This window comes from Schistocerca americana, chromosome 6 (assembly GCF_021461395.2).
Source record: "Schistocerca americana isolate TAMUIC-IGC-003095 chromosome 6, iqSchAmer2.1, whole genome shotgun sequence".
Taxonomy (NCBI): Eukaryota; Metazoa; Arthropoda; class Insecta; order Orthoptera; family Acrididae; genus Schistocerca; species Schistocerca americana.
In genome coordinates, this window is record NC_060124.1 from 181580905 (window position 1) to 181652993 (window position 72089).

Here is a 72089-nt window from a genome sequence, read left to right on the forward strand (position 1 = left end):
TATGCTAAAACTATTAGATCAAGGGACATCTCACAGTATTTTGTTAAAGTGACAAAGTGTTTGCAGAACATCAGAGTTCTCACAACACAGTATGTATTACAGTGGACAGACTGAGTTGCTGGAGAGTTAAAGTTAAAAACTGTTTTATGATATCGTAAAATGTATAATGCGAAACGAAGTTCATGTGTATTCTAAAACGGTTGAAAGTGTAGTTGCATGTATTAGAAGCTAGATATAATATCCCATACCTGGAATGAAAGAATACATACACAGTTTAATGCTTGTAAAGCAGTTATTCACGAAATAATGCCATATGATGAATGGAAGTGACGTTGGGGAAAAGGATGATGGCAACGTTTAATGCAAAAAACAGAGTCAAAATAAATAAAAAGCATAAAAACAATGAAATGTAAAAACCCTGTGCAATTTAAACTCTGAATATCCATATCTTAGCTGAAACCAATGCAATAGCCATTGCTGAACTATCCACCCCTGTGGAGGTGTGCAACCCTTTCATTGGAATGTAATCTTTTTTATAATAAATTTTATATCCAGGGTAATTTTTAATTTTTCCTTGTCTTTCCCTGAGTAAGAGAGATAAATGAAATTTACTGATAAGTCAGAAAAGTATTCAGCATAATCATTTTTTGTGGTGTATAAGTCAGAGAGATGTAATTTACTGGTAATGATGGTGTGAGAATATTGTATGTATTTTTTTAAATTTATGTTGAAACAAATCAGATCAAATTTAATGATCAGACAGTGTAGTATTTTGTATTTGAGACAAATATATATATATATATATATATATATATATATATATATATATATATATATATATATATACAGGGTGATTCAAAAATGCATGTAAATATTTCAAGGGTGTATTTGTGAGGTAAATATAAGACAAAAATGTTCTATACAATTTTTTCCATACTTGGCTTATTACAGAGTTATGAACAAAACAGGATAATACATTCAATACAACGTAAGGTATTTAATTCCCAGAGTTCACAGTTTAATTACAGTGCATTTGGACTAACAACGCAAACTGATAAATAAACGTGACGTAACAAACTGAAACAATTCCTCGCGAACACTGTATTAATTTAGGTCCTGTTGATTGAACTACAGCAATGCACAATAACTAAGGAAAATTGAAGCATTTTACAGACTGTACTGTACTGTACTGTATTTGCACAAATCTTAATGCAATGCATGTTCAAAATGCTGTCCCTGAACTTGCAGACAGACCCGTGCTCGTCCCATCAATGATCTCTGCACATTACACAGTCCGTTCAACTCTCCACGAATAATTTCACAACCACCTTCAATTCTTTGTTGTAGCACTTCTCTGTTCGGTACTGCAGAAGAATACACCAATGTCTTTAGTCGGCCCCATAAATAAAAGTCTAAAGGGTTCAGGTCAGGTGATCTGGCTGGCCAAGCAATTGGTCCTCCGCGACCTATCCATCGATGTGGATACGCAGAATTGAGGTACGCCCTTACGTTGCGGCTGTAATGGGCGGGAGCACCATCGTGCATAAACCACATGGTGGCTCGTGTTGCAAGAGGGACATCCTGTAACAATCCAGGCAATTCTCCCTCCAAGAATTCGCAGTACGCGTGCCCATTCAGCCTTGGAGGCAGAACATGAGGTCCGAGTAAGTAATTCCCCACAATACCACACCAAATGTTTATGGAGAATTGATGTTGATATCCACGCACAATTCTCGCGCCAGGATTCTCGACAGCCCACTGGTGCATATTATGCGAATTGATTACACCCGCACGAGTAAACATGGCCTCATCTGTGAATAATATCCGCCGAATGAACATTGGACCACTGGCAGAATTGCTGACGGCGAGGATAGTCTTCAGGTGTCAATTCGTGCACTTTTTGCAGGTGAAATGGATGCAACTGTTGTCTCCGAAGCAGCCGCCATACAGTAGATTGTGGAAGTCGTACAGCTGCACTAATTTGTCTCGTACTGATAGATGGATCTTGGTCTACCAGGTCCAAAACATGTTCCTCGACGTTCACTGCATGCTCAAGTGGTCGACCTGAATGTGGCCCAGGACGAATGCCATACTCCCGCATACGTCTGTCCACAGATACAAACGTCTGATGACTTGGTAACCGTCTTCCTGGAAACAGCTCACTGTACCTTCGTCTTGCTGCAAGTGCATTTCCATCTGCTGCACCATACACAAGGTGCATATCAGCATACTCACTGTTTGAGTACATCATGTGCACGAAACCTTTAGCCTTCCGACGATGAGTGAACGACAGGACGTACTTTTCCGTTACCAACAACATCAGCGCCATCTTCCGTACAGTAGGAGTAAACATCACGTGCAAACAAAAACAAACACTATTCATGCAGTTTCGAATCAACTGTTGGGAGATACGTATGTGAATTACGTACCAGAATATGGCATCCTGCTGCTTGCACTGCCGTCGTTTTGATACGGACATGACTTTCGTATTTAACGATAACTCTGGAATTAAACGTTTATGGAAAAACATTTATAGAACATTTTTGTCTTATATTTACCTCACAAATACACCCTTAAAATATTTACATGCATTTTTGAATCACCCTGTATATATATATATATATATATATATATATATATGTGTGTGTGTGTGTGTGTGTGTGTGTGTGTGTGTGTGTGTGTGTGTGTGTGTGTGTACACAAGTTTCTGTACATATGTGTAGTAATAATGCGAATTTACACAGCTCGGATGAAGAAACTTACATAAATTTTTGAAATACTGTAGTACAATTGGCTACATTTCATCACGCTGCAAAAACAATTGAAATACATTTTACTGTAATAGGCTACATGTAGTGATAGTACTGTTTCGTTTTAGGTAAAATGCACTGCACTGTGGTGGCTATTCCATTTTAAAGAATTCTTTTTTTCCAATTTCCTGTGACTGCCCTCTTTCATTTTAAGCATTGTGATTGACTGTTTCATTTTTAATGGGCAGCAAAAATTTCCCACCGCCACCAATGTCAATATTTAAACATAGATCGACTGTTTCATTTGGAATGGATGCAAAAAAAACTATCACCAGCAGCATCTAGAATTTCCCAATTTCCCACCTTCCCCATCTTCGACTTTCAACTTTCCCACAAATGTGGCGTCGCTGGAAAAGAGGCGTGACTTGTGACGACATGTTTATGAAGTTACAAATAAGGGTTCCTGGCTTATGACTCATTAGTAGGGCACTGACCTGTTCATGTGACGTCACACACAAATGTAAACAATGTGTGGTGAAATCCTCATAGACATTGCGCTGTTGTGATGTATGATTTCGCTTTCCACCCCTCTCTGCTATACATTTTATCCTCTTGATGCAAACGAAGTATGTCACTGCCTCATGTACTCCCATAAGTTCCATGTAAAATGGCGACTATGAGCGGTGCTTCTCTGTGGCCTTGGAAGGGTAAACCAAAGACTGCCTGTACCTGCTTAGGTTCTGCTGCAGCAGAGCACTGGCAAGGATAGTGGCTCTTGGACTCTTGTTGAAGTGCTGCCTTTAGTTCGACAGTCCAGCTAGGACAGCATTTAGTGCAGCTGACATTCAGCAGTTCAGGTAAAAATCGACAGTAAAAAGTTTACCAACTCAATTCATGCACCATTTTCAGGACTGGGTACGTTGGAAGTGTAGCAATGCCCACTGCTGAGAGATATATACTGGTTGCAGAAACCCACACTCCAGGAACTAATGACACATTTAGCCAGATTTATGAGGACTCCGTAGTCATCACACTTTTGGTAAATTTCAAACGCCCCTAACAAATTCTTGTCTACACTTCACTATGCTAGTGACTATCGACTATACTGTTAATGTTTATTAAATAATATGGAAAGAATCTCTATAGAACAATCTGTACTAAACAAGTCATGTGTTAGTAAATTCAGCTGTGAGATCAGGAAACTAACGTTGCTTTACCACATAGTGACCAGATGTTAACTACAGCTGTTTTGGATGCTAGGAAAAGCTACACACAGTCTACATGTAAGTAGTGCTGTTTCTATAATCTAATGTATAGTAATGCTTTCAGGCTGTATACATGAATACATTGTCTTTATTAAATTCTAATACTAAATATTGATCTAGCTGAAATATATGTTATTTCAATAAAGTTCTGAACAAATTGCAGTTTGTTACTGAAGTTGTGAACTAAAATTATATTATGCAAACCTTTAATTAAGTAAAATAATTATACCTTTATTGTTATGACTTACTTTCAAATGTAATGTACTTTTTGTCTGTCGAACCTAAAAAGTGTTTGCTATGAGGTCAGAAATTAATGTAGTTATAGTCATAGATGTCTCTGTAAGCAATCTGTGCAATTAACAGACAGGGCATTTTTATCAACTCATGCAGTCTAGTCAAAACTGATGGCTCTGTCTCCTTTATCCAAATTTCAGGTTTCACTGCTTAAATATTTCAGGAGATAATGACATCAATTTTATCAATAAAGGTTTACATGTTTAACAGCGATTCTAATTGAGGTAGCTGCCATATAACAAAAGATGTGACCTTTTACTTTACATTTCCCGAAGAACAATTATTGTCAAAACTAAATCCACCTTTACAGATAAATAAAACTTAAAGTTCCTGCTTGGTTGTTGGCGTGGTGTTTGACTATACTTTTTAGCTGTGCTCACTTAAGAATGAAGATTAAACTTAGCGCTGCTGGATGTGAAACCTTCAGAAGTTTTGCTCATATTCCTCTTGATGTACCAGCTTCACTGTGTGTATTCCTTTTGAATTATTCTTATGCAAACGTCCATTTGCAATTGGTAATTATTATTTATAGAGCAATAGAGCCTTTACCACCTCCTTGCCCTCTCGTCGTGTACTCTTCCATGCATACAAAACCATACTATTGCGTGGTTACTCTTCACACAACTTCAGGCTCTGAATTTTACTTCAGAGTCAAAACAATTCCTTTTATCATTGCACAGATGTACACTGAGACTTTCCATGAGATTTTAGCACTTTCAGACTGGTCTTATCACACAGTTCGCTACAAACTATGATTATACCGTGAAATGATGTTAATGCAACCATGCAATATTAGCAACATATATCGCCTTCTTTCCTCCTATCGTATTCACTTCTCATATTTGGCGCACTCTACGGCATTGCTACGCTCATACCAACTGTACAACATTATTGTTACAACTAAGCTGGACTCTTATGATCTGTTTCAAAATTATATATAGATATGTCTATAACAATTACAATTTTTATGACTTCTTAAAATTACATAAAACATTTTCGAAGAAATTACTTGTCACATAAAGCTAATGTGTAATAGCACCTGACCAAAGTAAAACACTGCGGAGTTCAACAGCTGTCGGATACAAGATAATACTGTGTTTTGTGCACACGTGTATCAGAGTCATTTTTCTTCTTTTGAAGATTTTATCGCTGAAATAAAAGTGTCAGAGCCATAGCGACAATATTTCGTAAGAAAATTTATTTGCTTATAACTACCATGCTGTTATGTACACTAGATTTATTAAGAATAATTTACGGAAGCGCAACACACTACAGGTGGAAGCTCTGGAAAAATAGATATCAGAGAAAGAAGGAAAATTATCCAACGTCCTGTAGGCAGCGCAGTCATTAGAGACGGAGGGAAAGATTAGTTACGAAAAACGGAGTAAGGAAATCGGCTGTGTCCTTTTCAAAGGAAGCATCCCGCCATTTGCGTGGAGCGAAAGATTACAAAAGGAGATACATTGCGTCATCTCCATTTCATGGTTCTCGGTAAACGGTTTGCTAGAGATGTCTGTGTAAATGGTCGAAGCAATTACTATCACGTGACGTAAGGATAGTGTGACGTTGCTGTCGGAACACAGTGCCGACGAGGAAGGTTGACCTTAAAAAGATATAGGGATCGACAAATCTTAATAAAATCAATGGCTCATGAACATAATGTCGTGTAATGACAACGACCCGTCAAACATAGAGGCTCTGTGGAAGGATTCAGCCTGTTGCTTTGGTCTTCAGTCAGAAGACAGGTCTGCTGTCTCTGAATAACTGCCGTAACCTGTATCCATTTCAACCTGATTACTGTGATTTAGCGTTGATGTCCGTCTACTGTTCCTCCCAACTCCTCATACAATGAAGAAAATTAGCATATATCCGTTACAGACTACTCCTAGATATCTTTCATGTTCTTCTGAGAATGACAATGTCACCAGCACATCACCTATGCATGCGAAGAGCTTTCCCTGCAAAACTTCGTCGACAAGACGCTAAAAATCTTGGCGTGTATTCCGTAGGCCACACGACACTTATGGGGATTTAAATAGTCCAAAGAGTGTAGTTATTGTAATTTTTTGGATGTCCTCTATTGCCACAGTCATTTTGTTGTAGGCTTTTACTAGGTCCTGTGTCGAGAAAACAATGCGCCTCCAACTGGCACACAAAATCTGCAACGTGGCGCACAGATTAGGGGGCAGCGATCATCCGAACGTTGAGTCCGGTATAGCCGCCAGCTGTCCGAATTCTTCGGTACCAGATGAAGGCGACAAGCCCAGATCCTTTCTGATGGTCGTTCCATGCCATGCCTGCTTGGATCACTCCGTCGACGGCTGGACGACGACGACTGTCCAGCGGGTCGCGTCATCGACGGGAAACGGCTTAGTAGGCACGTCATTGGTGGTGGAGTGGCGAGGTTTCCTTACAACCTCGATATGGTCAAAAACAGAGGAAATCCAGCCAGATGATAGGGCGGGTCAGGTCAGTGACGATAAATCGCGTTTCGAATAACACTCGTAAAACGTTGTTGAAAATTAAAAGTCACGAGCCTTTATGTAGCTCTAAACCAATCATTTGCAGCTGTTAAGTCTTAAGCTGAGCGTAGGCGCGGTTTCCACAGAAGGAGCCTGGGAAACACACACATACTTCTGAGCCATCTGAAAGCATCTTATTGGTCCCGTCTGTTAGCACTAAACGTGGCGATAGTTGCCCAAGCTGGTGCTGCTGGCAGTCATTCCCACCGGACGTGGGAGGCTGCCGCCCGGCCTGCGACCTGCCGTGTCAACGAGATGCCAGGTGGTGTCGTCCGCGCTGCATCTGGCAGGCGTTGTCGGAAACACCTGTGAAAGCGATGGCCTTCGTTACTGTGTGCGCGTTCTCTGCTAGCTTGCTCAAGTTGGCTTCTTGGTATCTGGAGCAGGGTGCGATACTGACCGGTAAGCGACTGGCAAGCGTCTGGTCCGACGAGAGCGTGGTGCTGTTTCACGTCGTGTGACAGCTTCCTGTCACCAGTCTCCTTCCTGTGCAACATTCCTCCTACGCGTTTTGCGTGTAAGAGAGAAAGTCGCCGAATGAGTTCACCTTTCAGTAACTCGCATTTTCCGGGGGCAGGTGGGTCTGTAATAATGTCGCTAACCTCGAGGGTGGAGTGGCCGTCTAATAGTGCCATCCTGTGTGCATATACGGTGGACTCTTGCATTACTCCTGCCTTGAGGAAATAGCTTTCGATGTGCGCGGACAACTGAGAAAGTCAATCCCACCAGACAGCTGGGGACTCGTGCTGTAAAAACCATGTTGTTCACTTTGCGCTGCTGGAACAGTACCAAGAGGTGACGGCAGGTGATTTGACTTGTCAGACTTACGGCAGTTATAGACAGGGCCATGTTCAGGGCCCAAAAATGGTTCAAATGGCTCTGAGCACTATGGCACTTAACACCTGATGTCATCAGTCCCCTAGATCTTAGAACTACTTAAACCTATCTAACCTAAGGACATCACACACATCCATGACCGAGGCAGGGTTCGAACCTGCGACCGTAGCGGTCGCGCGATTCCAGACTGAAGGGCCTAAAACGCCTCTACCACACCGGCCGGCTCCAGGGCCCAGGTAGAGCTAGTGTTGGCAGGTGGTGGGCAACCGGCAGGCGACGCCAGTGTGCCCGGACACTCTCTTTTCCGACTGCACGGATGCGGCAGCTGTTGTAGCACTGTAGGTGGTCGTTCTTTCTGCCACGTTCGTAGCTGCTCCTGGAGTCACAATTGCAGAGCAGCCGTCTCTTCCAAGTGCTGGGGCTGCAGTTGGCACAGAAGTTGCTGCTGCTTAGGTACCAGCTGCTGCTGGTGACGTACTTGTTGTCCATTTACTGTTGTTGTTACTGTTGTAACTCTCATTGTATCTGTTTTCTGATTTATTTCGTTGTGGTCACAGCTTTGTAGGTACTTTCTAAATGATACCCTTCAGCTAAAGATAACTCTATTGGTCTGTAGAGAAATAAAATAAATAACAGCTATCACGTTCACTATTGTTGTTCACATCTTTGTTTCACGTAACTCTCGTCTGGCAAGCACACCCACTCGCATGCTCGCACAGCGACTGGCACCGATCTACTGCAGCTGAACAGCAAGGCCGTTCCGTCACTGGTTGTTCGCTATGTTGGAAACGGGTGGGGGCGTCAAGTAATCTGTGAGCTAAGGTCTCCACAAACTTTATTTTGAACTATTGTTTATTTAAAGCATACGAGGGCTGCTCATATGTGTAAGGAAGCCGCAGAAGAGAACTGAAAAGTTGAAGAGTGGACAGACCTAATGCATGAGCAAGAAATGAACAGCAGGAGGTATTTTCGAAACGTTTACTGGCGGATATTGTCTGCGTCATGTACGAGAAGTTAGGCGACAGTCGAACACTGAGTTAAGAAGTGCTTTGGAAGAAAAGTGAAGCAACAATTATTGTCAAAACTCAATATTTCTGTTGGAGAAGCATGAAACATATCTGGGGACTGCGGCATGTGAACGAGCTGAACATCTGAGTTTGAGGAAAAAATTATAATTAGTAAGTAATTGGAGGGGCATGGTGTGAATATTCTGTGGTCGGAAATTCTAAGTACATCTGCGCGGTTTTAAAAAGATGAGTATAATCTGGCGTACACTCTTTACTACTGCAAGACGGTGCCTTTCCTGCAGTCCCATATCAAATCCTACTAGGAAGTTTTCCTCAGAATTGCTTCAGACTTTTTTTACGTATAATCTGTGAAAGCACTACCTTTCGGGGTAAGATTTAAGTTGGTCAAATTTTCAACGAAATCTTTTTGTATCGGACATCGCGGGTTGCTACTTGTAGCGTAGAGAGATTATCCGCTACAACGAGAGAGTACTAGAGATCACACAGTATCCAACTGGGACCGGTAACGCCGAAAAGGTAGAAAGCTACGAGAAACAAATCGCTGCTAATGGTAGAACAACAATAACAAACCGGAACGTACGAAACGTAAACTTTGCAAAGCTTATCACAACGATTAAAGTTAGTCACCACAGTTAAAACTAAATTATTTAAAAATATATAAGAGGAAGTATTGTTACGAAATAAGTTAGTTCCTTAACGGACAATATTATTGCATTCGAAATCGTATACATTATAGCAAGTTCAAGTCTTTATTCTTATGTAGGAGAACTGCGTAATTACATTTTGATTTTTAGCTTTACGGTGAGCAAAAGTAATTTAAAATTGAGGTTTTTGTTTACCTTTTGCGTGAAAAATGGGTTTAACGAAACCAAATAATGTTTACATCGCGAACTGATAAGCAACAGCCTCAAATATTTTAATTTCCATTTCTACAGCCATTAATAGCTAATGATACACTTATTCCAGTAGTTAATTTTCGTAAAGGATGTACTTATGGTCTGCCTGAATGTACGAATGTAGAAGAAGTAAATCTGGCGATGCTGAGGGAATTGGATTAGGAAATGAGGCGCTGAAATTAGCCGATAATTCTTACTGTTTGGACAGCAAAATAGTGACGATGGTCGAAGTAGAGAGTTTGTAAAAGGAAGACTGCCATTAACGATAAAAGCGTTTTTGGAAAAGAGACATTTTGCTGACAGCGAATATAAATTTAAGTATTGGGGATTATTTTCTGATTTTCCTGGAGTGTAGCTCTGTACGGAAGTCGAACGCGAACGGTCAGCTTTTCACCCATGAAGAGAAGACGAAACTTGAGGATTAGAAGCGCTCGGCACGCAGGACGCAATCTAAGGCGTCAAGAAACAGATAACTTGGTAATGGAGGTAAGTGTGTTCAAAAATGGCTCCAAGCACTATGGGACTTAACAACTGAGGTCATCAGTCCCCTAGACTTAGAACTACGTAAACCTAACTAACCTAAGGACATCACACACATCTATGACCGAGGCAGGATTCGAACCTGCGACCGTAGCAGCTGCGTGGTTCCGGACGGAAGCACCTGGAACCGCTCGGCCACAGCGGCCGGCGCAGGCAAGAGTATATATATATATATATATATATATATATATATATATATATATATATATATATATGTGTGTGTGTGTGTGTGTGTGTGTGTGTGTGTGTGTGTGTGTATCTGCAAATGTAAGAGGGGTTGGGAGGAATAGTAAATGGAGATCAACGCTTAATCAGGTTGAAATGCATTCAAGTTGCGGCAGTTATTCGGAGACAGACACGGAGAGCTGGTGCAGACCAATCTTCTGACTGAAGACCAAAATAACAGGCTGAATCCTTCCACAGAATCACTTAGTTCGACGGGTCGTTGTCATTACACGACATTACGTTCATGATCTATTAATTTTATTAAGACTTGTCGATTCCTACATCTTTTTGCGGACTGCCTTCCACGTCGGCACTGTGTTACGACAGCAATGTCACACCACCCTTACGTCGCGTGATAGTAATTCCTTCGACCATTTACAGAGACATCTCTAGCAAACCGTATACCGAAAACCATGAAATGCAGATGACGCAGTGTATCTCCTTTTCTAAGCTTCCGTTCCAAGCAAATGGCGGGATGCTTCCTTTGAAATGGACACAGCCGATTTCCTTACTCCGTTTTTCGTAACTAATCTTGCCCTCCGTCTCTAATGACTGCGCCGGCGACAAGACAAACTGTAATTTGCCTTCTTTCTCTCACATCTATTTTTCCATAGCTTCATCTTGTATCGTGTACAGCTTCCGTAAATTATTCTTAATAAATCTAGTTTACATAACAGCATGTTAGGTAGAAGCAAATAAATTTTCTCAGGAAATACACTCCTGGAAACTGAAATAAGAACACCGTGAATTCATTGTCCCAGGAAGGGGAAACTTTATTGACACATTCCTGGGGTCAGATACATCACATGATCACACTGACAGAACCACAGGCACATAGACACAGGCAACAGAGCATGCACAATGTCGGCACTAGTACAGTGTATATCCACCTTTCGCAGCAATGCAGGCTGCTATTCTCCCATGGAGACGATCGTAGAGATGCTGGATGTAGTCCTGTGGAACGGCTTGCCATGCCATTTCCACCTGGCGCCTCAGTTGGACCAGCGTTCGTGCTGGACGTGCAGACCGCGTGAGACGACGCTTAATCCAGTCCCAAACATGCTCAATGGGGGACAGATCCGGAGATCTTGCTGGCCAGGGTAGTTGACTTACACCTTCTAGAGCACGTTGGGTGGCACGGGATACATGCGGACGTGCATTGTCCTGTTGGAACAGCAAGTTCCCTTGCCGGTCTAGGAATGGTAGAACGATGGGTTCGATGACGTTTGGATGTACCGTGCACTATTCAGTGTCCCCTCGACGATCACCAGTGGTGTACAGCCAGTGTAGGTGATCGCTCCCCACACCATGATGCCGGGTGTTGGCCCTGTGTGCCTCGGTCGTATGCAGTCCTGATTGTGGCGCTCACCTGCACGGCGCCAAACACGCATACGACCATCATTGGCACCAAGGCAGAAGCGACTCTCATCGCTGAAGACGACACGTCTCAATTCGTCCCTCCATTCACGCCTGTCGCGACACCACTGGAGGCGGGCTGCACGATGTTGGGGCGTGAGCGGAAGACGGCCTAACGGTGTGCGTGACCGTAGCCCAGCTTCATGGAGACGGTTGCGAATGGTCCTCGCCATACCCCAGGAGCAACAGTGTCCCTAATTTGCTGGGAAGGGGCGGTGCGGTCCCCTACGGCACTGCGTAGGAACCTACGGTCTTGGCGTGCATCCGTGCGTCACTGCGGTCCGGTCCCAGGTCGACGGGCACGTGCACCTTCCGCCGACCACTGGCGACAACATCGATGTACTGTGGAGACCTCACGCCCCACGTGTTGAGCAATTCGGCGGTACGTCCACCCGGCCTCCCGCATGCCCACTATACGCCCTCGCTCAAAGTCCGTCAACTGCACATACGGTTCACGTCCACGCTGTCGCGGCATGCTACCAGTGTTAAAGACTGCGATGGAGCTCCGTATGCCACGGCAAACTGGCTGACACTGACGGCGGCGGTGCACAAATGCTGCGCAGCTAGCGCCATTCGACGGCCAACACCGCGGTTCCTGGTGTGTCCGCTGTGCCGTGCGTGTGATCATTGTTTGTACAGCCCTCTCGCAGTGTCCGGGGCAAGTATGGTGGGTCTGACACACCGGTGTCAATGTGTTCTTTTTTCCATTTCCAGGAGTGTATGTTCGCTATGGCTCTGGCAGTTTCATTTCGCCTGTAAAATCTTCAAAGAAATGACTCTGATACACCTGTGCGCAAAACGCAGTGTTATCTTCTATCCGACATCTGTTTAACTCCACAGTGTTTTACTTTGGTCTGGTGCTATTAGAAATTGTATGGCTTTCGTTCGCGCTCACTTTGCTAATAACACTTTTATGTGGATATAGAGAACCATTGAGATTTGTCACATAATCAAACCATTGCCACACGTGAAGGAACCTGTGAGTGATAGGAGAAAAAATCTGTGACTGACTGCGGATTCATGGTCTGACACCGACGTAGATAGCCAGTCACATTGATGGCTGATAAGCTCACAATATTCATAACGTTGCTCGCTATTTTTTACACAAAAAGATAAAAAGAATGTGGAGTGACGGAGAAGTAGCTTCACCAAGACCTATGCGTTAATTGAGCAGGAGATGAAAATTTCTACAGTGAATACATGGTGCATGTATGACCACAATCGCCAGTCGTTGTGGACACGGAATTTTCTCCTCGGTTGAAAAAAAAACATTATGCAAAGCACAGCGGTAAATTTATAAATAAATAACTACACGACGAAGAGGCTTTCCGAAGTGTGGTTATTGATAGGCCTTCCAATTAATGATGAAATCTTAATTTGTCATGTAGTTTTAAAATATCGGAGAGAAATATCCATTCGAGAAGACACACCTTAAATGTGGATATATCATCGTCCTAAGACTGTATGTAGTACCAGCACCCCAGTCCTGACTCTTGCATTTCACAGCAATGCTCTCCCCAGCTGAGCTATCCAGGCGCGGCTCACCATCCGCCATCGCTCTGTGTTGCAGAGTGAACTATTCCTGGTGAAAACCACCTGCTAGGCAGTAGCTGAACTCCTCGGCCTGCCTTGGCTTTGCTCGGCCCTTCTCGAAAAGACCTGGTGCAGGGAGACACTTCATTTAGTATTGAGGTGTGACATTTTACGGTCGGCGCAATCCTCTTCAGTTCGGCAGAATCGCGGTGTCAGCTCTGTTTACCCTTTGCTACTCGTTCGTGGTATGAAGGACATTTACAGGTTGGAACAAACCTGCTTTCACCTCTGCATAGGCCTCTTCTGTTCTTCTTGGTAGCTTTACTGGTTCCAAAAATGGCTGAAAGATGTTAGTTCTACTAATAGTCCGTAGCAATATTGTGGTCGACACAAAGGAAGGTTAATTACACTCTTGGTGAATGAATGTCGTATGACTAGGGCCTCCCGTCGGGTAGACCGTTCGCCGGGTGCAAATCTTTCGATTTGACGCCACTTCGGCGACTTGCGCGTCGATGGGGATGAAATGATGATGTTTAGGACAACACAACAACCAGTCCCTGAGCGGAGAAAATCTCCGACCCAGCCGGGAATAGAACCCGGGCCCTTAGGAATGACATTCTGTCACGCTGACCACTCAGCTACCGGGGGCGGACACACTCTTCGTGTAAAGTATTCACTCACAGGTTCAAAGACTGTTAAATTGTCCCACTGCAGTAATCACATAACACAGTACAGTGGCTCAGAATGATTCACATGTCGCTAAACTGTAACGGATCAGTTCACCATATCACTGTCCTCATACACATTCAAGGAACTCGAAGCAATTAAGATAGTGCACAGAAACAATCAGTAACTGCGTCAACACTCCTCTCTTAACCAGCCATTGTTCGTAGGAGTGAATATCACTGTCTAATTCTTATAAGTTCTAATTCGGGGTTCATGAGTAACTATTGTCACAGAAATCAAGAAGTTAAACCCACGAGTGAAGAAAACGAACTGTACCCAATATATGTGAATATTTCAGAATGGTAGCGCGCAACGGCACACCGTTCACAGGTGCTGCTCACTGTACCCTCAACAGCAGACCTCAGACGTTCTACGCCTGCATATAGTTTCGCCTATCAACAATATGTCTTACAGTAGTCCTTACTGACGACAGCCATCTTAAATAAAATATTTTTACGACCCTAAAATATTAACCTTTCTAATTAGTGAGTTATTTAACAAACGCTGCACGTCAAATGGAGCGTAAGAAATATATCAGCAAAATTATAATGCCAAAGTTCAGAATCTAACAGTAAGTTCGACACAATTTGTAACTGAAGCTAGCAGCGAGCTAAAGATTTAATGTTAAGTAATTCGGAAGATAATTAATTTCAGACAATTTTAAGTACCTTCCACAAAAGGTGGAGATATGCACTTTCGAATGACAGGCATTAATATGCCGAAATATGTTTCCTATCGCTCACTAAATATGTAAGATCGTACTGTATGAACTTTTCCAATTAACAATATTTCATAATTAACAAATTTTATGAGTTGACTAATTAGATCATTACAACTTTATTAGTATGTAACGAGGGATGAAATTCAATGAAGCTAAGCTTATTTATGAATCTGAAATTATGATACACTCACTAGGTACTAGGTACACTCTCATATTGCCGTTATCATAGTTCAAGAAAAAATTCTGAAAATTCTGGAAGGCAGAAAAACAGCAGATGTGATTGTATACTCAGGTTGCTTCGTCACAAGGTCCAGTGGCTATTTGCACAGAAATAGGCAGTCTAGACATCTATAGTCGCAATCCTTTAGCAATGAATAGGAATGACAGACGAGAGGGATGATTATTCTCAATATATACTATGTAGTCACATAAGCGACTGGAACTGCAATTTTCTGTGAAATAATACCATACAGAAGGAATTTAAAGATTTAGGTGACAATGAAAGAGCAAAAAATTACAGTGATCGACAGACGGGGTTCATTGTTCTGTATATTAAGAAGCACTGTGGGATAAATTTGCAGGCATACTGCACGTGAAGGAACTGGTGGTACGAATAGCAAAATTTCTGAAGTCGCAGGCATTATTCCAAGGTTAGTCGAAACACTTTTTGATGGAAATGAACGAAGAGCAAGGAGACTTTACGCATTACTGAACTGTACGTTGGCTAAATCAGGGGACATGTCCTGAGCGATTATTCTATCTAAAACTCTCTAATGCTGAATTAAAGAAGCAAATAGGAATGTAGGAACGAAAATCGGAACATTCGGAATTGATTGCAGATCCTGCTTTTTAAACAGACTTGACTGCACATTGTCCGCAGTAAGACATTGCATAGTGAGAAACATTCTTTCTCATTTCATGGGAATGCATTTGAAAAGGAAATCACGTTGTAGGAGAGATACACTCTGACAAAAACAGTCCAGTTCCCCAATGTTACTGACATTAAAGAAAATGCGAGGTTTGAAAAATTCATAGTGGCTCCGAAATGAATTACAAGGATAGTCTCCTAAAAGTGAGACACTGCCAATCTTACAACTGTTTTCTGGACTGTTCACCGTTTAACTAAGACCGCCGTCAATTATTTTTCTGCCCAAACAGCAAAACATTATCGGCTACTTTTAGCGCCCCATTTTCTAATCCGATTCCCTCAGCATCGCCATATTTAGTTCCTCTACATTTCATTTCCCTTGTTTTATGTTTGTTGACACTCGCCTTACAACCTCATATGACGATGCAGCCCATTTCGTTCAACTGCCCTTCCAAGATCTTGGCCGTCTGTGACAGAATTAAAATGCTATCGACAAACGTTTTTATTCCTAAATCCTGAATTTCAATGCCCGAATGAAATTTCCGTTTGGATTCCTTTTAATGCGTGTTCACTGTGTGGAGTGCATAACATAGTCTGCAGACTGAAGCTCTGTCTCACTCCCTTCTCCATTACTGCCTCTGTTTCGTGTCCATGACTATTCGAAGTGCAGTCTGGTTTTTGTACAAGATTTAGATGACCGTCCGATATTTTATCCCAGCTACCTTTAAGTTTTCGAAGAGTGTTTGTTCATATATCTAGAATCGTCAGCAACACAATTTTCCTCCAGTTACCTTCAAATCTAAAAACATCAGTCACAACCAACCGCACACGACAGAGAAAAGCACTTCAGCATATGCAATGTATGATAATACACACATAACGCAATATTAGTATTCCCTGATTTTATTGTTGTAATATGACTTTTTAAGTCATTTTTTCTGCACCGCCCATAATTTACTGTTAAGTATTGCGTAAATTTTGAGTGTGCTAGTGAAAATGGGGGATAACATAACACTTAGTTTATCGACATTAATTTTATGGACACGACCAACGCACTTTTATAACTGTGTAACCCTAATGAATTCTTATTTTAACGATTGCTGGTAAATTTACTAAACAACACATGAGATTCTTATACAAAAATAATCAGACAGAATCCTGCATCTTACGGGTCTCCTAGACAGCGGTAAGGATTTAGATTTTATCACAATTTATAGAATGTAACTGAAGCACTAAGTGACGCAAGTAGTTGTAAAAGCCAGTCGGAGATTATATAGGGTATAAATTGCGGTGGCTAAACCAGCATAGGTCATTTTAGGTTAGACATCTCCAAAGAAGAGTCTCGACAGTGTCATAAACCACGGTTGAATGAAGAGTTGAGATATTTCAAGAGTGAATTCTCTTCATACCTAGAAAATGTGAAGCTGAAAATTTTTTATTAGAAGCATTTGATGCTGAACATAACGGATTTTTCGGGTGTTAAATCAGCGTTATCTTGAAGGGCTTATAGGGATGAGAAATGTATTGTTACTTATGTATCTGCTGATCGCTTACATTTATTAACAGAAAGAATCTCCACAAATATCAGTGGTATTAATTTTTTATACGTAAATGACCGGTTCAACTTACACATTTCGTTTCGGCAGCCGGCCGGGGTGGCCGAGCGGTTCTAGGCACTACAGTCTGGAACCGCGTGACCGCTGCGGTCGCAGGTTGGAATCCTGCCTCGGGCATGGATGTGTGTGATGTCCTTAGGTTAGTTGGGTTTAAATAGTTCTAAGTTCTGGGGGACTGATGACCTCAGAAGTTAAGTCCCATAGTGCTCAGAGCCATTTGAACTATTTCGTTTCGGCTAGAGTCATTCAATTTCTTGTTACACACCCCACTTAACTCTCAGTTGTATCCAGTAGCACTGCAGTTCTCTTCATGTTGAGAGCCATATTAACAGCTACGGGTGTGGACCACAGCACAGACAGTCGCGAGCCATGAACTTAGATGGCGTTCATTTTCAGCTCTCATAAGGATATGCTTTAAGTAACGTTTATTTCTGAGTCCGCCGCAAATTTGCAGTAGCTTTGCTGAAGGCTGTTGAAACACTCCACAGCGAAAAAATAAAGAAGAACATAAGATAGATAAAGGGGTATTGCTACTGACTGGATCAGAGACGGAAAGCTACGCCCAACACGACCACGTTATATCCACATACACCAGACCAGCTCTTTATAACGTTCTTCAACGTTTCAGCATTACTGTTGCGGTTGCTTGAAATTTCTGAAATCCGTTATCTACCTTTGCTGCCTTTTTTATACCTAACATCTCTGAAAATTTGGTCCATTCACATGTTAAAACTATGTATTGTTTTGATACACGACAACATGTCTTAGGTAGCCTCTTTCCTTCAGGATTATACACGACAACATGTCTTAGGTAGCCTCTTTCCTTCATTATTCTACGCAGTTTATTGTACGACCGTAAATTTCTTTATGATTTTTGTAAGCAAGATAAGATTCCCCGTTTACCTTTACATGCAAATTCAACCCACTGAAGCCTACATACTGATGGCAGAGAAACTAAGCCTATTCCCTTGCTGCAGTGACACGGTCATGGTTTTGTATCTGTTAATGTTTAGTTACCCTATTCTTCGAATACGCGTGCAGTCGTACATGGGAACAATGCAAACATTCAAAGAGAACACCGACGAAACGAGGACTTTGCCCTCAGAGATCTAAGATCATCAAATATTATTTTTGTTCTGTTACGCTTAACAGCTGCGCGTGCCGCTGGGGTCACGGCTTGCAGCAGGCGTCGTTTCTCGTGCTGCAGATACGATCAGACGAGACGGCAGGCCGGCGTTATGAAGCCATTTGAACACGCGGCAGGTCTGCCGGCAGCACGACAGCCGCGCCTGGTCGAAGTAGCCTTAAGCCGTCGGCACACGGACCGTGCATCCGAACGTTGAGCGTTGAGCGTGCCGAGTTTCTGACGTCGTGGCGTGGAATAGCACGTTCGGCAGTCTTTCCGAATGTGCAGAGCAATATCTGGCATGTCAGATATTCTGAGCGTGCGTCTGAGTGTTGACCAATGAGATGGCGTAACGCCACCTACGTCACACGCACGCCGTCTCCCTTCGGTACAAAGTTGTGAGGCGCCATATTGGCATTCATTTCAAGCCTATATGTATATATACCGTTCCGAGCACCAGAAAATTGAGAATCACTGCAAAACCCGTTGTTAACAGTGTGATTCGTTCCAATAAAATAATGAGCAACATCATATTCGTGGCAAAAGAATTATTGTAACTTGCGTATAATGAGAGTAGGCTATTTAAAGACAGCAACACACTGAAGATCCACCCACAACGCATTGTTCTTGGTACAATTTGTTATAATTAAATTCCAGTTAGTAACATATATACGATTAAGGTTTTTAGCAAGTGGTAACATACTATGATTTGCAACGACAGGTATGATGTTGATTTAGCGTAACGATTAGCGTCACTGTCCTATATTGAGTTTTTTTTGTTGGGGCAGTGGTTCGCGTCCTGACAACCAATTTTTTTCCCTAACATTCGCGTTTTTATTAGGTTCTGATACCTTATTATTAGTTTAATATAAGTATGGACTATAATATTTGATGTTATGTAAATACAAGTTCACTTTTTTTTTTTTTTTTTCGAGGGGTGACTTTGTTCGATTGGCTTGATCTACAGGACACCTTGCGCTACTTGTGTAAAGCTGTTTTGCTCCTTTTTCTTTTACGCTTCGTAATTCACGCGTTGCAAAGATTCTGCTACTGGGTAGGAACAGTGGTCAAATAAGACTGACCTTGGGGTTTTACTAAAATGTGGGAATGATGAAATAATGTTTATCTTATGCGGAGAAGTATTCCAAATTTGTACCGCACTGTTTATAATGGAACTATTATATGTCTCTGTCCTTACTGATTGGGCGTGGTACTTTCCTTTTCGTGGACGATGGAGGAAATGTGTGTTTTAATAGAGCTAACGTGGGAATTTTACGCGCGCCCGTTGAGTACACAGTGTGGTTTACGAACTAGAAACATCCCTCAACTGCCGCTGGAGTGCGTTGCGGTCGCGTATACCACGTTGGGGCCCACGTACCGTATGCACAAGTCGCGTCATTCCTGGGCGTTCAGCAGAACATTGAACTTGGCACGCTCAACGTTAACGTTCGACAGCACGGTCCGTGTGCCGACGGCTTTAAGACGTGGTGGAAAGGCAACGGAAAGAAGTCTGGTGCTCAGGTCGCCGGCAGTCAAAAGACTTTCTCAGCTGAGCTGTTCGGTTCCTGTTGTGGCTATTTCTGCAGTCTCGCGTTCTGGAACTGATGCACTTAGTAGCTCTGTAGGAAATAATACAGCAGTAAGGTATGTTTGGAAGCCTTCGATACTACCGAGATTCGTCCGGCAAACCCCCGAAACAATCTGTTTAATGCCCCTAATCAAATGGAACAATGACAGTTGACTGACGCAGAAGGCGTCAACATGCTGAGGACCAGTGCTAGTGTCGATATTGGAGTACATTTGTTAGAGGAAGACGACATTAGGGCAGATTTGTTGAGGGAGGGCCACAGAATTTGTGTGCTAGCGGTGAGCCCAGGCGTGTCTGTTTCCATACGAGAAGTCAGCCTTAGGTGTGTCCTCGATACGGGCAGCCCCTTTTCGCTTTTAGTGAGGTAGCCTTTCGAAGGTGTGAAGAGACGGGGAGTTGGCCGACTTTCCAGGTAAGAGGAACCACGGCCAGGGGCGCGATATGCGGATAAAGCGTCAAAATTAAAATACAGGCTCGAGTAAACTCAATTTATCAAGGTCATCAGTTTTAGTTCAATTTTTCTGTGATGCCATTGATGAACGTGGTCATGATATTAGGGACTGACTTTATGAATGCACACCGTGCTGTAATTGATGTGGCTGGAGGTGTTATCACTGTCGGCGCCAGGAGCAACCCCGTCAGTCTAACTTTTGAGGAATGTGTTTTGCACAAGGAGTCTGAGGTGAGTTGTCTGGAATTTCACGTTAGAACTGAGTCGCGACCTGGACAGGAGATTTCTGTCAATCTGATTAGTGACCTGGACTCACAATCTAGTGAGCATGAGAGGAAATTCGGGTTTTTGGAAATTTGGAAATTTTTGATAAGGTCTTATGGGACCAAAGTGCCAAGGTCATCGGTCCCTAAGCTTACACACTAGTTAATCTAACTTAAACTAACGCACGCTGAGGACAACACACACAACCATGCCCGAGGTAGGATTCGAACCTCCGACAGGGGAAGCCATGCAGACCATGACAAGGCACCCTAGTCCATGCGGCTACCCACACGGCGAACGCTGTTTTCACGAACATTGTGAACAGATGTATTGCCAGTGTGGAAGCCACGGACACCTACCGATTGGAACTGTGTCACATTCTGAGAAGAAACGCCCGAGTGTTTTTGGACTCACTGGGGACAATCAGTGTATTCTGTACCGCTTTATGAACATAAACCGTTTTCTGTTAAACCCTACCCTAGTCCACGGGTGTTCAAGAGTAGTGCGGAAGGCGGAATAAGTGGGATGCTGGAACAGGGTGTAATAGAGAGAGCAAGGAGCTCCTATAACTCGCCACTACTCGTAGTGCCAAAGAGGGACAAGTCTGTGCATTTGGTGTTGGACTCGTGACAAATAAATACGAGACGGATAGGCCAGAAAGCCTGGAGGAACTTTTGCAATGCTTTCGCAGTGTGAAAGTTTTATCATCTATTGACCTCTAGTCCAGCTACTGGCAAATAATACAAGACTCATCATGCAGGCAATACACTGCATTCCTCTGCTTTGGAAGTTGCTACTAGTTTAAACTCCTCCCTTTTGGCCGTGCGGGATTAGCCGAGCGGTCTGAGGCGCTGCAGTCATGGACTGTGCAGCTGGTCTCAGCAGAGGTTCGAGTCCTCCCTCGGGCATGGTTGTATGTGTTTGTCTTTTCTCAGCAGAGGTTCGAGTCCTCCCTCGGGCATGGGTGTATGTGTTTGTCCTTAAGATAATTTAGGTTAAATAGTGTGTAAGCTTAGGGACTGTCGACCTTAGCAGATAAGTCCCATAAGATTTCACACACATTTGAACACTTTATTCCTCCCTTTCGGCTTCAATGTTTCTTCAGCCACCTTCATGACAGCCTGAATAGCATACTACCTGATGACCTGAAAGTGTGCTTAACTGTGTGCGTGGACGACATTCTCATTGCAGAGAAGTCATGGGAGGAACACAGATGGGTTCTAAATCGATTGCTTGAGGTTTTTCACAAAACAGGGGTGACCATGAATCTGGACATATCACAGTTCAGGCGCGGAAGTATAAAGTTTCTGGGTCATATTGTGTCGGTGGATGAGATTCATTCAGGCCCCGACAAAATTGCAACCATTGCGGATTGTGCGACATCTACTTCAAAACGGTAGCTCAGGGGTTATTTGGGACTCTACAGCTTCTACAGAAGATTTATAAATCTCACTGTTTTGTGAACCCCTTGTTTGTGTGCATCACAGGTATGAACACCTTTTGGATGTGGGACGAACAATCACAGAGCAAATTTGATAGGCTAAAAAGTGCACTGGTTAAAGCTCACCCGGATCTGAATCAGGAGTTTTATCTGATGACAGATAACTCACTGACTGGGCTGGGAACGGTGTTGTTCCAGACAGATGGTGGAAAGGCCCCGTCTACCAGGAAAAAACTATTTCGTTCGCCAGTCGTGTGCTCTCGCGAAGTGAACGGAACTACTCTGTCACAGAGCTTGAAGCCCTGGCGATTGTCTGGGCGTTCAAGAAATAATGGTACTAATTTTTCGGACGCATGACTAGGTTGTACAGCGACCACAGGGCGTTACAATTCTTAATGAGGGCCAAGATTAATCATGGTAGGCTAAGAAGGTGGATGGTATTTCTCCAGGAATACCATTTCACGGTAGAATATATTCTGGGGCACAAGAAATCATTGCTGATGCTCTGTCTCGGATGCCTATCGGGCTTACCCATGCTGAGTACGGTGCAATAAATCAAAACAATTTTAGTGTTTTATACCTACAGAACGTGGAATTTGAAAATTATGTCACTACCTCACTAGGTAATATCGGGAAGGAGCAAGACAAGGACGAAGTTTTATGTGACATCAAGGAGATATGGCAAGATAAATCTAGCGTGGCCATCAGACAGTATTATACTGTGCGGAACGGTGTCCTATTTAAGAGGCGTGCTCTGGATGACTCCAGGTGACTGTTAGCGATTCCCGAGGAACTGGTGAATAAGCTCGTGTGGTACGTGCATCTGAGCTACGGTCACTTTGGTGCACGGAAATGCTTGGAGAAGCTGAGAGAAACCTACTGTTTTAATAATATGAATCGGTGTATACGTAAAGTAATTAGGGTATGCACGCCTTGTCAGCGAGCCAAGCCGCCCACCGTGTCGTTTGCCGCACAAATGCACCCGATCATTCCCAGTAAACTAAAGGATCTCGCGGCAATAGATCTATTCGGTCCACTAGTGCGCTCCAGGAACGGGTTTGCGTACATGTTCGTGGCGGTGGAGCTGACGTCAAAATTGGCCTGCCTCACCTCGCTGCGTAGGGCCACCCGGAGTACCGTAGCCGCCGCGTTCGCTATCCACTTCTTAGGGGAGGTTGGCGCTGTGAAGCGTGTGATCTCGGACAACGGCACACAATTTAGGTCACGTCACTGGGAGTATATGCTTCGGAGAGAGTGTGTTAACCCGATCTTTACATCCATTTTCTACCCTTCAGCAAATCCTTGTGAAATGTGGATGAAGGAAATGGGGAAATTGTGTCGGTTATACTGCCACCATTAACCACCGGACTTGGGACACGGTACTATCTGGTTTCCAGAATATATTGAATGAATTACAAAATGCCTCGACGATCCTTCCACTGATTGTAGTCCTGAGAAACAAGGATCGTCCGAGTAAGATAAAAGAGTTGGTTCTCTGGCCAGCGGAACCGAGGTTGCGGCGAACTGCAATTGTGGAGCTTGGCCCAAAAAATATAATTAGTGCTGCAGAGGCTCAGGTAAGAGCCTGCAAAAAGAAGGTGTGGAACATAGCTTTTCGCGTTGGCCAGAAACTACTTGTACGCTCGCACAAGCTCTCAAATAAACGTGCTGGGTTGTCAAAGAAGTTATTTTTCTTATTCAAAGGATCGTAGAGAATCAAGCGGATTCTACATCCGAACGCACTTGAAGTAGAAATCCTCCGCTCTCGCAAGTCGAATGGCCTCTCCAATGCAAAACTTTTTTTGAGTAAGAAGCAGATGATCATGCACCTCTGAGATCGGAACGATGTGTTTCCCCTATATTTTTGATTCATTTCTTATGTGGGTAAAATTAAAGTGTATTATTTCCTATGAATTGTGAAGGGTTCCTCAATATGTTTACCGTTGTATCATCTTTTCAGCAGAAAGGGGTCGTGTTGCGTAATTTTATAACATCAGAGTACTGCTACGGTCGCAGGTTCGAATCCTGCCTCGGGCATGGATGTGCGTGATGTCCTTAGGTTAGTTAGGTTTAAGTAGTTCTAAGTTCTAGGGGACTGATGACCACAGATGTTAAGTCCCATAGTGCTCAGAGCCATTTGAACCATTTTTTTGAAAAGGTATAGAGTGTGGTGAAGTGGTGAGTAAATGGGTGTATGGTGTTTGTTTATGATAAATTCCAATTGTAGCGTATTTGTTCCCTCTAGGTGAGGATGACTTTGTGAGATTTGCAACTGTACTGCGATGTTTATGCCCTGATTTGGCGCCTTACAGGTAGTAAGACGAGAAATTATGGCCAAGAGCAAATGATTTGATGTTTTTGACAATCTTTTATGTCATATAATTAAATGTTTCCCTGAGACATTTAAGTCTCTTTTTGTTATCTACGATAATGATCGAAGCAGACGAAATGAATTAAAATTTGTACTGCAGCCGGAACTCGAACCTGGGTCTTCTTGCTTGGTAGGCAGGAATGCAAACCATTTCACCACCGGATTGTTACAGATACTGCCTAAGCTTAGTGCCCTCCCCAACACAAACTTCAATTCATTTTTCCCTTACATATTGTCACTACTGCCAGGGCTCTCCGATATAGGTAAGCACGTGCTTCGATCATTATCGTAGATAATAACAAGAGACTTAAATGTCTCAGGGAAACATTTAATTAGAAGATCACCAGTGGTACAAGGACGTCCAATGCTGAGGTGGTTGCCAATATGGGAGAGCCCTGGCAGTAGTGACAATATGTAAGGGAAAAATGAATTGAAGTTTGTGTTGGGAGAGGCACTCAGCGTAGGTAGTTGGTGCAGCAACGTTGACCATCGTACTGGGGTGGTGTAATGGTTAGGAAACAAGAAGACCTGGTTTCGAGTTCCGGTCCGAGCACAAATTTTAATTCATTTCGTCTGCTTCGATCATAATATTTCATGTGCTTACTTATAGGATAAAGTGATTTTGAATTCTATTTTTATGCCCACTAATTCGTTTTAGATCACCCTGATGCCTAAACATTATCATGTTATTATTTCAGGTATGACTTGTATGAACCTTCTGTGTCTCATTAACCATAACTTCTACTGTGAAATGCTCATAGAAAAGATGTCACAGAAATTTTCTACAGATCAGCAAACGTGTACTGCAAACCATGGAGAAGCAGTCAAAGAATTTCAAAAAAAATTATTTTTTATGTGTGGGTATCATAGTTGTTCTATGTTTGTGGTGACTGGTACAAATTCTGTAGACTGTGTGTGGGAATGAAATTAGTAGTAGATAAAGTTTTGTGTCTGTAGTTAGTAGCGTCACCAGATCTACTCCATTTCCTTACCAAACCTTGTACAAGACCTGTCCTGACCCATGTCTCAACGTATGTAATGCTGTATCTATGTTATACAAGCAATATCTGTGTTGTTTGAATTTTGAGTGTCATGTCGCTCGTCGCTCGTCGCTCTTGTGAAGGGAGCTTAAGTGTTTTTTTTCCCCTCAGTGAAATTTTTAATCACTGAGATAATTTCCTACGAGTTAAATTCATTTTTCTTTTATCGTTAAAACTAATTCTAATGCTTAATAACTGGCCACAAAAGTATTTTTTATTTTTATATTACACTCCTGGAAATTGAAATAAGAACACCGTGAATTCATTGTCCCAGGAAGGGGAAACTTTATTGACACATTCCTGGGGTCAGATACATCACATGATCACACTGACAGAACCACACGCACATAGACACAGGCAACAGAGCATGCACAATGTCGGCAGTAGTACAGTGTATATCCACCTTTCTCAGCAATGCAGGCTGCTATTCTCCCATGGAGACGATCGTAGAGATGCTGGATATAGTCCTGTGGAACGGCTTGCCATGCCATTTCCACCTGGCGCCTCAGTTGGACCAGCGTTCGTGCTGGACGTGCAGACCGCGTCAGACGACGCTTCATCCAGTTCCAAACATGCTCAATGGGGGACAGATCCGGAGATCTTGCTGGCCAGGGTAGTTGACTTACACCTTTTAGAGCACGTTGGGTGGCACGGGATACATGCGGACGTGCATTGTCCTGTTGGAACAGCAAGTTCCCTTGCCGGTCTAGGAATGGTAGAACGATGGGTTCGATGACGGTTTGGATGTACCGTGCACTATTCAGTGTCCCCTCGACGATCACCAGTGGTGTACGGCCAGTGTAGGAGATCGCCCCCCACACCATGATGCCGGGTGTTGGCCCTGTGTGCCTCGGTCGTATGCAGTCCTGATTGTGGCGCTCACCTGCACGGCGCCAAACACGCATACGACCATCATTGGCACCAAGGCAGAAGCGACTCTCATCGCTGAAGACGACACGTCTCCATTCGTCCCTCCATTCACGCCTGTCGTGACACCACTGGAGGCGGGCTGCACGATGTTGGGGCGTGAGCGGAAGACGGCCTAACGGTGTGCGGGACCGTAGCCCAGCTTCATGGAGACGGTTGCGAATGGTCCTCGCCGATACCCCAGGAGCAACAGTGTCCCTAATTTGCTGGGAAGTGGCGGTGCGGTCCCCTACGGCACTGCGTAGGATCCTACGGTCTTGGCGTGCATCCGTGCGTCGCTGCGGTCCGGTCCCAGGTCGACGGGCACGTGCACCTTCCGCCGACCACTGGCGACAACATCGATGTACTGTGGAGACCTCACGCCCCACGTGTTGAGCAATTCGGCGGTACGTCCACCCGGCCTCCCGCATGCCCACTATATGCCCTCGCTCAAAGTCCGTCAACTGCACATACGGTTCACGTCCACGCTGTCGCGGCATGCTACCAGTGTTAAAGACTGCGATGGAGCTCCGTATGCCACGGCAAACTGGCTGACACTGACGGCGGCGGTGCACAAATGCTGCGCAGCTAGCGCCATTCGACGGCCAACACCGCGGTTCCTGGTGTGTCCGCTGTGCCGTGCGTGTGATCATTGCTTGTACAGCCCTCTCGCAGTGTCCGGAGCAAGTATGGTGGGTCTGACACACCGGTGTCAATGTGTTCTTTTTTCCATTTCCAGGAGTGTATTAAGAAGGCCCTTCTTGGAAAGCCATTTTCGGGCAAATCTTCACATATTAGTCGTAATATTTGCATCATATTATGTGATAGTCTCTGTGAGTGCAGCTATTAAGTGTGTGCCTAGTGAGCCTGCACGTCAGAAAGCACGGGACTTGCTGCAACGGCTGGTGTTGCGGAGCCTCGCTAACAAGCGCTAGCTAGTGGTGTGGCGAGCGGTAACGGCTGTTTCCACGCCAGAGGGGAGCGGATGCTGATTTTCCCCCAACCCCGGACTCTCGGCCAGCGCAGACCGCGTGGCGCAGTAGGGCATGGTCGCTGATCCGGGCCTCGCAAGGCACTCGGCGCTGGGTTAGCGTAATGCAGAGGAGCGTCACTCACGCACACACAAGCGAGACTTGGGCAGTGCCAGAGGCACGATCCAAAAAACATTAATACGTTCTGACAATGACATGGCTCCTGGTCTATTGAGACGCAGCCATATCACGAAGATGGTTCCGCTGAGTTTCACTGCACGGGGGCGAGCCCATGTGACAAGTACATAGCTGTACAGCTGACTACTACCAAACAGCAACTGAAGTGGACTTTCCCTGCTTTCTGAGTGAAGGCATGAAGAAGAGTTTATTAGTGCCTTCCTAGCGTGGGAATGTCCTGACGAACATTGCACGGTTCTACCAACCGAGCCGTGAACAAACAATGATGGTGATGATAATGAAGATGATGACGGAATGAAGACGGAAGTGACGTACCCTGACGCTCAGAAGAAATGCAGTCGTGGTCGATGTTCCTTGTTTGCCGAGGGCAGTGCTAACAGAAGAGCCACTTTTTGCCTCCCTCGGGCAGGAATGTCAAACGACCACAGTGTGCTGAAATGTCCTAGCAGAAGAATTGACACCGTCCTTGATAAAGTACTTCTGCGAGGTTGTGACCTGCCAAGAAGCCATGGCGCATGGACAGTAGAGATGGGCAAACTCGTTCATCCTTGGGAACTAGTTCACTGGTGATCGTTCTTTTTTGGGAACCGTTCATTTTTACTCGTTCACCGTTCATTTGTGCTTGGCATATGGTTCTTATGAAAAACTGAAAACTATTAGTGTAGGTGACTGAAGGATGGAGGGCACCAAGAGGGGGCACTTGCCTCCCCCCTTGAGTACAGAGTTTTTTTTTAATTACAGAATTCTCACACACTTGTAGCAGTAATTTCCGTGATTCTGCAGAACCTGGACTTCTTGTTTTAGTTTTAGTATCGGCAGATTCATTTGCACTTGCGTTTACTTTAGTTTATTCATTGCAAGTGAACTTTTTTTGAAAAATTGAACCAGACATTTAATTTTTTCGACCACACTCTCAGTTGGTTTTATACCCGATTTGACAAATTTATAGTGTGAGCATAACAGGGGATGTGAGCTCATTTACCAACTTTGACCGCAGCAACCACGTTAGCTCCATTGTCGGTTACAACTGCCACTATTTTATTGCTTCTTCCCCAGTTGGTGGTTTCTCTCTGTAGAAAATTACCTATGTTTTCTGCAGTGTGTAGAGGCGAAAATTCCAGGCAACCCTATATATTCGAATTAAGTCACGTCTTATCATCCATATAGTGCGCAGTAATCGTAATAAAACATTGACTGTTCGAGGTAATCCACCCGCCAGTTGTCAGAGTGACTGCTGTCGTCGAATGCAGTTTTCCTCGTAAATTATCCCGCAGTTGACTGAATAGTTGTGGCAGCAAGCTCGTCGAAAGGGTTTTCCCACTTGGAAGCTGGTAATTGGGGCAGAGTAGGGAAACAAACTTCGTAAATTCTTTGTCTTCCACAATGCTGAAGGGATGGTATTCCTTACAAATCATTTTAAGCAACTGTTAAGTCGATTTCTTTGCTTTTATAAATTGGGAGGGGCTTAACAATGCTGACAGAATTTGTCAAAGATGACTGTCCTCCTCCTATTGAAACAGGCTCAAAGGTGGCAGATGCAGGCATCCTGCTGACCAGATTGTTCGGCGATAGCGAATCAACATCGCTGACAGATTCGCTCAAGAGGCTGAGTAGGTAGAGGCTGGGGTGAATCACTGGCAAGACGCAGTTGGCGTCGTAGAGACCTTGATCGAAAATCCGTCCTCTCCAGTGGCACTGTGGGGTGTTTCTTCATAAGACGCCTTTTTAAATTAGCCATGGAGCCTCCAGCAATACTGATGATGGCTTTGCAATATTTGTATTCTCCTCTATCCACCTCTATTTTCTTGCAGTGATACAACAATACATACGTTGAAAATCTTGGCTTCTGTAATATTATCATAATTTCATTATTAATTCGCCTTAAAAAGTAAACTTGAAAAGTTTTAAAGAGAATCTCTGTAAGCATTGTACAAACCATGACAAATAAATATTGATACGTAAAATTACACATGATAAAATAGTTGGAAATTGAATAGCAGGGAATGGTGTTGATAAAGTCAGTGATAAAAGATTCGAAGTATAATTATGGTTGCTCTTATGACAATTTTAAAAGTTATGTTTTCTTGTCTTGGGCTACCACCCCTCCCTCTCCTTTCCCCAACTGGGCTCCATTCCATGTAGAAACGAGCTGTGAAATTTGAGCTCAATGATGTAAGGCCCCTTGACCATAAAAATTTGAAAACCTTGAAAAAATATTAAGTCCGCCCAAGTATTACTTTTGCACGACTGCATGATAAATTGATTAATTGCCTAATATAGACAGATTGTTTACTCAGACTTTCTTAGTTGAATGCGTTTTTAGCATCGCAATATTCGTGTGACGGGCCAGTGACTGCAAGCAGACAAAGATGTTACTCGGTGGCCACATGGTCAGGTAAAGACTAACAGATAGGCCGGCAGGCTCAGCGCGAACGGAAGTACGGATTTACGGAACAAAAACCTGTTTACGACCCAGCACGGCCACCCCAGAACAGAGTCGCCTTTCCTTTTCGAGGGAAGATCGTAGCAAGTACAAAGTCTTTGTTTTCTGTTCGTTTACGTAAAATAATTCACATTCGCAAGGGAATTCATCACATTAAATAACTAGCCAGTAATGAGTCGTCTAACAAACCAACATTAATAGTTTTCTTTTGCAATTTGCTGGCGTCTACATCACATTGTCTGCGCATCAAACTGCCATACTAACTGTACGGGAACTTAAATCATAACTTCCGACACAGGAGCTGAGAAACGGCATACTAAAATCAGAAGCTTTGTATCAGCAACGGCGGCAACTAGGTAACGATGCTAGAATATCGTCTTAACTTTACAAGTGAAAAGAAAGAAGATGGGGGGGGGGGGGGGGGGGGTGAAGGGTTCGTAAATGGAATCGGTCATCAGTTATTTGAGAAAGAGAACTTCTGAGCGAGCAAGGGCAGTCAGGCAGCCATTAACAGACGAGAGTGAAACGAATATGAAATTTTACAAATACGTTTTACTGTACTTTACACAAATGTATATGAAAATAAAAGAAAAGCGAAATCTATTACTAGTTCAATTCTGATAATTGTGTTTAACGTAATATAGAAAACGTTTCAAAGTCACTTCTCTGCGTTTTTCTTTAATAAGTGGAAAACCATGGCCTCTAGCCAAAACGTATCCCGATATAATATTTAACTACATTAAATTTCCTACAAAACAGGTCCTGCTCATTTTTTCTAGCATTAATAAAAAAATGGCTCTGAGCACTATGGGACTTAACTACTGTGGTCATCAGTCCCCTAGAACTTAGAACTACTTAAACCTAACTAATCTAAGGACATCACACACATCCATGCCCGAGGCAGGATTCGAACCTGCGACCGTAGCTCTAGCATTAATAGTTTGCGTGTAGAGAGCTGGAGAAGAGAACATGAAAATCTCACGCGACCCACATGAGCTATAGTTCATGTAGTCTTGTAAACCTATTGGTGACTGTTTCCCAACTTAATAGGCCACAAGTGTCTTGTACAAAATTCTTCGTCTCGACCTCCTCTACGCAGCTATGCTACGTTGTAAACAATAATCGTTTACATCCTACATATACTTCACGTTTTCTCTAAGTTCCTGGGCGAAGTATAGACTTTATGGAAGAATGAATAGTATTAAATTAAAATGTGGTTTTCTCATCATACTTGTCTCACATGTTTAGCAAAAATTAGGTTTTTATGTTGCATTGCTAAAGTTAATGCAGCAATAATAATAATTAAGTTCGCAGTAATAAAGTTATTGGTTTGCAAGCTCCTCTGAACAAATGTTTTTGGGATAATAAGTAAATACGATTTTTTGGCAATCTATGTCTTTTCAAATGGAGAGACACCCCATTTCCTACTGAGCCAAAATAACCCACAACCCATTTCTTTTTTTTTTTTCCAAAGAAACCAAACTAGCAGGTAATGCAAACTGGAAACAACCAAACTTAAAAATAATTAGAGCCTTCCTAAATGTAATGTTTTGTATATGAAAGATACACGAAAATCGTTTTATATGAGTTTTCTTACACTACAAATTAAGTAAATTATTGAAAGTTAATTGCTAAATCAAGTCGATGAAACCAAAAAATACATGAATGACAAAAAACTTGCCTTGTTATAAGTACGTCTTTCGCTGTTCATCGATATAATGAAGTGAGCTGATATGCCCTTTTGTCACCTGAAGAAACGTACAAACACGTACCTATTACATACAACGTAATTTTAAGTAATTTACGTAACTATAAAATACTTTTTAATTACTGGTCGTGGAAGCTGAATAGCCAGAACCAGGTGCAAGAACAATTTGAAACACGTGTAAAATGGGCGAGCGCAGTGAACAAAACGAACAACTGAATACTGAACTAACTAGGAGATGTCGACAGTGGAATTGCGACAGGTGGTCAAGCGAAGAACGACGAGTGCGGCCGTGCGAGACCGAGACTGAGACGAGCACGCGACCGAGTCCGGAACGAGAACTGCCGAAGTGACCGCCGCGACCGAAGTGAACTAGTGAACTATGAAACAATCGTTCCTCGTTCCCGGGAATTATAAGTAGACCGCCGCCACCGAAGTGAACTATGAACCAATCGTTCCTCGTTCCCGGGAACTATAAGTAGACCGCGGCGACCGAAGTGAACTATGGAAGACAGTTCCCTGGAATTGGTTCCTCGGTCCTTTCGTTCATCTTGGTGAACCGTTCCTTTGGACCCGTTCGTTCGCAAACTACCCATCTTTAATGGACAGTGATGCGTGCTGACAGCTATGCCAGCTGAAGGCGTTCCACCAATGAGGTCCTTCATTCTGTGGGACTATGGCGTGCAATCTAGTGGATTCGTGGACTATGTCACCGCACGGTCAGTGAAGTGCAAGTGTGTTTTTTTTTTTGTTGTTCACCATATAATATGGATGTGTCAATGTCTTGAGATAAACTATCGAGGCGCGTATGTCTTTAGTGTGTTACGGCGTGAACCTAGCTGTGACAGTAAACAGTGTGTCAACGAAAGTTGTGACGTCATGCTTAAAAACCAACAACGTAATATTTTCGTGTCTAACCGTGCACTCACGAGTTTAATCTTGTAGCTTAAGAAAAAAAACTGTGTATTTTGTGTACCTTTTATGTATGTGTCTGTGATAAGTATGATTTAATTTGAAACGTTTGCTTTGATGGGCAACTGAGGACAGTTTTGTCACATATAGTTCATGTTATTCTATAAAACTTTATTTGGAATGTTTATAATTAGGCTTTCGCTTCGAGCAAAGAGGTGGATCACACAAGTGACAGCCACTTTGAGTTAGTGTTAGATATGAGTAACGATTTAATTTCAAATTTTTGCTTTGATTACCGACATGTCTGATTTGTCACATACATTTCATGTTTTCTCTTTAAAATATTATTTGAAATGCTTTTAATTTGGCTCTTGCATTGGGCATGATGATAAGGACACAAGTACTGATCGCCATATAAAAATCACTTTCAGAACAGTTTAAAGTATATTTAAGATGATATCTCATGTTTATTGCAATGAGTTGGGTGATATGATGTCAACTTTCAATGTCATACATTTAATTTATCTTTAATTATTTAATGGTAAATCAATTGTTTGCTTTGCGGCCCACATGACGTCACAACTACCGATTAAAGTCACCCAAAATTCATCTAAATATTACAGATTAGTCGTTTCTTTCGAGCTGCTGTTTGCCTGTTACGATAATTGTTTCTTGAGTCATGCTTGTTTCGAAGACTGTTGATGAATCTCCTAGCAAGGATAGAAAATTCACGGCACAGTCTTCTCTGGGACGTTTGGGGTGATGAAAGGGTCCTATAATCCCCTCTCACTATTATTTTATTTGCTTTCCAGTGCACTTTGTATCCTATAGAACAATTCGGTTGTTTTCGTAGCTAAATTTCGTACCAGAGAAGACTGAGCTATGATTCAATCTATCGGTAGCCTATTTCTTTCTACGATTTGCAAGCATCATATGGCTGTTATGTTGGTTCTTTTCAGACTTGCAAATGCGTCTATATCGTCATTATAACACCAGTCAGCCAGTCAGTCAGGCAGCAGTAGCCGACCGAGACAGACGCAGCAACAGGGAAGTAAACGGCTTTTGGCATTTACGAGTTCCTAACCAGGAGCGAATTTTATTATATCACCTGTGTGCTTTAATAGTTCAGTTTCTTGTGTTTCTGCGTGTAAATTTAACATCTAATAGCCACAGTTCTCGCGTTTTCGATTGCGTCGAAAAGTAAACCGATTTTGTGACATATTAAAAGTGCCTAATCAGGGGCAGATTAATTAGTTTCACCTGAGTGCTGCGGTAGATAGGTTTTTGAATATCTGCGTATTACTAGAAACAGTTCGTGCTTTTTCGTCAGGGTCTACAGTAGAGTTGCGCAGCACGTGCCGATAGTCCGTTTATCTGCATAGTTTAGTTTTCCACGGCCTTTAGTATGGACAGGGACTGCGATTGTTGTATGCGGATGCGACCCGAGTTGATGAAACTTCGCTCTCAGCTTCAGGCTGTGATGGCTTCGGTTACACAGCTTGAGGCTGCAGTGGATGTGCGCCACTGTTGTGGGCCAGCTGTGGGGATCCAACAGACGTCCAGCACGTCAGAGTCCTCCCATCGGTCCTCACCGGTGGCTAACCCATTTACTGCTCGCACTGAGTTTGACCCGTGGTCGAGTGGGAGGTCGCCCCGGGGCGAAGCAGGCAGCGAAAGACTTCCCACACTGCCGCACATAACGCTCCCCGGTTTGTCAGGTTCCAGGTGCTGTCTGCGGCTGACACTGTTGCTGAGCCAGATGCTGTCGCCTGTCCTGTTTCAGCGGAAACCACTCAGCCTGCAAGATCTAGCCAATCACAGAGGGTGGGATTATTGGTAGTTGGGAGCTCCAACATTAGACTCGTTATGGGGTCCCTTAGGGACCTGGCCGACAAGGAGGGTAAGAAATTCAATGTGCACACTGTGTGCATACCGGGTGGAGTCATTCCAGATGTGGAAAGGGTCCTCCCAGATGCAATGAATATGATTCAAATGGCTCTGAGCACTATGGGACTTAACTTCTGAGGTCATCAGTCCCCGAGAACTGAGAACTACTTAAACCTAACTAACCTAAGGACATCACACACATCCATGCCCGAGGCAGGATTCGAACCTGCGACCGTAGCGGTCGCGCGGATCCAGACTGAAGCGTCTAGAACCGCTCGGCCATGCAATGAAGGGCTCAGGGTGCAGCCAACTGCAGGTGGTGGCTCACGTTGGTACCAATGATGTGTGACGCTTTGGATCAGGATAGATTATCTCTGGTTTCGAGTAGCAAACAGAATTGGTAAAGGCTGCCAGTCTTGCTTCCAAGATGAAAGCAGAGCTGACCATTTGCAGCATAGTCGACACAACCGATTGCGGACCTCTGGTACAGAGGCGAGTGGAGGGTCTGAATCAGAGGCTCAGACGGTTCTGCGACCGTGTAGGCTGCAGATTCCTCGACTGGCGACGAAGGGTGGTTGGGTTACGGGTTCTGCTGAATAGGTCAGGTGTCCACTATACCCAGCAGGCTGCTACACGCGTAGCAGGGGCAGTGTGGCGTGGACTGGTCGGTTTTTTAGGTTAGAGGGTCTCGGGAAAACACAAGAAGGGCTTCAGTCACAAAGGGTGCAGGCTGAACACAGGAAAAACGTAGACACAGGAACCATTGGTATAACAGTTGTAAATTGTCGTAGCTGTGTTGGGAAAGAACCAGAGCTCCAAGCGCTAATAGAAAGCACTGATGCTCAAATCGTTATAGGCACTGAAAGCTGTCTAAAGCCGGATATAAGTTCAGCCGAAATTTTTGCGATGAACCTAACGGTGTTCTGAAAGCATAGGCTAAGCGCCGTTGGCGGTGGCATGTTTGTTGCTGTCAGAAGTAGTTTAACTTGTCGCGAAATTGAAGTAGATACTTCCTGTGAGTTAGTATGGGCAGAGGTCATTGTTGGCAACCGGAATAAAATAATAATTGGATCCTTTTACCGACCTCGCAATTCAGATGATACAGTTGTTGAAAGGTTCAAAGAAAACTTGAGTCTGATTTCAAACACGTACCCGACTCATACGATAATAGTTGGTGGTGACTTTAATTTACCCTCGATATGTTGGCGAAAATACATGTTTAATTCCGGAGGTACGCATAAAATATCATCCGAAATTGTGCTAAGCGCATTCGCTGGAAATTAGTTCGAGCAGTTAGTTCATGAGCCCAGGCGAATAGTAAACGGTTGTGAAAACACACTTGACCTCTTAGCAACAAATAATCCTGAGTTAATAACGAGCATAAAAACCGATTCAGGGATTAGTGAACACAGGGTAGTAGTAGCGAGATTGAATACTGTAATCCCCAAATCCTCGAAAATTAAGCGAAAAATATACCTATTCAAAAAGGCATATAAAATTTCCTTTGACGCCTTCCTGATAGACAATCTCCACTCATTCCAAATTAATAATATAAGTGTAGACCAGATGTGGCTTAAATTCAAAGAAATAGTATCGGCAGCAACTGAGAGATTTATACCGAATAAATTAACAAACGACGGAGCTGATCCTCCTTGGTACACATAACGGGTTAGAACACTGTTGCAGAAACAACGAAACAAACATGCCAAGTTTAAACAGACGCAAAATCCCCAAGATTGGCGATCTTTCACAGAAGCTCGAAATTTAGCGCGGACTTCAATGCGAGATGCCTATAACAGTTTCCACAACGAAACTTTGTCTCGAAATCTGGCAGAAAATCCAAAGAGATTCTGGTCGTATGTGAACTATGTTAGCGGCAAGAAACAATCAATGCCTTCTCTGCGCGATAGCAATGGAGATACTATCGAAGACAGTACTGCCAAAGCAGATTTACTAAACACAGCCTTCCGAAATGCCTTCACAAAAGAAGACGAAGTAAATATTCCAGAATTCGAATCGAGAACAGCTGCCAACATGAGTAACGTAGAAGTAAATATCCTCTGAGTAGTGAAGCAACTTAATCACTAAATAAAAGCAAGTCTTCTGGTCCAGACTGTATACCAATTAGGTTCCTTTCGGAGTATGCTGATGCATTAGCTCCATACTTAACAATCATATACAATCGTTCGCTCGACGAAAGATCAGTACCCAAAGACTGAAAAGTTGCACAGGTCACACCAATATTCAAGAAAGGTAGTAGGAGTAATCCACTAAATTACAGGCCCATATCGTTAACGTCGATATGCAGCAGGATTTTAGAACATATATTGTGTTTGAACATTATGAATTACCTCGAATAAAACGGTCTATTGACACACAGTCAACATGGGTTCAGAAAACATCGTTCCTGTGAAACACAACTAGCTCTTTATTCACATGAAGTGCTGAGTGCTATTGACAAGGGATTTCAGATCGATTCCGTATTTCTGGATTTGCGAAAGGTTTTTGACACTGTACCACACAAGCGCCTCTTAGTGAAATTGTGTGCTTATGAAATATAGTCTCAGTTATGTGACTGGATTTGTGATTTCCTGTCAGACAGGTCACAGTTCGTAATAATTGACGGAAAGTCATCCAGTAAAACAGAAGTGATTTCTGGGGTTCCCAAGGTAGTGTTATAGGCCCCTTGCTGTTCCTTATCTATATTAACGATTTTGAAAACAATCTGAGCAGCCGTCTTCAGTTGTTCGCAGATGACGCTGTCGTTTATCGACTAATAAAGTCATCAGAAGACCAAAACAAACTGCAAAACGATTTAGAAAAGATGTCTGAAAGGTGCGAAAAATGACAGTTGACCCTAAATAACGAAAAGTGTGAGGTCATCCACATGAGTGCTAAAAGGGACTCGTTAAACTTCGGTTACCCGATAAATCAGTCTAATCTAAAAGCCGTAAATTCAACTAAATACCTAGATATTACAATTACGAACAACTTAAATTGGAAGGAACACACAGAAAATGTTGTAGGGAAGGCTAACCAAAGACTGCGTTTTATTGGCAGGATACTTAGAAAATGTAACAGATCTACTAAGGAGACTGGCTACACTACGCTTGTACGTCCTCTTTTAGAATACTGCTGCGCAGTGTGGGATCCTTACCAGATAGGACTGACGGAGTACATCGAAAAAGTTCAAAGAAAGGCAGCACGTTTTGTATTATCGGGAAATATGGGAGAGAGTGTCACAGAAATGATACAGGATTTGGGATGAACATCATTACAAGAAAGGCGTTTTTCGTTGCGGCGGAATCTTCTCACGAAATTCCAATCACCAACGTTCTCCTCTGAATGTGAAAATATTTTGTTGACATCGACCCACATAGGGAGGGAGGGAGCTTTGATGCTCGTAAGGAAAGATATAGGTGTTCATTCTTTCCCCGCGGTATACGAGATTGGGATAATATAGAATTGTAAAGGTCGTTCGATGAACCCTCTCCTAGGCACTAAAATGTGATTTGCAGAGTATCCATGTAGATGTAGATGTATAACTCTTCCATGTTTTTATATGTAACCCAACTCACGACTGATTCCGTAAAATGTTTATCCCTTGTTCTCCTATTCCAAAACGCTCTGGCATGCAATAGTGAATGAATGTACGTGTGTTTCATTTTGCTGTACGGTGGTTTAGTCTGCTGCGGAGAATCAGCCAACCCTTGTAGTTCTCAGGTACGCAAAGAGGTTGTTTACCTTTGTGTGAAAGTTACCGGTGTTAGGTTGGTGGCGGAAGCCTCATCTCTGGGGTTTCCTGGACGCGGGGTCGTGTTGTTTCAAGTCTTATCCAGTGTACAAATGTTATGTCTCCTTTACCTAATCCATTTACCTTGCAATTTCCTTGATAGCCCATCCATAGCGTTTCCATGCACACAGTTGCGATAATTAGTGTCCCCTTTTTATTTAAAAACAAATTCTTTAGACTAGATCTTGTTTTCAGGAATGTTGTTGCAAGCTACCCTTATTCGCAGTATTCACACACCTTTTACTTTATTTTAATATTTGATTCATGTGAACAATCCCTGGCGCATGTTAATAATCACATCACATTTTTTTATGAATGACATTACAGTGAATGTTCTTTTATGAGTTTCTTCTTATGACTAAATTAATTAATTTTCCAACTCAGCGAACCTCTTGTTTATCGTGTGGCTAGAATTGGTGGCAACTCGATCTTTTACTTCTATTTTAATGTCAGATAGAATTTCCATTTGCGTGTGGCTCTTTTAGCCATCTGGATATAGCTCAGGGCTCAACTCAATTCATAGGCATCCCCTTAAGCGCACGTCACTTACCGAGTCAGACAGAATTATATCCAAATTCTTCAAAGCCCTAAGTCGGAATGCTTCGTTTGTTGCATATAGGAATCCCTCTTTTATAGTATAACGCCCAGTAATAAAAGAATGAATTGCTGAAATGTAATATCTCGTGATCTTTATGGCAACAACACGAATCTCGAAATTCTCTGCAACTCTGGACTCAGCTTGATTGTGCTGTAAATCGCCTACAAAGCTACTAAATAAATCATCTGCTGATGGTTGGTTGGTTGGGTGATTTGGGGAAAGGGGACCGAACAGTGAGGTCATCGGTCCCATCGGATTAGGGAAGGATGGAGAAGGAAATGGTCCGTGCCCTTTCAAAGGAACCATCCCGGCATTTGCCTAAAGCAGGATAGCCGGACGCGGATTTGAACCGTCGTCCTCCCGAATGCGAGTCCAATGTGCTAACGACAGCGCCCCTCGCTCGGTTCTCATCTGCTGAAGTGAATCTGCAGTGGCATGGATTCTGCCGAAGGCAGATCGTTTGTAGTGAGTTGTGCTCGCACCTGCTACTACTCAGAACAAGCTAAATGGACCCATGTGTCTCTAATAGTTCACAGACCTGAAGAATGGGTTCAGGAGAAAATAATACTTTTAACATGTCGAGTAAGTTTCAGTTATTATTCAGAATAAACATAGAAACGTCATTAACATACAGGTGGAAGACGAATGTTACGTGGTCAAATACAGATGAAAAACTAAAGCATTTAAATCACTCTTTATATTTATGCAATCCTTGAAAACGGAGCTGTAGCTCCGAAATGCGACGGACAAAATTAGATAACAAAACTTTTTAGCTGAAGACGGAATATTGTTAATTTGTATACCACAGAATTTGTGAGCCATAGATACAAATGTCCACAATCGGACCACATTGTTTTACGAACACCGCTATTTCACAAAAGCACAAAAGAACGCAATATACTTTCAGATCACCTTAAATGAGTGTGAAAGTAACATTACATTCGATTTATATCCACAGATATCACAATGAAATGCCCGGATTAATCCCTTCATCTTCTGACAAGGCCTCGATCGAAGCAGATGAACCTAACCTATTGCATATGGATACAAAAGCGCACCAGAAACAATATAAAAGTAACCACGTAAATGCAGCATAGGCATGCAACATTCTCACAAAAGCTGGAAGTTGCAGTTCACTAACGCCCACCTCAAATCACTCACACGACAACACGTTTCAACTCGTGATAAGGCGTCAGCGCGCAGGCTGTGTAAACAGTACTTTCAGCTGCTAGTGCAGCGAGAAGGGTAGTACTGTTACTCGTGTGCAAGCGGAAAGATGCTCCTATCGGAGCACAAAAAAGGCTCATACGCTCATTCTTAAAAGCTTCTGGCTGAAACGTGGCGCAACAGCTGCCTCATTCTACCTTTCTAGCACTTTTACAAATTTGCCTTAAAAATTTTGGAATTCTCTAATATTGCGGTCGCTTTTTAACGTGCAACTCACCTCTCACTCCGAAGAGGTCCCCTAACTGTAATTCGCTCACATCCACTAGTCCATCTCTGTACGTTGCTCATACCATCCCCCTCCAATTGTCCATTGTCATTTACTCGTTCAGCACAACTCCTTGTTATCTGTTTGTGTCTCTCTATCGGTTACTGTCTACTGTCACACGGCCAAAGTCTCCTTCGTTCTGCCCTGCTCCTACTGTTCCTCACACTGTTTATCTCTCTCTCTCTCTCTCTCTCTCTCTCTGCACTGCAATCGTAATTGACAATGTCGTTGGGTCAATACGTGAACACACAGGGGTGGTCTGCTAAGGAGAATCATGTTCTATAATGTGCAATGACCAGTGGTTCTGAAACACTGTGCACCAGCGGCAGAGATGCCACAAGTCACCATCTACCCTGCTTAATAGAGCAGAAAAGCCTCCGAACTCCACGTTCTGTGGAGAGTGATGGATGCCCAACCATTTAGCGACTAGTGCTAGTTTTAACTGCCGTTCTACGTCTTTCCGTAGAAGCTCACGATAGTAGCACGTGAACATTCGGCCAGCTTCGCCATTTTCGAGATACTCGTTCACAGGTTCTGCGTAATAATAATGTGCCCTTTGTCAAAGTTGCTCACCTGAAGGGACTTCCCGATTTGCAGCCCCCGTCCGTGTCTGCTCTTCTTACATGCTTTTGTTATCGCGTCACGTGCTCGCAACGCCACCGGGCGGCATCCGATGTCGCGGTGCGTCGTGGTCAAAACGTTTTGGCTTATCAGCGTAGTTGGCTTACGATAAATGTCTGTATCCAGCTGCTCATAAACGTGCACATTTTTCTTCAATGTTCTACTGGGTTGCAAAGTGAGGAGTGGACAGTTTTACAATTAAGAAAGCATAGAATACCATAGTACAGGTTGGTTTAGTTAACGGTATTGCAGAAAAAACAATTCATGATTTAGATATAAATCTTTTTTCAAAAAAAGTGAAGAAGCAGACAGTGTCATTTAAAAACTAGGTCGACCACATTTCCTTGTCATGGTTTGGCACCTACTGCAACAAAAGTGAAGGTTGGATTCCATACAGAGAAAAATTTGGATTAGTTAGGCGCCATAGTTTGGATAAGAAGTTACATGTACTTGTGTATTGTGTATTGAACCGGGAACCCAGAAACGACGGAGAGGCTTCGACCCGCCGTAGCCCTCAGTGGTTCACAACCCCACAACAGGCCGCAGCAGTCCATCCACATCACCGTCGCCACACACCTAACCCAGGGTTATTGTGCGGTTCGGCCCCATTATGGGTTATAATTAACAAAAAAAGTTTTGCTTCAACTCGGTTCCGAGAGTTCCGGAGCCAGTATAGAAAATTGGAATAGAGATCATCTTAATCGTCATATCCGCCCATTTTATTGCTCATGAAAACCAACATTGCACATTGTACCACTATAAAGCGAGAGCTTCAGAGTCTTCAGAGTTGTTGGTCCAGATTGCTGTACACACCGGTACCTCTACTACCCAGTAGCACGTCCTCTTAAATTGATGCATGCCTGTATTAGTGGTGGCATACTATCGACAAGTTCATCAAGGCATTGCAGGTCCAGATTGTCCCACTCCTCAACTGCGATTCGGCGTGCATCCCTCAAAGTGGTTGGTGGGCCACGTCGTCCATAAACAGGCATGTTCGATAGGGTTCATGTCTGGAGAACATCCTGGTCATTCTACTCGAGCGCTATCGTTATCCTGAAGGAAGTAATTCACAAGATGTGCATGATGGCGGTGCGAATTACCGTCCATGAAGACGAATGCATCGCCAATGTGCTGCCGATATGGTTGTACTGTCGGTCGGAGGATGGCATTTACATATCGTACAGCCGTTACGGCGCCTTCCATGACCACCAGCGGCGTACGTCGGCTCCACATAATGCCACTCAAAATATCAGGGCACTCTCTGGACAGTGTGCCTAAGGCGCTCAGCCTGACGGGGTTGCCTCCAAACACGTCTCCGACGATTGTCTGGTTGAAAGCATATGCGACACTCATCGGTGAAGAGAACGTGATCCCAGTCCTGAGTGGTCCATTCTGAAAGTTGTTGGGCCCATCTGTACCGCGCTGCATGGTCTCGTGGTTGCAAAGACGGACTTCGCCATGGACGTCGGGAGTGAAGTTGCGCATCATGCAGCCTATTGCGCACACTTTGAGTTGTAACATGATGTCCTGTGGCTGCACGAAAAGCATTATTCAACATGGTTGCTGTCAGGGTTCCTCCGAACCATAATCCGTAGGTAGCAGTCATCCACTGCAGTAGTAGCCCTTGGGCGGTCTGAGCGAGGCATGTCATCGACAGTTCCTGTCTCTCTGTACCTCCCCGATGTCCGAACAACACAGCTTTGGTGAATTCCGAGACGCCTGGACACTTTCCTTGTTGAGAGCCCTTCCTGGGTCAAAGTAACAACGCGGACGCGATCGAACCGCGGTATTGACCGTCTGGGCATAGTTGAACTACAGACAACACGAACCGTGTACCTCCTTGCTGGTGGAATGACTGAAACTGATCTTCTGTCGGACCCCCTCCGTCTAATAGGTGCTGCTCATGCATGGTTGTTTACATCTCTGGGCGGGTTTAGTGACGTCTCTCAACAGTCAAAGGGACTGTGCCTGTGATACAATATCCACAGTCAACGTCTACCTTCAGAAGTTCTTGGAACCGGGGTGATGCAAAACTTTTTTGATGTGTGTACTATTTGGCCTTCTAGGCATTTGTACTAGTTGCATCACATTGTTCTGTTTGTGTTTGGATATCAAGTAAAATATGTACACCTGTCTCTAAGTTATGAAACACTCTGAAGCTGTCTGTAAATTAACTACATAAAATTTCTCCCTATACGAGCTTTAGTAGTTGTCTTGTATTTAGAGGAACAAGCTGCATTACAATTATCTTCCCTTTGCATGTCAAACTGGGAATATTGGAGTAACGTAACCTTCATCCTACACTTTGTTGCCAAAATATTGTAATACGAATTTCTGTAATTCGTCTTCATTGACAATGAAATTATCAACCTTTTGTTCTTGTGCATTTATAAAAGATCAGAATTATTAGGAGCACTATGTATTGAAAATGTCATAATTTCTTGAGTTATTGATCAGTATATGTATTCAAAAGGTGAAGACAAATATTACATCACAAAATCAAAAACATGAATCACAGTAAATCAAATATATTGCGAGAACAAAATGTTAAGTAAATAGGAAAATAAGCTATATAAATTGCAAACAGATAGCTCACCTGAATTGAACAGCACGAAACATCATGGATGTAAAATAATTATTTTAACCCTCCATCTCAAATCCGCTTAATTGTGAGGATGAGTTAAAATTTCTCATACTGTGATGGAGGAGCAGTTAAAGTTTTACCATGAATCACTACTTCCATCCATCAATTTTCTAATATTTATTACATTCTTTTGAGAATATTTTGCTTGTCACAGCAAACGTTTTTTGTGTATACTGGTCATTAGTTCTGCTTTTTGTTATAATGGCTCACAAATAAATTTAAAAAAACTGAAGTATTTGTATAATCATTTCCATCAAACTGAAATTAGGAGGAAAAGAAGAAATTTGGATATATATAAAAAAAGAGGAAAAGTCAGAAACATTTAAGGGCCCTCATCATGATTTTTAAAACTCTGATAAAAATTATTTTTTGTTGTAAGTCCGGTTCATCTAGTTCATTGATCCAAATTGGATTAAATCTAAGTTTATCTTCCATCTTAATTTCATCCAAAAGAACATTTTGATAAATTTTAGTAACTTACATTACTTATGAGTTGCATAAATTCATATATTTCTCTCGCACTCAAAGAATAATCATTCCACACTGCACAAGCTTAATGGCTTGTACTGTAAGACTGGCGTTTTACTTTTTTTTTAATGATAACTACTACCTATAAAAGGGTACAAACTTTGATAAATATTCATGAATATAAATGTATTAAAGATCATGGTCTGTTTTTAATTGTGTATTAATAATTTTTCACTATGTCACACTGCTATCAAAAACAACTTCTCGGTTTCAGTGAGTTTGTGACATGAGAAGTGTTTGTTTTCATGAGAACCAAATATTCAGAATTGTACTGGATGACAAGATTTTTGGGAGTCTTATGCTTTCCACAGGGTTACAAAAGTCAGAGATTTCCTATGCATAACATTGTGCGAGGGGGCTGGGCTTATAATTGTAACAATCCCAGGCTGATTTGCTGTGACCTGCATTGAACCTATTGATACCTGATTTCCAAAGCCAAGACTCCAGTACCGTTTGTGCAAAGTTAAGTGTCTTTCAGCTTTGGCGGGGAGTCCATTATTTCTGCTCGAGTTTCTGTTAACTGCAGGCTCGTTTCTTATTTAAATATTATGTGTGTGCAGTTTTTCATACGTTCAGAAAGGTATATGCAGTACTTTCAATAAGAAGAGTCATCCAGGTACTTCACATTTGATTTAATAACGGACCATAACAAAAACAATAACTGGATATATTAACACAAATCATACTTTCAAATAATTCATCGATTTGTACATTCTGATGTATAAAAATTTATGTCTCAGTCATATTTTCATGCAAAAGTAGCTTCTTGAGAGTGTATGTTGGGCGGATGTGTATCTTCGGTTTTTGAAGAAAGTGTCAGTCGGTTTGTATGTAATGAGGTGCGAGGACGGAACTGTTTTTGTGTACTTGTAACTCTGCACTAGTTAATCATTGGTTGTGGTTACTTTGGTATTTTGGATTTTACAGAAGAAAGTTTGAGTTGATTGTCATTATGGCGAAAAGAAAATGCATCTTCTTCCTCAGATGCACACGAAACGAAAGACTGCATTTTATTCAAGCAGCTGACAAAAACCTGGGTCGTTCTTAACAGCAGGCCAAAGGAGGATCTCATGCTCAAAAAGACGCTGCCGAAATTAAGGATCTTGCAATTATTTGTTGAATGTACTCCATTCCAAACTAATTTGAAGTGGAAATTAGATGCTGTCTGCTTTAAAATGCTTTATTGACAAACTTTTCTCAATAACGCTGCTGTCGGAGCTGGGTGCATTTCACTTCGAAAAATCAGAGTTTCCTTTGGGTACAATCCCTGTTTATTTTATGAATGTGACTGAAGGCAGCCGGTATTCTTTTCTATATGGACTTTTCAAGTAATTCCTCGTTTGGTCTCAAATGTACAGTCATCTGGAGCTACTTTCTTCTCAGAGCCATTTTCTGTAATTCTCTTTTCTGTATACAGACATTCAAGTTTAACTATGCTGCCTTAGTTTTAGACTGGGCTTAGGAATTACACGCGTTCTGACGCAGTCTAAATGCTGTTTCCTTTTTTGTGTCTTTTCCTTTGTGTGCTGTCTTCTTTTTGACGTTCGATGGTTAGAGTTTACCTAGGTACTTCAATATCTGCGTTATTTTTATCTCACGATACATTACCTTCTCTGCCCATGTTAAATCTAGTGTATTTAAGTTCTCGTATTCTATCTTTCCAAAAGACAGATTTCTGTATTTTTGGTTTCAATATCCAGCTGTCACTCGTAAATGTTGCGAAGACGAGACAACTGACTTTATGATCAGCCTTTTGATAGCCTTGTCTGATATTACTTGGGATATTGTGTTGAGTCATTTATTTCTCCCATCATTGGATTACTTTTTCCAGGATACTAACAGAAACGGGAAAAGAGCATCTCTTTACTTTTCTTCTGTTATCGTTTCACGCGAGAATTAACGTGTGATCGAGTGTTCTGTAATGTTTGTTTTTTCAGTACTCTTGTCATATTTCCAAACTTTTTTTACCATTTTGTAAGTATGTCTCGTTGCATGGAGTCATACGCCTTCTAAAATCAACAAAAGTCGTCATTACCTTCATGTCACCTGATAGCATATTCGTTATTCAATGTCTCAAATGTGAAAATGTGCATATTAATAAAATTTTCTCTGGGTTCCAGTCACGTCAGGTGGTTCAAACCCGTGGGCTTTCGACCGAGATCTCCTCAGTCATTGTCAAGTGGTAAGAATGACTGCTGTGTCGAAGTGACCGCGTCGTTATATAGCCACACTGCTGTCTGTGAGTCACTGGTGCTCTCTTCCTCGCCATATATAGTAATGTTTTCATCCCTCGTCCGTCGCGACCGTTTTAACCTCGCGATAGCCGCGTCCCAGGCTGTGCTGAGCTGCAAACCGCCGTCCTTGTTGATGGTGTTTTCAGAGGTTTTTATTTCAATAGCTTCTTTTATGACACTATCCCAAAATCCCTTCGTCCTCATAACGACAGATGTTTCGTCGAATAGAATTCGGTGTTCATTTTCTAATGCGTGTTCTGCCACGGTTGATTTTTCTGGATAGCTTAGGCGTAAGCACCTCTCGTGTTCCGTCTGGCGTTGCTCCACAGTGCGTACTGTGTGGCCGACGTAGTAACAGCACACTGACATGGTAACTTGTGCACTCTGGCCCCATGGTAGAGAAAAACTGGGAGAATTCTTAGAACACCTGAACAGCATTCACGGCCACATCAAGTTTACGATGGAAGTCGAGACAGATGGTGCACCGCCCTTCCTTCTTGACGTCCTTGTTCGACGGGAAACCAATGGGCACCTCAGCCACAGTGTCTACAGGAAACCGACAGACACGGATTGGTATCCGCACGCTCTCAGCCGCCACCATCCGGCACAAAAGTGTGGCGTTCTGAATACCCTCGCCCATCGTGCTAAAGTCGTCTCAGATGCAGAAAGTCTGCCACTATAAATGGACCACCGCCGAAAAGTCTTCCGGGGAAACGGATACAGCCACGGATAGGTGCTACAGGCTACATCTGGTGTGACACACAAGAAACACACCGACAGAGAAGAGAACACCACCGAAGAAGAAAGCAAGAAACTTATGTTTTTGCCTTTCTGGGGTACAGTGTCGGGAAAGATTAGCCGGCTCCTGAAGAGATATAACATTTCATCGGTGTACAGGCCCCCAGAAAATATTCGACAGCTCATGAGGCCTGTGAAGGACGATCTAGGGCTTAGAACGCCTGGAGTGCACAAGTTACCATGTCAGTGTGGCTGTCACTACGTCAGCCACACAGTACGCACTGTGGAGCAACGCCGGACGGAACACGAAAGGTGCTTACGTCTACCGCCTACGCTATCCAGAAAAATCAGCCGTGGCAGAACACGCATTAGAAAATGGATACCGAATTCTATTCGACGAAACATCTGTCGTTATGAGGACGAAGGTATTTTGGGATAGTGTCGTAAAAGAAGCTATTGAAATAAATACCTCTGAAAACACCATCAACAAGGACGGCGGTTTGCAGGCTCAGCACAGCCTGGGACCCGGCCATCGCAAGGTTAAAACGGTCGCGACGGACGAGGGATGAAAACATTACTATATATGGCGAGGAAGAGAGCACCAGTGACGTCACAGACAGCAGTGTGGCTATATAACGACGCAGCCACTGTGACACAGCAGTCATTCTTACCACTTGACAATGACTGAGGAGAACTCGGTCAAAAGCTCATGGGATTTCAACCACCTGACGCGGGTGGAAGCCCGAGAAAAATTTTATTAATTCGTACCGCCGCGAAACCATGCATTCCTACATGTACTGCATATTATTGTCTTTTACTGAATGCAGTTGGGTAATCTCGTAAGTTCCGATCCAAGTGGCTCTGTATTTTATTCTTTAGCGATTTACAGTAAGTGTAAACGACTGGAAGAAGAGATACACCTCTGTTGTTTGTATATATTTGTTTTGTCCCCTTTTCTGTGTAAAAGGTGAATGACCATATTTAGCACACAAAGTATGTGCGAAGGAAAGAAAAATCTTTCCAAATGGTGGGCTGCAGCTACCTGTAGGAATCTCGTAACCAGTTATGTCATACGATAATCACTCCACACATATGCGATCTTTGCTGTGTTCAGATCTGTTGTACAAGTCCCCGTAACTATTCTAGTATCGAGTATTTTGTCTCCCAGCAAATTTATGAAACTGCACAACGACTAAGTCCTTGTCAGTAGTTGTTTTTTTCTTCAGGTTTTTTTATCATGTTCTTCATTTTCGTCTTATCTCGTGAGATACAATTGAAAACTTTATTCTTTGGTTCTTGGAATGTCAAGTTATTCTGCGGAGGTATACAGTTGTCTAGGTGTTTAAAATATTCGACCAGATAGTTGGAATTCCTGTTGTGTTATTTTGAAGAATATGATCATTCTTAAAGCAGACGTTTAGTGGTGAAAAGCCTCGAAACTATGGGGTAGAAATGTAATAGAAGGCGCTGATATTATTCATCTTAAAGCTCTGTTCCTTTGTAAAGTAAATGCGTCATGAAAAAGAAATTATAATATTACTGAAGAACGTCCTTGAAAACTGAAATCTTCTCAGCCTTAGCCTCCTTCCCATTTCAACGTTACGTTCCCTATTTTTCTGAACTTAATGAAGCACGAATGGTAATGCGGAAAATATGCGGATTTACTTCTAGACACCGCGCGGACACGAATTTTGTTTTTCATTAGAAAAAAAGGACGAGACTGCCACTAATTACCGAGATTGTCCCTAATTATTAGCGTGGCTACTGTCCGCTAATTGTCGCGTGTGTAAGCGCCGCGGGCAAAATATTTAAATCTTCCGCCTCCGCGCTCTCCATTATGACAAGGGCGGAAGCCATTATAATTAGGCGTTTAATGTAATTACGTCAGCAAATTCCGGGCCTTGGTTACTTTGGTGAGCGCGTTCCACGCAAACAAAATGCGTGCGTCCTTTGTCGCAGTATGCACCTAGTGGCGGCTCGACGAACCAGAAGACCGATCGGTAATTCCGCAAATAACGGCGGAAAATGGCCGCATTTAGGGAAATGCGTGCAGCGCGACATCCGAAGCGATGTCCCTTTGGCACACTTATTACGACCAAGCTCCACCCACCAACTGTCCAACACCGGAAGCGCCAAAGTCATAAACTTCTTATGTGTCCAGCGAATGGTTTCGCCATCAATAACATTTAATGGATCCGTTTTCTTTGAAAATGTGTCCTCCCCACTACCGCACCTTCCGCCCCTCTTCTTCCTTCCTCTCCAGCCTCCAGTCCCTCGGCAGGTCCCTACTAGCGGTTTTTTATTCTTCATGAGTGCTCTGTCGTTTCCAGTGCTTTTTAAAGTGTCTTGCTATGTGTGGTTTTTATCCTGTGGCCGACTTCTAACTTGTGTTTGCCTCCAGTGATTTTTAAGTGCACTTTGATCTGCCAGCTGTGTTCTGTTAACTTTATGTCGACTTTTTACTGTCCCGTAGTGCATGTCCCTATCTTAGTGTGTATTTTAACTCCCATAATCTCTATTCACTGTCTTTTTTATAACCGAATTTTACCCCCCCCCCCAATTTCTTTAATTACCCTTCTGTATTTTCGTAAAGCCAATTGGCTGAAGAGTGGTGGATTGTGCTGCTGCCAGCCCTTCCCTGCCCTTATGGGGTTGGGGAAAGAAATTAAAATATAGAAAAAAATTGAAAATTTGAGCACTGTGTTGCTCCTCCTCCTGTAGCCACCAATATGAGAGTGACATTTCTACAGAAGTGCTGATCCAAGGGTAATTCCTCATTTACATGGTGTCTTCCATCCCCTGTTGGAACTTCTCTGCTTTTTGGCTTTGAGGAGTTCAAAATACATAGTTTGTAGTTTCCTTTCATGTGATCTACAGCCTTTTGATACTTGTATTACTCCATCCTGCATGCGTAACAGAAGCATTGTTCTTTTCACACAACAAAAGTGAATGTCCAAGATATCGCCTAGCCTATATTTTTAACCTTATTTCTCCCTCTTACAATGACAGGTGACGCTGGTACCTCAATAAATATTACACATCATTGCCCTACTTTGGTGTTAAGGAATCAAATAATTTCTAACTTTCCTCTAAGTGAAATTATTAAACCGACTACAAAAAATTTGAAGGTGGATACTTTCAAAATCTCGTTCCTAACTGAACCTAATTTTCTTCATAAAAGCTCCAACCAGGCAAAAATATGACCATCTCTTTGTACGAGCCGCAGTTTTGGTAAACGTACTAATTCAGATGAAAAGTTATCCTGCGCCACCAAAGGTGTAACGAATTTAAACACCTGCAGATCCAAGTGTTATTCAGAACTATTCAAGAGAGGAAAAACAACTTAGTAAGGGTTCCGTACCTAAATCGGTATAAACGGAGTCTTTATAGTATCACTTAGTTGTCCGTTTGTTTGTCTGGTTGTCTGCCTGTCGAACTATAGAAAACCCTTTTTCTCAGGAACGGGCAGACGTAAGGAGTTGAAATAAATGTCGCATCCCAAAGTCTATGGTCCTTTGGCGGTATAAAAAATAGAAGTTGCTGAGTTAATGCGATCAAAACATGCGGCCACTTATGTAAAGTATTTTTAAACTGGCAGACTCACTTACCAAAATCTATATGACACATCCCGTTGACTTAGAATCATGAAATTTCATTCTGTAACTTAATAAAATAAAAAAAATTAAAAACAGAAAATTGTTAATTTGCAATTACATATTTCTTTCGCCATTTCTTATTCCACTTCAGACAAAGTTGAAACATTCTGGAACGTCTTGCAATTCTTGGGACCGATATCTTGCCATCATCAATCTCAATAACAGGCAAATATCTTGAAAACTCTAGATTTGGGGATCGAATAACTGTCTGTACACATAATTAAGTTTGTACGGAATCCCAAGAGCGGGAGTCCTCCACACATCTCGCAAATTTTTCCTCCCCAAGTTCACTTCTTTAATACAGTGAAAATACTTTTTTTCTGTTACTCTAAGACATAAGATTTTGAGCGTTTCTGATTGACAGGGTTGAAATAAACATCTTTCTGGGTTGTGTGACTACTGCTTTTCTATGTTTGGGAATACCAAAATGATAAGATTGGATTCACCTTCAAAACTGCAGGCATCCACATTCGATCACCACCGCAGCCTGCTTTCGAAAACAGATCGAGATGTTGCTTTTAGCTGCGTAGAAAGCTATCTTCTCTCTGACTTCGAGTAAGCCCGAAAAAATTTTTCCCATATCAGTGCACCTGTTCATAAAGTCTGCTTTTAAGTCCATTGCCAACCCTAGTTTTCTCACGTTCTTTATTTTCTACTGCAATTACTCTCAGTTATTTCGTTTTCCCATACTACTTTTCGTAACGCAGCATTGAATATTTGACCTTGGTCATCCAACCGCCTTACTTTCGGACATAACAGCGGCGTATTTGAATCTGTCGATGACAATGCCCCTTTTGTGGTTCAGTAGCTCAATCGGTATAAATGGTATACTTTCTACATCTACATGATTACTCTCCAATTCACATTTAAGTGCTTGGCAGAGGGTTCATCAAACCACAATCATACTATCTCTCTACCATTCCACTTCCGAACAGCGCGCGGGAAAAACGAACACCTAAACCTTTCTGTTCGAGCTCTGATTTCTCTTATTTTATTTTTATGATCATTCCTACCTATGTAGGTTGGGCTCAACAAAATATTTTCGCATTCGGAAGAGAAAGTTGGTGACTGAAATTTCGTAAATAGATCTCGCCGCGACGAAAAACGTCTTTGCTTCAATGACTTCCATCCCAACTCGCGTATCATATCTGCCACACTCTCTCCCATATTACGTGATAATACAAATCGAGCTGCCCTTTTTTGCACCCTTTCGATGTCCTCCGTCAATCCCACCTGGTAAGGATCCCACACCGCGCAGCAATATTCTAACAGAGGACGAACGAGTGTAGTGTAAGCTATCTCTTTAGTGGACTTGTTGCATCTTCTAAGTGTCCTGCCAATGAAACGCAACCTTTGGCTCGCCTACCCCACAATATTATCTATGTGGTCTTTCCAACTGAAGTTGTTCGTAGTTTTAACACCCAGGTACTTAGTTGAATTGACAGCCTTGAGAATTGTACTATTTATCGAGTAATCGAATTCCAACTGATTTCTTTTGGAACTCATGTGGATCACCTCACACTTTTCGTTATTTAGCGTCAACTGCCACCTGCCACACCACACAGCAATCTTTTCTAAATCGCTTTGCAACTGATACCTGTCTTCGCATGACCTTACTAGACTGTAAAGTACAGCATCATCTGCGAACTACTTAAGAGAACTGCTCAGATTGTCACCCAGGTCATTTATATAGATCAGGAGCAGCAGAGGTCCCAGGACGCTTCCCTGGGGAACACCTGATACCACAACAGTTTTACTCGATGATTTGCCGTCTATTACTACGAATTGTGATCTTCCTGACAGGAAATCACGAATCCAGTCGCACAACTGAGATGATACCCCATAGGCCCGCAGCTTGATTAGAAGTCGCTTCTGAGGAACTGTGTCGAAAGCTTTCCGGAAATCTAGAAATACGGAATCGACTTGAGATCCACTGTCGATAGCGGCCATTACTTCGCGCGAATAAAGAGCTAGCTGCGTTGCACAAGAACGATGTTTTCTGAAACTATGCTGGTTACGTATCAATAGATCGTTCCCTTCGAGGTGATTCATAACGTTTGAATACAGTCTGCCTGTCTATCTGTCTGTGTCTCTGTCCGACAGTTCAAAACCCTTTTTTCTCACGAACGGGTGGACGTATCAAGCTAAAATTTATGTCACACATTAAGGTCTACGGTCCCTTGCGGATGTAAAAAGTGAAGCTTCTAAATCAATACATCCGAAAGACACTACCATATACGTCACATATTTTGATACTCAAAATCCCAGTGATCAAAACCTCTGGGTATTTCCCATTGACCTAGAATCATGAAATTGGGCAAGAAGTAATGTTTCACCCCACAACCAAAGAAAGAAATCCAGAAATTGTTAATCTGTAATTAAAAACAGGTAAAAAAATTTCACATTTACTATTAGACTGCCTGTCCGTCCGTCCACGTGTCATGGGGCCCTTTTTCTCAGGAACAAGTGGACGAATCAAGTTGTAATTTGTGTCACATACTAAGGTCTATAGCCACTTGGTGATATGGTAAACGTTACCTTCTACGTCACTCGAACCAAAAGATACGGCCATTAATGTCACATATTTGATACTCCTAAACTCACTCTTCAAAACCCATACAGTACTTCTGCTTGGTCTAGACCGGTGAAATTCGGCAAGAAGCAAGGTTTCACTCTACAACAAAAGGAAGAAATTCTGTAAATGTGAATTTATAATTATATAGGACAAATTTTTTTTGTTTGTTTTCTTTGTGCCTGTGTCTGTCTGTTAAGCCCCCTGCTTCTTAGGAGTGGATAGAGGTATCAAGTTGAAATTTATGTCACATGCTAAAGTCCTATGATCTCTTAGCGGTATAATAAACGTTAGCTTGTAAGTCAATGCAATCAAAAGACACGGCCATATATGTCACACATTATGGTACTGGCAAACTCATTCGTCCAAACCTATAGGGCACTCTCCGTTGGCCTAGAATCATGTAATTTGGCACGGAGCAAGGTTTCACAATACAACCACTGGAAAAAATCCGGAAATCGTTAGCTTGTAAGGGCAATCCCCTTTTTCTGAGGAGCGGGAAGACGTATGAAGTTGATATTGATGTCACATACTAAGGTCTATACTCCCTTGGCGGTATAATAAACGTTAGTTTCTAAGTCAGTGCAGTCAAAAGATGCGGTCATTTACGTCACAGATTATGATACTGACAAATACACTCATCAAAAACTATAGGGGACTTCCTGTTGGTCTACAATCATGAAATTTGCAAGAAGCAAGGTTTCACACTACAACCAATGAAAAAATCCGAAGGTTGTTGATCTGTAATTATATAACATGAAAAAGTTTTTCTTTCGTCATTTGTTGTCCGAATGTGAATCTGAAATTGAAACATTCTCAAAAGTCTTGGAATCCCTGGGAATACGTTTCAATGCCGATAACAGGAAAAAATGGTCGAAACATTCTATTCCCGGTATGGATGGTCTTTATACACAATTTAGTTTATATGTAACCTTCAGTTCGCGAGTCATACACACAGTTGGTCAGTTTTTATGTATCACGCTTCGAAAAGGCCACTCACTACATATTACTGTCTTACGAAATATCATGAACGTTATAATGAACTCACACTTTTATTGATCTTGATGATTTTTCCTTTTTATAGATAGAAACATAAGAGAACTATTAGAAATATTAATGTACCTAAATTTTCTCTGCGTCACTTCTTCGGTGCGTTCTTTCGCTTCCTACCCTCCTCATTTGAAACAGTGCGACGTTCTGTAACTCCTTTCTTTATCCTTCAATGTAATCCATTTCGAAGTTTCCAGCTTCAGGCAGGATGTGGTTAGAGCCTGCTTCTTTCTAACTTTATATTTACAGCACTATCTACAATATTAAGGTCCCTTTAACCAATGTGTTAGCTGAGTACATACACGCAGATCACATTCGACTACACGTCCTTAACTTGTTCATTATGCAGATCCCAGCGACCTGAAAATGTTGGTAGGTTTGGCACCTACTTTCCTTTAGCCAACTAGACTGAACTGGCCAATCACCACTTCTCGTGCCCCTTGATAATTACACGCGATTAATCGTTGAAGGGAAACCGACAGACTCGATCAATATGTACACTGCTCGAAAAATAAGTTACACGCCTGGAAAGACGGCGTCGACTCTGACGTGACGACAGCATATTCCACCTGGTGGACAGTAGATGTATTGATAATGGTTTCAGCGTCGTCTGCCAACAGATAGCGTTGTGGCATAGCTACCAGGATGCCATCTGAGTCTGTCCTTTAATAGGGAATACTCACGGCCAGAAGGCACAGTGTGGTGTTAACGTGTGAAACAAGCAGGCAACCATAGGACAGAGACGCACTCGTGCTTCCTACAGCCAAGTGAGCGAGTTTGAAAGAGATCGAATGGTGGCCTTCCGAGTGGCGGGATGTTCCTTTTGGAGAACTGCCACAGAAGTTGGACATAATGCGTCAGTTGCGCAACGGTGCTGGTATCAGTGGTCACGTGAACATTCTCACAACCGTAGACGAGGTTCTGAACGTCCACGCAGCACAGACGCCCCCCCCCAGGATTGTCGTATTGTAAGAGCAGAAGAGGTAGATCGTATAGCTGTCAACAACACAGATAAAAGGTCTCGTGAGTCCAGATATGTCAATCCTAAATGCTGTGAGTTGGTTATTAGCACTGGGATTACAGGTACACACACATCTAGCCCATCTTCCACTCACGCCAGAGCATCGACGTACGCGACACCTTAACGCAGCAAGTTATTACGAGATGAAATTCGTTGCAGTAAGGTATGCAGCCGTTTGGTACGTTGGCTGCAGGATGGCTATGTTTGTTTCCGCTTTCCTCACGGCGCATCTGACGCCGCCTGCCGTGAGAACTGCATAGCGTAACAGTCAATCAAAACGAAGATTCATATCCTCTACGAATCTAAATAATCCATATTAGTTATTATCCGATTTTGTACAAATTTAGTACACAGCCTTTTGTCATTAATGGAATTATGCTGCCAAAATTTCAGATTTCTGCTTATTATAGTGCTGCAGATAAAGAAAATTACCTAAAAGTCCTAAAACCAACGCTTGTTTTTTAAAACCAAGTTAGGAACAAATACATATTGACTTGCATTATCATTTGAATCCATTACAAAGTTACCAGTGCATAAAAATAATTAATTAGAATTTTAATTTTTAGCACTTTAGTCTCTGTGCATTACGTAATACAAACATTGGTCAAAATTATTATTTGATTATATTTTGTTGCGTAAGTGGGTGAGAATGATTGAGAGAGTGTATGTGGGACATACGTTAAAACTTAATATTTCATTTTTCATAAAACCTTGTACAAATAGACCGTGAGAAAGTTATGGTGCAAACATGATTCAGATGACGTATGTCACTGTGAGCTTGCCTTTGTATAAAAGCAGCCAGAATGCAAGTTAGAGACGGAATAATTTTATTTATCAATGTGGAGAATAATTCGTACTTTGCTTATTTTGATTAACCAAGATAATGGAAATTTAAGTTTTAATGACGTTAATTACTATCGCATTATTGATTGGATAAGGCTAGTTTTGCTGCGAGAATGCTCTGGAAAGAACATTCTGATTGGTCGTTTAGATCAACAGCCAATCAGAATTAAGCTGTTCCCGAGCGAATATAGTGGGGAAAAAAATGGTTCAAATGGCTCTGAGCACTATGGGACTTAACATCTGAGGTCATCAGTCCCCTAGAACTTAGAACCTAACTAACCTAAAGACATCTCACACATCCATGCCCGAGGCAGGATTCGAACCTGCGACCGTAGCAGTCTCGCGGTTCCGGACTGAAGCGCCTAGAACCGCACGGCAACCGCGGCCGGCAAATATAGTGGAGTGGGCAGTGACTAGAATATTTCGAGATAGTCGTTTGCTAACCTGCCTACGGATAACACCATGTTAGACAGCTTCGTAAAAAATACTCTGAAAAATGAAGAAATAGTGAGTTATTTGCAGTTCGAATACCTTGTGAGTGAAGCGACTGGAGTTACGAATATTTTAATGAAAGTTTGGTGTTTCTAAATTAAATAGTTTGAAAGTTATGAGCGTGTGAACTTCCTGGTCACAGTAATAATTCCGTGCGGCATGTTTCGTGGTATGTACGGAATACCTTGGCGAGAACGTCCTTCGAAGAAGACTACTGAAACGACCGAATGTTTAACTCGCGAATAGTTGTGGGTCGGTACCTGGTAAAACGTGAAAATTTGTCGGGTCGGACTTGCAAAAATTCTGGCTGCTTTTCGAGTGAAACTGTGTTGTACAGACAGTGAACTTTGAATGATAGAGCATTACCATACTAAATACGGACTTGAAAGCCATTTCATGTGTTTCCATATAAATAAAAAGCAGAGTCAATCTAATTTTAAATGCTTTCTGCAAGTAGACTGCATCCTCCGACCGCCCGATTTTTAAAAATGAACTTTCAGGAACTGACTTTCAACTCGAGTTACGCTGCCTCTGTGTGGTAGGTATTAGGTAGTGGTTTCATCAACGCTGTTTTACGCTGTCTAGGACGTATCTGCTAGTACAGAGTGAAAGGACATCGACAAGAAGCATATCGATGTAGACGGGCTTTCGATAAGTGAAAGAGAGAACGCAGACGACTGGTGCCGCCAGGGGATCGCTTGAAAGATGGAATGCCGCATCGTGGTCTCCAGCGATGAAAGCAAATTCTCCCTACTCGCAAGTGATGGTCGTCTGCGTGTACGACAGAGACCTGGTGAGTGCTGTCTCGTAGAAAGCATTCGTCTAAGACGCACTGACCCCAATCTAGGCCTTATGGTCTAGGTGCGATAAGCTACAACTCTCGTTCACTTTTGATGTTTGTGTAGGGGACGCTAACCAGCGTTCGGTACGTGCAGAGTTGCTAGATCGGTTCTTTTGCCGTTATTGCGACAGGAAGTTAATGTTTGGTTCCAAAAGGATAATGCTCGTCCACACACTGTCCGTGAAACTCAACATTCTCTGGAAGACGTTCGGCAACTTTCCTGGTCAACAGGATCTCTGGACTCATCTCCAACCAAGCACGTGTGGGATACAATGGGACGAGAAGTGAGTGGTGCGATTCCTCAGTCAACTCTTGCAGAACTACGTAAAGAAGTCGAGCAGGAGTGTCATAACCTATCACAGGACAGAATTCGCCATATGTTCGACTAACTGGATGCCAGCGTCAACGTCAGAATTGTTGCCCATGGAGGCTACACCCTGTATTAATATGAGTGTTTCAACATGGGTCGATACCTGGTACCTCAGAACCTCTTGTGCTATTGATCTGTAAATGTAATCATTTCATGTACTCCATATGCACTGTTGCGGCAAGAAATCTCGAGTGAATTGGAAACAAAATAGGCGCAATATTTTTTTTCCGATAGTGTCGTTGGAATCAGTGATGTGAAATGGATAGACGATAAGGATTTCTGATCAGATGACTTCAGGGTTACATGAACAGCAGCAGATAATGGTATGAAGAGAGTAGTATCCGTTGTGAATAGGAAGGTGGGGCGAAGAATGACTCATTGCGAACACCTTAGTGATAGAATTATTGTCATCAGAATCGACAGCAAGCGACAGTAGTTCTGATATGCATGCCGATGTCATGACGAACGAAAACTACAAAAGCGGAAGGGCTACAAGCTGACTTACTGGTGAACAGGAGCTGCGTTAGAGGAATGGAAGGGGAATAAGACTCCTTGAGTTTTACAATAAATCTCAGTTAACCATAGCTAATACAGCTGATCAAGAATTACGAGAGAAGACCGTATCCTTTAAAAGGTCCTGGATATACCAAATGGACTACATAACCGGTTATAGATACTGAAATCAGATATGGAATAATAAGGCGCATCCAGGAGTAGATATACACACAAATCACAAGTCAGTAATGATGAAGAATGGCCTGAATCCTCAGAGAGAATATATGTATAAGTAAGTGGATTACTGAAGTACTGGGAGATGACTAGGTACATATGAAGTTCGTTGAGGATTTAGATACTGCAACAATGAGTATCACAGCAGGCACATCAATTGATAAGGACTGTATGTCGTACATGTACTCACATACCTAAACTGCACTCCACAAGTAGCCCATCGGGACCATCTGACCGCCGTGTCATCCTCAGCTAAGGATGCGGATAGGAGGGGCGTGCGGTCAGCACACCGCTCTCCCGGTCGTTACGATGGTTTTCTTTGACCGGAGCCGCTACTATTCGGTCGAGTAGCTCCTCAGTTGGCATCACGAGGCTGAGAGCACCCCGAAAAACGGCAACAGCCCATGGCGGAACGGATGGTCACCCATCCAAGTGCCGGCCACGCCGGACAGCGCTTAACTTCGGTGATCTCACGGGAACCGGTGTATCCACTGCGGCAAGGCCGTTGCGCATTCATATGCATCGGACAGATAAATTAGTGTTTTAAGAGAGAATTATGAAGAAACTATGAGACACACACAATAAAATAAGAGAGACTAAAGAAGGAATGCAGTTATAAGAGTCACTTAGGAAAAAATAAAATGTTAGTGTAGGGAACTTGAGCGAAAAGACAGAAGGAAAAAGAGCAAACAATCACCAGGGAGACATACTCAGTATATACACATCAGCCACAACATTATGACCACCTACCTAAAATCCCGTATGTCCCCTTTTGGCACGGATGACAGCAGCGATCCCTCGTAGCATAGAAGCAATGAGGCCTTAGTTGGTCGCTGGGGGAAGTTGGCACCACATCTGCACACACAGCTCACCTAATTCCCGTAAATTGCGGGGACGGGGCGATGACCTCTGACACCATGTTCAGTCACATACAAAATGTGCTAGATCGAGTTCCGCTGTGGCGTGCCTGGGGGTCAACGCATCAACTGGAACTCGCCACTGTATTCCTCGAAACTCTCCAACCCTCTCTTGGCCTAGTGACATGGCGCATTTCCTTGTTGAAAAATAACACTGCCGTCGGGAAACATGTTCAAGGGGCGTACGTGCTCTGCAACAAGTGTTCGATACTCCTTGCCTGTCATGGTACCTTGCACGAGCTCCACTGCACCCGTGAATACCTACGTGACTGTTTCCCAAAGGATAATGGAGCCGCTGCCGGCTTGTCTCCATCCCCTGGAAGACGACGGATTCGCGCCTTCCCATCGGCATGATGAAGAAGGTATCGGGATTCATCAGACTATGTAATGCTCTGCCATTGCGCTGACGTCCAGTGCCGATGATCACATGCCCATTACAGTCGTAGTTGACGATGTGGTGGTGTTAACAGTGGCACATGCTTGAGTCGTCGGCTGCGGAGGCCCATCTTTAGGAGTGTTCGGTGCACTATGCGTTCAGACACACATGTACTCTGCTCATCATTAAAGTCCGATGTTAGTTCCGCCACAGTTCACAGTCTGTCCTGTTTTACCAGTCTGCCCAGCCTACGACGTCCGACATCTGTAATGATGGGTGGCCGCCCAATCTCACGACGTCTGGACGTAGTATCATCTCGGTTTCGCCACGTGTTGAAGACACTCACCATTGCACTCCTCGAACACCGGACGAGTCGTGCAGTTTGGAAATTCTGGTGCCGAGCCTGCGGGCCATCACGATCCACCCTCGGCAATCTCAGATAGATCGCACTTCTTCCCCATTCTTCACAGGGGCACCACGCTTACTGATACACCATGCACTGTGCTTGAGTTTAGCAGTCATTCCTCGCTAGGTGACGATGGTGTCCCGTGGAGGGGTTTATATCGACAGTAGGCCGTTGGCCGTAATGTTGTAGCTGATCAGTGTAGAAAAGACAAAACAAATTACGATGAAATTGGAAGAAAAAGCATCAACGTCAAATGCTCATAATGAATTCCACAGTTAAAAGCAGAGGAAGGATAGGTCGAAAGTGTACGCTAGAGACCTCTACAACGTGAAGGAACTATGTGGCGACGTGGTTACGAAGAAACATAGCTGTAGGAACATGTAACATTCCTTTGGAACTTCCTGAGTCATTGAGGAAATGGCAATCAAGGGGGTGTTCAGTATAGTGTTTTCAATGCGTAAGGTTAGAGACTTAAGATCGAATTTTTCAAGAATATCATTAAAACTCTTCCGAAGATACCAACAGCACATAAATGCAAGAGCTATCTGATAACCAGCTTAATAACTCATGCATCCAAATTGATGACGAGGATAATATTCACAATCTAGAGAAGGATTGAAGAAGAAACTGAGGGTTTCTTAAAAGACAATGAGGAGAGATACAGGCACTAAAGAGGCAGTTCAGACGTTGCTCTTCACGAGGTACGAAACGAACGATACATTGAAGAACCAAATAAACTGGTACACCTGCCTAATATCGCTTAGGGCCCCCGCCAGGCAGAAGTGTCGCAACACGACGTGGCATGTGCTCGACTAATATCTGTAGTAGTGCTGGATGGAACTGGCACCATGAATCTTGCAAGGCTGTCCATAAATTCGTAGAGTACGAGGGGGTGAAGATCTCTTCTATTCAACACGTTGCAAGGCATCACAGATAAGCTCAATAATATTCGCGTCTGGCTACTTTGGTCGTCAGCGGAAGTGTATAAACTCAGAAGAGTGTTCCTGAAGCCACTCTGTAGTAAATTCTGGACGTGGGGGGTGTCGCATTGTCACGCTGGAATTGCGCAAGTCCGTCGGAATGTACAATGAACGTGAATGGATATAGGTAATCAGACAGGATGCTTACGGACATGTCACCTGTCAGAATCGTATCTAGAAGTATCAGGGGTCACATATCTCTCCAACTGCACATGCCCCACACCATTACAGAGCCTCCCCGGGCATGAGCAGTCCCCCGCTGACATGCAGGGCCCATGGATTCATGAGGATGTCTGAGTAACCTTACACGACTATCCGCTCGATATAATTTGAAACGAGGCTCGTCCGACGAGGCAACATGTTTCCAGTCATCAACAGTACAATGTCGGTGTTGACGGGCCCAGGCGAGGCGTAAAGCTTCATGTCGTGCAGTCATCAAGGGTACACGATTGCGCCTTTGGCTCCGAAAGCCCATATCGATGATGATCCGTTGAATGGTTCGCACGCTGACACTTGCTGATGGCCCAGCATTGAAAGCTGTAGCAATTTGCGAAAGGGTCGCACTTCTGTCACTCGCCGGTGATCCCGTTCTTGGCGTATCTTTTTCCGGCCGCAACGACGTCGGAGATTTGATGTTTTGCCGTATTCCTGATGTTCACGGTACACTCAGGAAATGGTGCTCAGATTCGCTTTAATTTTGATAACCTGCCATTGTAGCAGCAGTAACCGATCTAACAACTGCGCCAGACACTTGTTGTCTTACATAGGCGTTGTCGACCGCAGTGCCATATTATGCCTGTTTAAATACACTCCTGGAAATTGAAATAAGAACACCGTGAATTCATTGTCCCAGGAAGGGGAAACTTTATTGACACATTCCTGGGGTCAGATACATCACATGATCACACTGACAGAACCACAGGCACATAGACACAGGCAACAGAGCATGCACAATGTCGGCACTAGGACAGTGTATATCCACCTTTCGCAGCAATGCAGGCTGCTATTCTCCCATGGAGACGATCGTAGAGATGCTGGATGTAGTCCTGTGGAACGGCTTGCCATGCCATTTCCACCTGGCGCCTCAGTTGGACCAGCGTTCGTGCTGGACGTGCAGACCGCGTGAGACGACGCTTCATCCAGTCCCAAACATGCTCAATGGGGGACAGATCCGGAGATCTTGCTGGCCAGGGTAGTTGACTTACACCTTCTAGAGCACGTTGGGTGGCACGGGATACACGCGGACGTGCATTGTCCTGTTGGAACAGCAAGTTCCCTTGCCGGTCTAGGAATGGTAGAACGATGGGTTCGATGACGGTTTGGATGTACCGTGCACTATTCAGTGTCCCCTCGACGATCACCAGTGGTGTACGGCCAGTGTAGGAGATCGCTCCCCACACCATGATGCCGGGTGTTGGCCCTGTGTGCCTCGGTCGTATGCAGTCCTGATTGTGGCGCTCACCTGCACGGCGTCAAACACGCATACGACCATCATTGGCACCAAGGCAGAAGCGACTCTCATCGCTGAAGACGACACGTCTCCATTCGTCCCTCCATTCACGCCTGTCGCGACACCACTGGAGGCGGGCTGCACGATGTTGGGGCGTGAGCGGAAGACGGCCTAACGGTGTGCGGGACCGTAGCCCAGCTTCATGGAGACGGTTGCGAATGGTCCTCGCCGATACCCCAGGAGCAACAGTGTCCCTAATTTGCTGGGAAGTGGCGGTGCGGTCCCCTACGGCACTGCGTAGGATCCTACGGTCTTGGCGTGCATCCGTGCGTCGCTGCGGTCCGGTCCCAGGTCGACGGGCACGTGCACCTTCCGCCGACCACTGGCGACAACATCGATGTACTGTGGAGACCTCATGCCCCACGTGTTGAGCAATTCGGCGGTACGTCCACCCGGCCTCCCGCATGCCCACTATACGCCCTGGCTCAAAGTCCGTCAACTGCACATACGGTTCACGTCGACGCTGTCGCGGCATGCTACCAGTGTTAAAGACTGCGATGGAGCTCCGTATGCCACGGCAAACTGGCTGACACTGACGGCGGCGGTGCACAAATGCTGCGCAGCTATCGCCATTCGACGGCCAACACCGCGGTTCCTGGTGTGTCCGCTGTGCCGTGCGTGTGATCATTGCTTGTACAGCCCTCTCGCAGTGTCCGGAGCAAGTATGGTGGGTCTGACACACCGGTGTCAATGTGTTCTTTTTTCCATTTCCAGGAGTGTATATCTATATTTGAATACGCACGCCTATACTAGTTTCTTTGGCGCTTCAGTGTACAATGCTGACCAGGTTTTTTTTTTTACCCACAAAAAGCGTTCGTCGGCATAAAATGGCGCAAGGTGGTCTACATTCTAATAAAACAGATATAAGCTATAGGGAGAGACGACTGATACACAGTATGTAAAAGAATCGAAGGGTAACAACAAGAACGGGAGATAGAGATGTGTTAGAATCACAAAGGGTGTAAAACAGGGATGTAGTCTTTTTACCATCATTGTCCGATCTGTACATCGAAAAAGCAAAACGATTCAGGAGTGGTATTAAAATTTAGGATGAAAGGATTCAGCTACGAAATTTGCTGATAACTTTGCTATCCTCATTGGAAGTAAACAAGAATTAAAGTTCCTGTTGAGTGGATTGGTCTAATGAACGCAGAATCTTACTGACATTAAACGAAACTAAAGTAGAAAAAATGGTATTAGCGTTAGCCTAAACTCTGGACCGGAGTATGAAGAAGAAATTTGGCTCTAAAGAAACAGAGATTGCTGTACTTTAGCTGTGAAACGAGTCATAACTCTATAGGTGGAGAAATACTAAATAAGCCGCGTTTTGATGCGAAGAGCGCGATGCATGAAGCCTTCAACGCCTGACGTAGCAGAATATTATCGAAAGATCTCTCACAAAACCAAAAGAAATTCTGATCACTTGTAAAGTGTCCAGACAGTCATGGATGAGATAGGAATTAATATTAAGGACCGGAAAGCAAAAGCTGAAATGCTGAACTCCAGTTTGATGTTCCTTTACAAATGAAATTCAAAATTGGCTCAGTACAATTTCGTATCCCTACGAAGGTGAGTTATATGGAACGTAGTGTCAACAGTGTTGAGGAATAGCTGATATCTATGGCATTTAAGAAAGTTCAAGGTTAAGACGGAATTCCTGTCAGATTCTACAAAGCATTTTCGGATCAGATAGTCATTATTTTGATTGTAGCATACCGCAGATTCCTCGAAAGAACAACTGTGTCCAGTAGTTGGAACAAAGTATGGGTCATACCCATTCAGAAGAAGGGTGGCAGATATGATCCACAAAACTACCAATATACTCGATACCCATCTGCCGTTATTTAGAATCTAAAGAATTCTCAGCTCAAACTTAGCCACGAATCTCAAACCTCTTCCATGATTCTCAGCAAGGATTGCGAAAACAGTAGCCATGAGAAATCCAACTCTCGTTTTTCTCACATATCCTAAAAACCATGGATCAAGGTAGCCACGTAGATGCAGGATCTTTTGGCTGTCGAAAAGCATTTTACTTAATAGGAAACATACGCTTATCATCGCAAGTATGAACGGAAGGTTTATCAAGTGAAATTTGTATCTGGACTCAGGACTTCTTGGTAGGGAGGTGGCAGTATCCTACTTTGGAAGGAGAGTCATCGAGAGATATTGAAATAGCTTCAGATGCATTCCAGGCTAGTTTATTGTGGCCTTTGCTGTTCATGGGTTACATTAATGATCTTCTAAACAATGTGAATAGGAACCTTACACTTTCCGCAAACGATTCATGTATCCATAAAGAAGTAATGTCTTTAATAAAGCTGCGCAACATTGAGTCAAATTTTGATCAAATTTCGAAGGGTGCTAAGATTGCCAACTTGCTTTAAACATTCAGAATTGTAAAACTGTGCTCTCTACAATGTGAAAAAGATAAGCACCCTACGAAACGTTGCAGATAAAATACATCAGCGGCAAGACACAATCAATACCTTCACTGCGCGATACCATGGTTATATTACCGATAACAGCGCCACTAAAACACAGTCTTCCGAAATTTCTTCACCAAAGAAGATGTAGTAAATTCCGGAATTCGAATCAAGAACAGCTACTAACGAGTTTACCTTAGAAGTAAATATCCTCAGTGTAAGAAAGCAGGTTATATCACTTAATAAAGGTAAGTTTTTCGGTCCAGACAGTATACCAATTACGTTCCTTTTAGCGTATGTTGATACAATAGCCCCTTATTTAGCAGTCATATACAACCACTATTTCGATGAAAGATCTGTATCAAAAGACTGGAAAGTTGCACGGGTTGTACCAATACTCGAGAAAGGAAAGAGGAGTAATTACTGACTCATATCACTAAAGTCGATTTTCGGTAGGATTTTGGAACATATACTGTGTTCGAACATTATGAATTACCTCGAAGGTAACGGTCTGTTGACACATAGCTGTGAGTCAGAAAATACAGCTCTAGTGAAACTCTACTAGTTCTTTATTCTCACGAATTAATGAGTGTTATTGACAAGAAATCTCAAATTGATTCGACGATTTTAGACTTCTAGGACGATTTTGACACCGTTTCTCACAAAAGACTTCTAATCAAATAGCTTGCCTATGGAATGTCACTTCGGTTGTGTGATTGGATTCGTGATTTCCTGACAAAAAGGTCATAGTACGTAGTAATCGACGGAAAATCACCGAATAAACAGAAGTGGCATCTGGCGTTCTCCAAGGAAGTGTAGTAGGTCCTCTGCTGTCCCTAATATTTATAAACAATTTAGGAGACAATCTGAACTGTCTTCCTAGAATATTTGCCACCCAGTAAAATCATCGGAAAGTCAAAACCAATTGCAAAATGATTTAGACACGATAAATGTATGGTGTGAAAGGTGGCAATTGTCTCCGAACAAGGAAAAGAGTGAGGTCATTCACGTGAGCACAAAAAGAAATCTGCTAAATTGCGGGATACACGATAAGTCACACAAACTGAAAGACTACCAGTTCAGCTAGGTGTCTAGAACTTACAGTAAGGAAAAAGGAAGACTCACGTACGAGTAGATAATGTCGTGAGAGAGACAAAATCAGAACTGTGTTTGCAGAACACTTAGAAGATACAATAGATATCCGAAAGAGACGGCATGCTCTACCCTTGTCCGCCCTCTGCTGGAATATTACTGGGCGGAATGGGATCATTACCGAATGGAAGTGACGAGGGACATCGAAAAAGTCCAAAGAAGGGGAGACAGTGTCACGAATATGGTGAGCGAGTTGGAAAGGCAGTCATTAAAACAAAGGCGTTCTGCGTTGCACCAAGATCTTCTCAGAAAATTTCATCTGCCACTTTTCCTTTGAATGTGAAAACATTTTATAGTTCCCAACATACAGAGGGTGAAATGATCATCATAATAAAATAAATCAGGGCTCGCACAGAAAGATTTAAGTATTCATTTGTTCGAGGCGCCCTTAGAGGGTGGAGCGGTAGAGTAATAACTTGAACGTGATTCGAAGAACTCTCTGCCAGGCACTTAAGTGTGAATTGCAAAGTAGTCTGCAGATGTAGATGTAGACGAATGAGACTCCTTTTGCAATAAGACAGCTCAGCCAAATCCCTGGGTGAAACAATCTGTACCGATATCAAATGATCACCATAGACTCAGTCACAGGTAAAGCAGGTGACAGACTTGTGTTCATTGGCATGATTCCAGGAAAAAGCAGTCGGTCTGCAAAGGGAACTGCTTACAAAACATTGGTGCACGCCATCCTAGAATACTGGTCAGGAGTGTGAGACTCATACCGGATAGGGATAACACGGGACACTATAGGTATACAGACAGGGGCAGTACCGTTGGGCACACGATTTTCAGCCCACGGGAGATTGTCCCGAATATGCTGATAAACCGAAACCGGTGGGCGCTTGAAGGCAGACATGAACTGTCGCACGTAAAACCTACTTATAAAATCTGAAAAACCTGTACAAAGTCAGCAATGTAGGAATATAAAACAATCTCCCACGTATCTCTCCCATAAGATTCACGAAGAAAAAATTAATTATAACGCATACAGAGGGATGTAAGCATTCTTCCCACGCTCCTACGCGAATAGAACGGGAAGGAACCTAAATAATAGGAACAATTTATTTCAAATTCGTTTGTAGAGTATAGATGTAGGCGTAGATGATGTCATGACGGGTCGAATAAAATCGCATATTGAAGACTCCATTAAAAAATCCATAGATATTATAAAAATGGAAGTACATACGTATGTATACTTATTATGTATCCTTCACGTCTCCTCCCAAACTACAGGGCCGATTTCAGCTGAATTTGCTACATATATCCCCTACTGTCTGGAAAGAATCGCGGTGGCGGTAAAAATCACTTATATGTAAATCAAAGGGGTTCGGGGTGGGGATGAAAAAGCAGTGCAGCCCACGACGCGTGAATACTCATCCTTCAGTGTTTGAGAATGAAAACACTTACAGACTTGCAACAAACTTTACACATAATTTCAAACGTTTACGAAACCTTTTCTTGCTGACGACCACCACAAAGTGGTGAAAAGAGAAAAGTTTATTTGCTAACGACATTTTCGCTTTTTTCAGGCACCAAAACTGCTGCATGAACCATGGCGTTTACATTTATTGCTTCTTTACTACTAACTGTATTTGTGGCTTTATTTGTAAACAGTATTCACATATACCACTGAATGTACCAGAAAATTATATCATAGTACGACGGTATGAGGTCATAAGCAATGACGTGCGTGAAAAACTGCAGCATCATGCGAGACAGATAAATCTATTTTTTCGTTGCTACTGTTCTATTCGCAATACGGTTCGCAGAGAATATCCACGTCTATCGCTGAATGTGCCTGCAAAAATATACCAGTTTACGACACAGTTCAGGAGATGTAACATCAAAACATCAACCACAGAGATGTCTGAAAAACTGCCCTATCATGTATGACGTTTTACTTTATTAGCTCTTTACTACTAACTTTATTCGAAACGCACTTCACAGACAGTATCTACATATGCCGCTGAATGTACCCAGAAAAATATAGCATTGTACGACACACAGTTCAGGAGAAATAATGTCAAATATTGAGAGGAGTGAGAAACTGCGGCATCATGTATGACATTTTAATTTATTGTTTCTTTACAACTGACTCTATCTACAACACATTTCGCTGACAGTACGTATTGTACCACTGGATGTAACTGCAAAATTATGTGGCTGTACAGCCCATAATTCAGGAGATATGACGTCATAAACACTGAGCTTCGTGAAAACGATACAGCAGGGCGAAATTCGCTGCAGATACAGGTGAAATATGTGCACAGGCACACCTCATATATGTTCAGTATTTATGAAACAGCTCCTCCTAAACCCTTGTTCGATTTCAGCCAAACCTGGTACATATGTATATTACTTTGTACCTGGAAAGAGATAGTGTAGGGGTAAGAACCAGCAGCCTCTCATTGGGTAGAGGAGGGTGGGAGAAGACGGACAGACAGAGAGGGGGAAGGAGGATATAGAGGCAGACGTGGACAGAAAGAGGTAAAGGGGAAAATGGACAGAGAGGAAGAGGAGGAGATGGACAGAGACAGAGACATAGAGAGCAACAGAGAGAGAGGAAATGCACCCAACACTGTCTATCGTACCTTTGTAGATAGACAATCTGAAGATTGCACAATCCTGTCTGAGTAACAAAAATATGCGCCCTAGTATGAATTGCATGCCTTTTCTCTTAAAGCCACAGCAATTGCCTCGTTAATTCGGAAGCAGAATAGGACTGTTATGCTTGTGGAGTGGAAGAAGCGGATTCTCATTGAAAACGCATAGCTTACTTGTTTGTAAATTACGTGGTGAGCCTTTGGATGATATCCGCTGCAGAGCTGCGGACAGAGGTTCAATGCCTGTATTAGTTGAAGGGCCGCACTCAGCCCTTGGGAGGCAAAATGAGGAGCTACCCGATTGAGAAGTAGCGGCTCCCGTCTAGTAAACTGACATACGGCCGGGAGAGCGGTGTGCTGACCACATGCCCCTTCATATCCACATGCAGTAACGCCGTGGTCTGAGGATAACACGGCGGCCGGTCAGTACCGTTGGGCCTTCACGGCCTGTTCGGACGGAGTTTAGTTTTTTAGTTTTTAGTTGAAGACGTACGTCAGACTGTCATCCTTTTCGACATGTCGACTATGGGCTCGCTTACCAATGACATTTTAGTGTTGTACAAGTGCAGAGCCTTTCTTCTGCCTGAAATTAAGGTTTGAGAAATATCTTCCCGTCTCCCCAGAGTGTTTCAGGGAGCGGCACAGACTTCAATCTGCGTCAGCATACTGTAAGGGAATTTCGCTTCATCTCACTAAAGTATGAATGGGAATAAGATGATTTCAGTTTCAAACTCAAAGCGAGGTGAAACATTAGTTACCACATCGGCCTCGCATTCGGGAGTTGTAGACGGGACATTACATCCAAAGATTGCCTCTTGCCTTCTTTTTCCGAATCAAACAGCATACACGGCCATTAATGATATGTTCTCGATAGAATTGTTACATTTATTTTTTGCTTTAGATACAGCTATGGGTAATTTAATTCCTTCACTTTCTGGAACAGGTATGTCTTCACAATTTCACACATTCCTTACTACAAGCTATTCTTAGCCACTATGAATCCATCTCTCACCTCCTTCAGACGAATTTAGGGCGTGAGTCAATCTTCAAGACAACAAAAGATTTTCATAGCGTGTGACGTGAGTATACGATTAGATTTTACCAGCAACCAATGGGAGACCGCCTTTTCAGCTAAAAGGGAAGCACTGTCCGTCAAAACGGCAATAGAGCGCCGCGTTGGCCACTTTAGCAGAGTGCCGGCGGCTCTAGGATACGGCGCGCGAGTCAACATTGACGCAGCGGTCGATGAACCGGCAGTGAGAGTGGCTTTTTACTCTGCTTTCGCAGCGAGTTAGCACCCTTCGAGATTACTTGGACATGGCCACGATTATCCGTTCTGTGAATAAAATAAAGTGCTTGCCAGCTAACATCCCAAATATGTTCGGGCTCACATGCGGTTCCCCTTCATCGAAATGTCTTGGCTCAAACTCGTCATGGGGTTGAACCGCACGTGTCGCTTTACACGCCCTAAATTAGTTAAATTGTTTGGCTGATGGCAAGTTTGTAAAATACAAAGTTAATATAACATATAATAACAGAAATAATAATATCGGGAACTAAATTAAAGACCCATAAATGATGTAGGCCAGACAGTAGCGATTTGGTTGGAATAATGTTTATTCCTAAACCAAACTAATAGCGAAGGTGGTCGTATTTAGAATTACTATTACACTCGAGCGCATACCCAATTCACACAGTTCGATCATTCACAATGTCATCGCGAATTCCAATACTCCACCTCGTTAACTACGCGAGAAGTTAGAGTTCACACGAGGCGAGCGGCTGCTCACCGGTCAGAGACTAAGTCACGCGATACCACACATTGTGAAATTTTCTAAGTCGTTTCATTTCCTAACTGCCTGTATACCAACCGTCCGCTTTCACATCTCCACCAGCACCGTCCACTTTGGTGTCTCCAGCCGAACTGTCCGCCCTCGCATCTGCACCAGGACTGTACCCTTTGGTGCCTAGACCAGAACTGTCCCTTTGCCCGTCTCCGGCCGCGTCATCCGTGTGCCGAAAGTCGTCACTCAACTGACTAGGGCAGTTCCCTTCTCTGAAGCCGTCCATCTGATTGGCTACAGCTTATTCTACATTAGTTTATATTTTAACATATTTAAATAATCAAAGCTTGATCGCTTTCACGTTCTAAATAAAGTAACAATAATACACATTACATAATAAACGTTAAATTCTTTTACATAAAACCAACACAATTTCTTTCTTAACTTTGAATGTCACGAACAATAGCCTTGCACCAATATGGGTTCTGATAAATAAATAAAGAGCGAAGCTAACTATTATGCACTAAACTGTACAACAAATACTCTATATCCTGGTGATTCTATAAGGTGCCATGCTGTCATCGTTCATTGTGTTTTTTGTGGAGGAAATGATGATTTGATACTTAACTGAAAATACTGATAATTTAAACTTAACTATATCTTTTACACAAATAATGTTACAGGGTTGATATTTACAACGTTTGTCGTTTTAATCATGTGCTTGTATATGAAATGTCGATTGTTAAGATCGACCAAAGCGTTCGGATTTTAGAAATCAGCTCTTTGTCACAAAACTTGTTAATTTCACTATAACAGTAAATCCTAAACTATTATAGATATGATCAATATTCAAGTTTTATTGGGATCACCTTAAAATTTATGAAGGATGGTAGATTAAAATAACTGTGGCTTCATTCCGTGATTTACTACAGAATTAAATCGTTTTCATAAATGTTTCCCTTTATGATCGATCTTAGGTCCGCCATAATTAACACTGCTACATCTCCCTGGCCACGAACGGCTTCTACGCGGTTTCCCTGTGATGAAGGTTCTCGTGTGTCTCACTCGCACACTACAACACTTAGGCGTCATTCAGTACAATAGACGTCTGTGAATTTCCACATCTTGTGCCTAATCTGCGCTCTTTGTGTTACATAGTCGTGGATGATAGGGTTCGTTT